Source organism: Marmota marmota, unplaced genomic scaffold (genome assembly GCF_001458135.2).
Source record: "Marmota marmota marmota unplaced genomic scaffold, marMar, whole genome shotgun sequence".
NCBI classification, from domain to species: Eukaryota; Metazoa; Chordata; class Mammalia; order Rodentia; family Sciuridae; genus Marmota; species Marmota marmota.
The window spans coordinates 26345268-26417356 of record NW_025999949.1 but is presented as its reverse complement, the minus strand read 5'-3'; positions in this window follow the sequence as shown (position 1 = coordinate 26417356).

The window sequence follows — 72089 nt, the reverse complement described above, 5'->3', positions numbered from 1 at the left end:
AAGCAAGAATTCACAGGTTCAGAAACCAAAGGGTGAAAATCAGAGGCACCGCTCACTATTACCCCTCGTGACCTACTAGTAAAGTTTTTGGGTTTTGTTCCTATGACCTTATGTTCTGCTGGCTGGAGGTCCTCATTCCAAAAGGAAGAATGTTCCCATCAGGAAAAGCAGCAATGATTCCTCTGAACTGGAAGTTAAACCTTTTGGCCAGTTACTTTGGGATCCTTACACCTCTGGATCAATAAGAATAGAAGAGAGTCACAAGGCTTACTGGATGATTGATCCACAGTGAGGTGAGGAGGAGCATGTCTGGAAGGCTGGAGAGCCCATAGTGTCCCTTAATATTATTGTACCCCATGATAAGGGTCAATGGAAGGTTATAGTAATCTAATCCAGCAGGGCGACTAATGGAAGTTGAGAGTTGGGGAGAGATGGGATCATGCCTGAAGAGTTGCATGAAACTATGAGGCTAAACAGGGTAGAAAGGGTGAGGGGAAATTTGGTCTATAGAAGAGTACCTAGGGGGAGGACGTTGAGTGTCTCCCTCTCCTCCCTTGGTTTTCTCTCCTTGCCTGCTATCTCCTGGTGAAGATACAGATCACAGCCTACAGAGGGGAGGAGAAAATGAAGACATCAAGCGAAATCACAGAGCTGAACTGTAAATAACCCCGGCTTTCAATACCGAACCAAACTATAAAAAGAACCAGGCTCACCTTTTCTTATGAATGCTGTGGAACAGGAGGAAAAGAACAAGACAGCTACAGAGACAGATAGTGGGAAAGTACCTGACTGTAGCCAGGTGTCACTTTCTCTAAAAGCATAGAATGTCCATTTTAAGCACAGTATCCAGCAAAAATGAATGTGTCCTTTAGAAGGACTCAGCTTCCAAAAGGATCCCACAGATGTGCTAACAAGTCTTGCAAGTTACTTTCTTGAATTTCTGGTTGTCTTAGGAGAAAAACCAACTCCAGTTAACCTTTTGTTAGGAGCCAGGTTGTCTATTACTGTGAAACTACAAATCACTATCTTGTTAATTATTCACGTATGTTCTTGTTCAAGGCTTGATGAGTTTGTGTCATGAATATTTACACGAGTCAGTCCCTTCCAGTTATTCCGAATTTCTCCTAGGATCAGCACTATGAGTACATTGTCAGCTAAAAGCTTTAGAATGCATCCATTATATAGGGCTTTGGGGTATTTTTTAATTATTTGCTTCTACGCCCAAGTTAAATGAGGATCTGGCAACTACCTGCCTTGCAATCAATGTGAGCATAGAAGAGAGATAATTCAGGTCCCCACAGGGAAAGCTACATAAAACATTTTGTAATGTGAACTCAAGCATGTCACTCTCTCTTTCTGGCACTCAGCCTTGTCATCTGGCAGAAATGGAGGCTGGAGGAGCTAATCTCTAAAGGCATCTGCCAGCTCCAGTGTTCGATGGCTTTATAATTCTCATCTGGCAATCTGAATATTTTACCACTGGATCTCAGGGAGCTGGATTATCAATATTTATCAAAGGGATGTGATCAGTTCAGTGAAACAGTGAGTGACCACTATTGGGCTGACACTGTTTCAAGGAGCAATAAAATGTTGTTGAATAAATTAAAGAATAAATAAGGTAATGTGTAGATGAAGAGAGAATATATAATAAGACCAGAAAAGAAAATTAATATACTTTAGCTGAACAAAATACATATGCTGAAAATATATACTAGAACTATGTGCCAGCAACTGTCTGAGTAGCTTTCCTAAAATCTCAGATTCTGTTGGTCACAATATTCAGTGTGTCTCAGCGGGTAGGAGCAGTGGTTTGGAAGATCTTATAGCACACCTTGACCCTGTCATCTGCCAACTTTGTGACACTGTGTCCCATAATCCCTCTGAGTCTATTCTTTAACTATGAAGAACTTAGTGAACTTGGTAGCTTAACTACTAGGAACATTACTTCTTGGTGTCAACCCAGGAATTAATAAGATTGTGAAGATAATCTTATTGTTAATAAGATACAGGATGTAAAAGCACAGGGGAATTAGTATGTATTTGGGACTGGCTGGCAACAGAACAAATGTGGCAGAGATGACACATGCACAGTGGCCATATTTTTAGTCTATTCCAATTTTTGTTATGAATTAGGAACTAATTCAGAGTGCAACACAAATCGAGCATTTAGTATATTCCAGACCCTTGCTACATTTTAAAGAGGCATGAATACCCATATGGGGCTTTTGACCTTGAAAAGATCACAATTCTGTGGGATCCCTAAATATTTACTGAAAACTTTGTTCCTGCAATGGTTAGGGCTGACTCGTGGGAGACATGAAAGGCACTTGTCTGAGTCTGTTTTCTGTTGCTGCAACTGAACACTACAGACTGAGGAATTCATGACAAATATGTGCTTATTTAGCTCCCAACTTAAGCCTGGGAGGCCTAAGATCATGACGCTGTCATTTAGTGAGGGCCTTCTTGTTGCGTGATGGAAGGTATCACACAGCAAGAAAGAGTAGGCAAGCTAGCTGGTAGCTCTCTTTCTCTTCTTTAAAGTCACTGATGTCACCATGGGGGCCCCACCCTCATCTGATCCTAATTAACTTCACACGGGTCCCACCTCTAGTTACCAATAATATATGAATTTGAAGGTTACGTTTTCAACACTTGAACTTAAGGAAGTACATCTAAGAGATAACAGCACTGATCTAGCCTTAAAAAGCTTACATGGAGGTATAAAAGGCAGATTTTCAAACAAATGATCTTAGTATGAGGCCAGAAGGGACTGGGAATTGCTGTGGGAACCAAGGTGAGGGGTGCTCAGCTCAGATAAGGGGAGTGTTCAGTTGTGTGCAGAGCAGTGCATCTTAAAAGCTGAAATGCATAAGAATTGATTGCAGATCTTATAAAATGCAAGATATGCACCAATAGGACTGGATGGGGCCTGGGATTCTGCATTTCTAACAAACTCTAAGCTAGTGCCAATGCTTTTGGCCAGTGGCACTTACATTGAATAGTGTGGGTATAGAAAAAGCAGTGAGTTAAAAAAAGTAAACCAATTCCAAAAAACCAGAGGCTGAATGGAATGTTTTCTCTGATATGTGGATGCTGATCCATAGGGCAGTGGGCGTGGAGCATGAGAGGCATGGAGGAAATTTAGATAGGGCAAAGGAGAAGGAGAGGAAGGGCAGGGGCAGGGGAGTGGCAAAGATGGTGGAATGAGATGGACATCATTACCTTAAGTACATGTATAAAGACACAAATGGTGTGGCTCTACTTTATGTACAAAGTGACATGAAAAATTGTGCTCTATATGTGTACTATGAATTGAAATGCATTCTGCTGTCATGTATAACAAATTAGAATAAATAAATTTTAAAAAATGGATCACTTATTCAACTTCTGTGACATGATTTAGCCTGATTGATCTTGCTTTGTAGGAAAAACAAACCAACACAGCAACAGCACCTACAAAATCATCCAATCTCTCATTTTTCTTCCATGACTCTCGAAGACTTTAAAGAGGCACGCTCCCATAGAGGCATATACCAATCATCAAAGTATTTTTTAAAAACTAAGCCCACCTCTACCCACTATCGTTTCCTTTTCCTGAAAATCACTTTTACAACAAGCTCCTTTAAATAAGAGATCATTGAGATTGTGTTTCACCTTGTAGACATGTTGAGGTCTGAAACTACTACTAGCCTTGATAACCCAGCAGAGGTTCATAGTGTCTGACAATTCCTATGGAATCTAATAATGACTTTCCCTCTAATTCCTCTGATGTTAGGAACTAATTGTGAAAATGATTTTAGAAGTCTCTCTTTCCTTTCTTCTCAGAGTGCAAGGGTGGATGGGTGAGTTGAATATCAGGTTTGAGGACACACACTGAGCCCATGGCACTGAACACAGACTACATCATAAGGACGAAGTACTAGGCAGACCTGGAGATGAATGCTGGGCACCCCACTCTTTCTTTGTGTGACTTTAAATAATGGCTTATTTTTTCTGAATCTTCATATCTCACCTTTCAAATGGCATCAGTAGTACATGGCTCACAGAATGAGTAGGAGTCAGGATTGAACAAGATGATGTGGGTAAACAGTTCATGGGTCATAGATGTTGGTTCCTCTGGTGTTCTGTTCTTTCCCCACCCTACTGTATTTGTAGTAAAAGAAAATTGGGTGTAGTGTTCTCTTTGACTGCTCTTTTATGGAGAGTCTTCATCTTCTTTGAATAGCAGTTCTGGAAAACATCTGCTGGTTCTCCTCTGGTTCACCACCAAAAGTGTGTGTTCAAAGGTCAAGGCAATACGGAAGGTCAATTAAATCTTCACAGTTCCGTGCTCATAATTCAAATGTTGTGAAGTGGAGTCTCTGTTTCTGGACTTGGAACTTAAGATTGAGTTCCATCCCTGTGTATATAGATGTCTGTCTATAAAATTGGGAGATCCAAGACAATCAATAGACAAAACAAAAAAAAATTATTTTCTAATCATCACTGTAGATTTCAATAAAATGGACTCTCACAGAATCTAGTGGAATTTTTGGTAATTAAGACTGGACAGGTACTGAGTACTGGTTGTTTCATTAACTAATTAATTAATCACCAGACACCATTTGCGTGCCTCTTAGGTGCCAGTCACTGTGCTCAGTATTAGCAGTAACCAAAAAAAAAAAAAAAAAAAAAAAGAAAGAGAGAGAGAGAAAAAAATATTAGCAGTAACCAGTGGGATTATACACAATCTCACGTATGACCAATACTATGGAGAACTTGAAGACCCTTGGAAAATACTTTTTTAGAAAAGTATATATTTAGTAGAATAGGGAGAAACTTTCTATAGGTAAAATATTTATGTTCAAAATAAGGGACTATAAAGTTCTGACTGTAAAATATTCACACTTATTGAAATTGCTTTGAATTTTACTTTTCTGAGCTAGACTACTTGATTGTGGCCATATTTAAGAGTTTAAATGTTAGATACTTTAATAAAGACACAAATATTAGTCAGTAGAAATAAGTTCAGAGCTATTTGGCTTGGAGATTATAGCTGATTTTGCTGACACCAAGTAGTGCTCAGACTGGTCACTCCATTTATGGTAAGGCCAGAGCTGCATGCTGCAGTTCATATATGCATTTGATAAAAATGTCTGAGAGAGAGAGAGAGAGAGAGAGAGAGAGAGAGAGAGAGAGAGAGAGAGAGATACAAAGACAGGTAGGGAATGTTGTAAACTCCTACTTAGGTATGCCCTGTCCTTCTAAGTCTCTATTTGGTGGCTGTGTAAGTTTAGTGTGAACAAATCTAATCCAATGGTTTTCCCCACTTTTGTTCTACGATTCCTTATAGATTATGGATTGCAAGAGGCTGCCTGATTGGCCCACCCATCATTCAGTTTTGCCTCTTGTTCTCAAGTAGTCTAACAATTCATCAAAATTGACATGAAAACAAATAATCCCAATTTTTATAAGAAATTCTATGGTAATAATTTCTGCTTGGTACTTGGTTTAAAAAAAAAGACCAAAGAGAGGTCTAGTGGTCACCAGGAATTCACAGAAGCTGGGCTAGGTTTGTCAGGAACTGTAACAATAAATAGCAAATATCTCAGGCATTTCCAGAATAAGACAGGATGTTGGTCTATATTGTCATTGCATTCTTTGCAATGTGATCATCTTTTGGCTCTGATTTTATAGAGTGTTGTATTTCTATATGTGTAATGTGAATTGTAATGCATTCTGTTGTCATATATAACAAATTAAAAAATTTTAAAAAGTTAAAAAAAAAAGAGAAAGCTAGTGATGAAATTCTAAAAAGGAAGTCATTTACTACTTTTCTCCAGAGAATCTATTGATTTTTTTTCTAAAGGAGAGCCATATTCTGCCACTTGAGTTGTAATAGCTATTTTCTTCAGGGTGCTGTTAAAGTTCAGAATAGGATTCACTTGGAATCCTTTGTCTAATAATATCTGTAATTAGGTTATGTGAGAATGCTTTCCCTATCTTCACTTACCTTGTTCACTAGGCTTGTGAAGGGTACATAGGACCCAATTACCCCAAATACATAGAAAGAAGGAGAATGAAGTATTAGAAATAGAATGTCTTTGTGCCAGCACCCCAAGCATTTCTTTTCATATCAGTTAGAAAAAAATTTACTTAGCATTTGTAATGAGCCATCTGTATGCCCTATGCAATAGGAGGTGCTCTCACCTCAAGCTCATTCCACCTGCTCTAGGTCTTGCTTAGTAGATGCAAGCTCCTTCCATACAGTTTGCTACACCAGAAATTCAGGAGCCACCTTTCACTTCTCCCTCTTTTTTCCCTTCTGGATTCAGGTAAGTAAAGTATATTAGTCAGTTTTGATGCATCAACACTGATTTCTTGATTAACACTGATCTACCTTGGTGGAGGTATCATGGTTTGGATCTGGAATGTCCCCAAAGGCTCATGTGTGGAAGCTGTTAGTCTCTGACATAGTGATGTCTAGGGGTGCTTTTAGAAAGTGATTGGCTCATGAGGAATTGTAATCTAATCAATGGATTGATCCATTTGATGGAATGATCATTTGAATGAACTACTGAGGAGTTGGGGCATGGTTGGAGGAAGCAGGTCACTGGGGACATGTCCTTGGATATTATATCTTTTCCCTGGCTCCGCCCTTGCTGTCCCTCTGCTTCCTGGCTACAGTGAGCTGAGCAGCTCTCCTACAGCTGAGCTCTCCTCCATGAGGTTCTGCCTAACTTCAGGCCCAGAGCAATGGCTGATCAAGGACTGAACCTGATGCTGTGAGACAAAATAGATATTTCCTCCTCTAAGTTGCTTTTTATCAGATATTTCAGTCACAGCAACAAAAAGCTGGTTAACAATGAAGGTACCTTACTCAATCACTTGAATTACTGAAAATATTTCTTTTAATTATAAAAACTTTAAACATACAGGGAAGTGTAGTATAACAAACTTCTCTAAAATCCCACCCAGGAAAGTATAGTGTAATATAACAAACTTCTCTGAAATCCCACCTCATTATTAATAAACCTTGACACTGTTCTATATGTTTCAGACTTTGTTAAAAAATAAAACATAAATATAGTTGAAATTATATTTATAATCTCCATTTCCTTTATTCTCTCTCCTCCTTCACGAGGCAAGAAGCCATATGGGTATTGAGCATTCTTCCAATACATGCCTTTAAAAAAAATTTGCATATTTATATATTTATAAGTAGCATTTTATAGTGTATGTATTAAAATATATAAATGTGGGTATTAAATTGTGTACATGATTTTACAATTAGAACATTTTCTTTTATCTTTATGTTTGATTCTTTTAAAAAATCTTTATTCTTCAGTCTTTAGCATTATAGCTCATTCTAGCCTCCTTTCCTTGCTTATCTATAAACTTCTAGTCCAACAAGATGAAACTAACTTCAAACTCTGTGATCCATTTACTAAATTGTTCATTTTTAGGATACGCATTTAATAACAGAATTGTGCACCTGCACTCCTGCAGGAAGCAGTACTAGAATACAGCACTTATATATGGTTCATTTTTGCCTGTAGTTTTACAAACTACTCCTATTTACAAAGTTATTTAGGTCAGCATCTTTCTTCAACCACCACTTAAGTGATGCTTTTTCTAATATTTGTAATATAGTTAGAATCTTTTGTCACATCCACATTCTATTAGAGTCTATCTTGACCTCCTAAATGATTTTTTAAAATTTGCATACTTAGAAGCTCGTTCTGTGTTGTAAAGTCATCTAAGCTTCTATGGATTTTGACAAATGCTATATCACACAGGGTATTCTCACTGGCCTGTACCTATTGTGCTTCACCTATTCAGCTAGCCCCTGGCAACAACTGGCCTTTTTAGTGTTAGTTATAATTTTGCCTTTCCCAGAATGTCATATAATCGAGTCATATAGAATGTAACCTTTTAACATGGTAATTTGTATTTAATATTTGTCCTATATTTCCTTCTAAATGTTTTATAGGTTTGCATTTTATATTTAAGTCTGAGATCCATTTTGAGTTAATTATGGTCAGAGGTGTAATGCCTGTTTCTAAATTTTTTTCCAACAGTGTGCACATATTTCAACACCATTGATTGAAAAGACGATCCTTTCCCCATTTAATAGCTTTGCTTTAATGCTATAAATGTCCCTTTTGCATTGCCTTCACTGCATCATACTTATATCGATAGATGTTTTTATTTTTGTTTAATTAATATATTTTAATGCATTTTTATATTTCTTTGACTCATGTGCTTTGTAGCAATGTATTGTTTAATTAACAAATATTTGATGATTTTCCAGCTATTTTTTTCTAATTGATTTCTAGTTCCTTCCTATTGTGCTCCGTGAATATGCTTCATATGATTTTTACATTTTCAAACTTGTTAGGCATTTTTATGTTACATAATGTGGTCTCTCTGGTTGAATGTTCCAGGTGAACCTGAAAAGTGTGTTTTGCTGTTTTTGAGTAGGCTATTTTGCAAATGTCAATTAGATCAAGTTGATTGACAGTACCCTTTGGGTCAACTATATATTCCCTGATATTCTGCTTGCCTGTAATATCAGTAAATGCGAGAGATGTGTTGAAGTTTCCAACTACAAAAGTTGATTGGTCTGTTTTTCCTTGCATTTTCATAATTTTTGCTTTATACATTTTTTTGATGCCCTCAGATGCAAAGATACTCAGAATTATTCTACCCTCTTGAACACTATCCCCCTTTTACTCTAAAATGTTTCTCTTTATTTCCAATAATTTTACTTTCCTCAGTTTTAAAGCTAATAAAGTTTTCTTTTAAATGGTGTTTATTGTACTAAATGGCATTATCTTTCTCCATCTCTTCACTTTTAACTCTTCAGTGTCTCTATATTTGAGGTGAATTTCTTTTAGATACCAAGTAGTTTTTTTTTTTAATTCATGTTGATAATCTTTGTCTTTTTATCCATGTAGTTAACAATTCACATTCAATCATTAATATTATGGATTATTACTTATCATGTTTTTAACTGTTTCTATTTGTTACATTTGCTATATCCTTTTTCTGTAGAATAGTAGGTTTAATTAGGCACCATATATTATTCAATTTCCTCTTTTCTCATAGCACGTAAATTCCACTCCTTTTTAAATATTTTAAAGATGGTTCCCTGAAGTTTACAATATGCATTTACAGTTAAGTGTACTTTAAATAGCAATACCACTTCATGGGTAGAACAGATATCTTATAAACATAAGTTTACCAATCAGTTCTTCTATCAATGCCATTCATTTCACTTAACCATCTGTTGTAACCACTCTATTTGTTGTAATTATTCTTACTTTAGTTATAGTTTATAATCATTAATAAAAAATTAATTGCTTTCATTTATTCCTCTTCTATTGTTCTTCCTATCTTCATATAGATCTGAATTTTTGACATATATCATTTACTTCAATGCCACCTTCCCCAGCCACACCCAACACACCTTCAGTCACCACTCAGTTAATCCACATCAGGGGATTAATTAACTGAGTTAAGGCTCTTATAACCCAATAATTTCTCCTCTAAACCTTGCGTGTCTCATACCTGAGCTTTTGGAGGACACCTCACATCCAAACCATAACCCCTGCTTCAATTGATTCTCCCCTTTATTTTTTTTTTGTCAAAAAAATCCACATTTTCTGTTTTCACTTTAAAAACATAATTTCACTTGATATAGGATTCTAGGTTGGTTGATTTTTTTCTTTCAGTAGTGAATATTCACCCCAATTTTCTTATTGCTTTTGTGATTTCTAACAAGAAGACTAAAGTTATTCTTGTTTTTATTCCTTTATTGGTAATGTATCCTACACTGCCAGCTTCTTTAAAGATTTTCTTTGCCTTTGTTTTCTTCAGTTAAATGTGATATGCTTATGTATAGGTTTTGCTATATTTATCTTACTTGGTGTCCTGTAAGCCTTTCTGATCTATGATTTGGAATTGTTATTAATTTTGAAAAGTTCTTGCTGAGTTCAGTGGTGCATGCCTGTAATTCCAGCTACTTGGGAGGCTGAAGCAGGAGGATTGCAAGTCTGAGACCAGCCTCAGTAATGTAGTGAGGCCCTGTCTCCAAATAAAACAATTAAAAGGACTGGGGACATAGCCCAGTGGTAAAGTGCCCCTGAATTCAAGCCCAGTACTAAAATAGGCAAAAATAAAAATTCCCGGTCATTACTACTCCAGATATTTCTTTTGCTCCATTTGCCTTTCTTCTCCTGGCATTCCACTATGTGTATCTAAATTTTTTTTAAGTTTTCTCATAGTTCCTAGATATTTCTTTCTGTGTTTCTCAATGTGTTTTTTTTTCTTATTAATGTTATCTTGGAAAGATTCTGTTGACGTATATTTGAGCTCACTGAGTGTTTTCTGTATTAATCCCGTGTGCTGATGGATGGATGGACCATCAACGGCATTCCTAATTTCTGTTATACTGGGTTTCTACTGTCAGTTTTGATTTCCTTCTCAATGTTTCTATTTCTGTGCTTACACTGATCAATATTTTTGCCTTTTGTTTTTCAATAGCACACTGAACGTATCAGTCATAATTTAAAAAAAATCTGAGCTTTGAACTTTGAACATTTGTATTAATGTGTATTAACTGGACATATTAATGGGATTTACTGTGATATTTGCACTTGTGCCTCTGGCATCTATTGACCAAATCCTCCTTTTCCCACTCGTTCTCCACCCTATGTTTGTTTTATATTCCTATCCTGTAATTCTAAAATTTATGTCATATCTGAATCTGATCCAGATGCTGCTTTGTCTCTTTCAATTGTATTTTTCACATTGTCATTTAGTATCTCTGGCAGCTTTCTGCTGTTAGCTAGACATGACATACAAGGTGGTGGGAACTCAGGTACGCGGGTGTGTATTGTGAGCTTTCTGCCAGTCTGGGTGGGAGCTGTCCCGTGTTTTCTGCTTGTGGTGAATGCAGGTGCAGAGATCTCAGCCCTGTCGTTGTCTCACTTGTGTTTCTCCTGTTGTCATTGGGCGGCCCTAAGAGTCCTTCTCATGTGACCCACAATTATTACAGTGGAGTTGGTGTCTTCGGGGATGGGAGAATAGAAGTGATTAATAGTTTTATGATTGGATCTCTGTCTTTTTGTGGGCTTGTGTCTCTTGGCTGTGCCATTTAATTTTCAAAGACAATGCTATTTAATCCTAGAATTTCTATTCAGTTTATCTCAAATATGCCGATTTATTCTGTTATATTTAGAACTTTGGAAATATTCTTAATCTGAAGCTGATTTCAAATGGCTTTATTTTTGCTATTTTGTTTTTTGGGTTTTTGGTGGAGGGGAGGAAGTTATCCCATTTACCTCATGCTCTTTCAAGGCAGTTTGTTTTTTGGAATATTTTGTTTAAATTGTGAGCTATTTTTCAGTGTTACCCCAATAGCCCTAATGGCGAATATTTTTTTTTGTAAGAAATAAAATCTGATTCTCTCACTTCTAAGTTCAAAAGTTTTCAATGAATGTCTTTTTCTTAGGATGAGTACAAAATTCTATACATGTCTCTGAGGAGCCAGAGATGTCTGTCAATCCATTTACAATTTTTTTTTTCCTCTCTACCATCATCCTTCCCTTAAGCATTTGCTATAATGGTTTATTGAGAGCTTCATTCCTCAAATGAGTCAAATTTCCCTCTCACTTCTATGTCTTCACATCTGTTTGTACCTCTTTATAGACTGGGTTCTTCCTCCTCTTTATTTAACTAAATTCTCACATGAACCATAGGAGATAGGAGTTGTGTTCAGATTTTGTGTGTGTGTGTGTGTGTGTGTAGGTGTGTTTTGTGATAATTCCTGTCAAAGCATCTACAATCTCCTTTTTATTGCCTATTTACTCTACTAGACTTTCCTGGGTTTGAGGTTGGGAACTCTGCCTACTCCTCCCATCTTTTGGTGTTTATTACGGTACTTGGCACATAATAGGTAGTGATCAGATTCTGGCTGAGTGACCTGTTATGTGAATGGTTCTTGCATGTAAGAGGTTAGAGAGACGTTGAGAAGACAGATGTAGTTCATTTGAATCAATCACAGAATAATTGAACTTGAGCACGTGTGATAGTACATAGTAGGCAGAGGGATTTAGGAGAGGCCAAGGTTCAGGCTGAGGTTAGTAACAGCATGGATATGAAAGTGGGGAACTTGAGTGGAATGCCTTAGTATATTTGTTAAGTGTAAAATAACAAAGAAACTGGTTTATGACAGCAATTTGAAGGAAGAAAGGGGCAAAATAGAGTAGCATTTTACAATGAGAAATAGCTAAACTCAAGGACAGATTCATTTCAGTGAAAACCAAGTCCCCTTGAGTGCAGTGAAAATAATTAATAACAATGCTGATATATCAGTTTCTTGCCTAGATGCCCTCAAACACACACCTTCCACAAGGCTGGTGGAAATGTAAATTGCTATGAACTTTCTAAAAAGTACTTGGATGTTATTTCTCAAAAGCCTTCATATTCTAATATCATTTGACCCATTATTTCTATTTCCAGGGATGCATCCCAAGGAAATAATCAGAAATGTGAATAAATATTTATGAATAAATATGTGCATTATTTATAAGAACAAGAAACTGGAAACCACCTAAAAATCTAGTACTAGGAAAATGATTATGTAAATTATGATATATATTCATGGGAAGGAATAGAATGAAATCATTAACAATTATATTTATGTTTGTTAAGGATAATGAAAATACTTATGATATAGCATTAAGTAAGAAAGGTAGATTATAAAATTATATTATCTCAATTGTGTAGATAAAAGTGCTTAGTACAAGGCTGAAAGAAAACATGTCTAAAATATTAATGATGGTTGCTTCTGGGTATAGAGAAGAGGTGATTTTCTTTCCTGCTTTACTGAAGATGCCTGTAATTTCTGAGTTTTTCTCTCTAAGTAGTCTGCTAACCTAGAGGGGATTTTAAAATTATTTTAATAGGGTATTTTGGAAGTGGAAACAGTTTTAAACTCAAATCCAAATACCGCCTCCCCTATTAAATCTCCCCAAGCCCTCTAAATTAAAACAAAACTCCTTTCTCACATAATTTTATCCATGTGTTAATATGTCCATCCAGCAATCTCTATGTCATGCTCTGTGTTTGAGTACATGACATAACATTTTCTGCCCTAAAGAAAGAGATATTATAGGACAGGTACGCATATAATTATCAGAGTGATCAAATACTCAATGGACTTATTTATACAGTGGCTTGGGACCACAGAGGAAGAGACAATTACTTTGCTTATACAAGTTTTCATTGGTATCCACCCATTAAAGAAACTGGAAATGTAGGAATTTGTGATCATAGGTGACAGGAAGTGCACAGTTACCAGTAAGGTGCTGAATAAGTGGAAGATAGATTATAATTGAAGAGAAATTACTCCATTAGATTTATGGCCATCTCTGAGATACCAGAGTGCTTAGGGTTTAATAGACTATATTGTATTGGGAACCCACGGAAGGTTAGTTCTAATTGATATGACCTCTTTCTTATTGTCTAATGTCAGTTTTATCCTTGGCACAGTCCTGGGTCTGATACATAATTTGGGGAAACTGAATGCTCAATATGCCTTTCATCATGGAGAGCTGTGTCTAAGTGGGCAGAGAAGATCTCTTATAGGTGGTGGGAATTGGAAACTAAAGTCCAGATGAAAGTTCAGAGTAGACTCTCAACATTTTATCATTATTGGTCCCCCAAGAAGACTTCAGAGACTTTTATTCACAATTGCCTCCACATATTTTAATACCACACCTATAATGTAAATTACCTATGAACTTTATCTGTGCTTATATATAGAAGATAAGATTTTTCCTTTTCATCTCTCTTCCTCAGGATCAACTTTTGTCCACTTAGCAGTCATATGATCTCCACTGAGAGTGCGTGGGCTGGTGAAATGTACGCAACATAAATTTTATTTTCTGAGACAGTTTTAAGGGTATGCTTCATTCACATTTTTGTGAAACAATCTACCCAATTCTTCTCATCTTGCAAAACTGAAGCTCTGTCCTCACTGATCTCTAATTCCCTGTTCTTCCTGAGACCCCAGAAACCACGGTTCCAGTTTTGTCTCTGAATCTAACTACTCCAGGTGCCTCAAATAGTAACATCTTACTGTATTTGTCTTTTTCGGACTGGCTTATTTCACACAGTATAATGTCTTCAGGTTTTGTTGATGTTGTAGCAGTTCCTAGATATCCTTTTTTGTAAAGGTTGAGGAATATTCCATTGTGTGTGTGTGTGTGTGTGTGTGTGTGTACATGTTCTGTTTGATCCACACATCCATTATTGGACACTTGGGTGGTTTCCACTTTGGGGATGTTTGTGAATGATGATTCTGAGAACATGAGAGTACAATTATCTCTTTGAGACCTTGCTTTCAATTTCTTGGAATTTATACCCAGAAATATAAACTTGTTACATGGTAAGTCTATCTTCACAGCGACTATAGCATCTTACCCATAGTTCACAAAGGTTCCAATTTTGCCACATTCTCATCAACACTTGTTATTTTTTTCTTTCCTTTTTTCTCTCCTCCCTCCCCTTTCTTCTTCTCTTTTCCTTTCATTTCTTTATTCTAACACATGGGCAGTGTTATCATGATTTTGATTTGAATTTTCCTGATAATCAGTGACGTTGAACATCTTTCCATATTCCTGTTGGCCATTTGCATATCTTCTTTGAGGAAATTCCTACTCCAGTCCTTTGCCAAATTTTTATAAGGCCAGTTAGGTTTTTTTTTTTTTTTGGTGTGTGTGTATGTGTGTGTGTGTTGAGTTTTAATAGCTCTTTCTGGTTTGGGGATGATAATTCCATATCTGGTATGTGATTTACATTCTATAGGTTTCCTTCTTGCTCTGTTGACTGTGTCTTTTGATAGGGTTAGAGCTTTTAAAAATTTGCTTGGTGTTTAGGTTTTTCATGCTTTGGCATTCTTTTATTTCTTCTCCCTCTGAGGACTAGAAAGTTGAAAGGTGGTGGTACTGTGGGCCTGAGCAGACACAGAGACACAACCTAGTATATGAGATTTGGGTCATGGTGCCCCGAGAGCATCCCGGGTATGGAATACTGTGGGTTTCTTGCATCACTCATGGAAAGGTAGAAAATGGAGAGCCCAAGAGGAAGGGCAAGTCACACCACTAACTGGAAACCAGCAAGGAAAATAGGCACACAAAGATTAGATGCAGAAGTACATAGACTAAAAGCAGAGAGGGCCTTCAAATACCCCTTCTTTTTATCCCACATTTTTACTGCTATTGGCTGTTGCATGTAGCTTTTTGCACTTTTCTATATAATCAAGTTGTCAATCTTTCATCTTACTGGTGTTTTCTAAATGAACATCCAGACTATTTAGGTTTGTTCAGACCAGCGTTTGGAGGTGTGGTCTCCAGTACACACAACTCTAGACAAAGTCCACTCTCTGGAAGTGAGGAGATCTTAAATTCATTCTCAATTTATGTACCAACCCATCACCTCATATGAAGATTAAACTTATTATAATAAGAGGAAGAAATCTTTTCTGCCATTCCTCTGGGAGAGAGGTAATGCAGTTAAAAATCTTTTCGATGCCATACCATGAGATTAATGGTTGTGTAATCCAGTTTGTTATCTGTCTGCTCTGTCTCCTGGTGTCTAGGATAAGTCAATAGAGCTTCTCTTCTCTAACTGAAGTCAGTGTGCGGATGGCGCCTTTCCGTGGAAATGAAAGGTGGCTTCCATAACCTGTCGGGAGTTAAATTAATCCTGCAGGAGGGAGGCTGGCCTAATAACTCCACTCAAAAATGCTGCACTTGCTTTTACTCAGTGGAATATGGCTGTGGGAAAGAGGCCAACGTGCCCTTTGGCTGCTCTTTTCCTGAACTGCTTTAAACCCACCTAACATGGTGCTATGAAGCCTTTTGAAAATGCTATTTCTTAGGTTTAAAATAATTTTTTAGTTGTCAATGGACCTTTATTTATTGATTTTTATGTGGTACGGAGAATCAAACCCAGGCCTCCCACATGCTAGGCAAGTGCTGTACCACTGAGCCACAACCCCAGCCCTTCTTAGGTCTTTCATATTTTTTAATTCTAAAGTATTCTTAAACAAAAAGGCAAATTTTGCCAGTCATGCATTAAGCTATTTTTACCCTATGTTTGTCGCTCAAATATTATATAGAAAGAAATTTTATCCTTGATACTCACAAGAAATTCTGTTCAGAGAAATTATTGGATAAACACAGTTCAAATTCTATCAGAAATCATCTGGCTTCAAGCCATGATTGCAGCAGCAAGACCTTGAAGGATAACTACTGCACACCTGTCCTAGCCACTGTCCTAGCTGTGTGGCCAGTATTTTCATACTCACAAGTCTTTGAACTTGATGCAGTCAATATTTCCTCTGTAGGCTTAAAAAAACAAGAACAAAAACGTGAGAGTTTAAGAATTGATCCTTTTCACCCAGCAAATAAGTCTCCTATAGAGTTTCAAACTGAGGGGCTCCAATTCCTGGACTAGGTCCCCACAGGAAATAGAGTCTATATCACTAACATGGAAATTGTAGATGAACTATTAAAATGTATTTTAGCATATATTATGTACAAAATATGGTAAGAGACATGTGAATTCTAAAAAATATTATTGTTTAGCTGAAATTCAAACTTAACTTTTTTGCATGGGTTGTTATGCATGTTTGTTTTGGTTTGGTTTTAGCAGCCCTAGCCACAACTTATGTTCTTTCTTCCTATACTTTTTAAAAACTTTATTAAAGTATACTTAATACACACACACACACATACAAATTTTCCACATCCTTAATGTATAAATTTTGGAGGGTTTAAACATGCTCATACACTCATGGTACTGTCACCAAGATCTAGGTGCTAAACGTAAGAACCCGCACACTTAAGAATTTTGTATACTGCTAATACACCTGAATAAATGAGGACCTTGAGCCCCAAAAGGAAAAACATTGTGCTAAGAGTAATACGTAATATTGACTAATGGCAGAGCTAGATCCCTCATCCCCACCCTGCCCTTGGAGAGAATTAGTATTTCTGTTCTCTTGTCATTTCAGATGCCAGGTTATGAGCCTTCATTTAGTACAGCTTTTAATATATCATCAAACATAGTACAGGGGCTTTGGAATTCTTTCCAGGAGTATATATACATTGGCACTTTTCCCTGCTCCATCTCAGTAGCCATTGTTGGGATGTATTTGGAATACAGAAGGCCTATCATTCAGGACAGAGAACTTCATCATTCAATTAAGATGGCGTTTACATATTCATCTGTATGGGTACAGTTATTTCTTATAGTTCTTTGAAGTTGGAGTGGTTTGGATGTAGTTTAAGTGTGTGTATGTGCTGGAAGCTTGGGTTCCCAGCATGGTAGTGTGAGGTAGTGGGACCTTGAAGAGGGGAGCCCTAGTGGAAGTTGGTTAGGTTGTTGGGGGCACTGCCCTCAGAAGGGATTAGTGTGGTCTTTATGGGACTCCAGTTAGTTACCATGGGTGTAGCTTGTTACAAAAAGAGCAGAGTGGCTCCTGAATCTCTCTTATTTCCTCTCCCAGCATGTGCTCTGTCCCTCTTGTGCTCCCACAATGTGGCCATCTGCTATGATGTGGTGGCACCAGAAGGTTCTCGTTGGAGTCCAGCAGATATGAACATCATGCTCTTGATTTTCAGAACTGTGAGCCAAGTGAACCTCTATTCTTTAAAAATGACCCAGCTTCAAGTATTCTGTTACAGCAATAGAAATTGGATAAATACAGCAATATTAAAAGTTTTATTGTTTTCAGGTATGGTGGCACATGCCTGTAATCCTAGTGGCTCAGGAAGCTGAGGCAGTAGGATTGTGAGTTCAAAGCCAGACTTAGCAAAAGTGAGGGTGCTAAGCAACTCAGTGAGACCCTGTCTCTAAATAAAATACAAATGAGGGCTGGAGATGTGGCTCAGTGGTTGAGAGCCCCTGAGTTCAATCCCCAGTACCAAAAAACAAAAATGAAAAAGTTTTATTGTTTAAATGTATTTAGTATTTAAGTACTAATAACATTAAAATTAGTATAGAACACCAACACAGAATGTTAGCTGATAAAGACTTTGGCTCCACATTTTAAATTCTTTTCTCTATTCATATATTTAACCTTACAGTGATTAAGACATCAGAATTCTGATCTCAACTAGGTCCTTAGGATTTTTGAGGCCTTGGGAATGATTTCCTCTGCATCTTAATTCTATCTTAGATCAAGTGAAAAATGAGATTGGTTGTTTCTCTCCTAATTTTCCTTTGTCCTTGATATGCTGTGGTTCCCAGGACTGAAAGGAGGGTTGACTTGGGTGTTTCATTTCTGACTTTTGTACCTAGTATTGTGATGGCATTCTAGGATCTTGTCTTCAATCCAAACACCAGTGCTAATAACCCACATTTGAGAAGCCTGCCATCATATGTGATTAGTGGGTTGTAGTAAGTTCCATGGCCATAGTTGTTCTAGGTCACTGTGATAATCTTGGGCATCAAAACATTTAGGAAGGAGTAGTGGCTCCAGTTCTTCTTCAGGTTCTTTGATTGTCATGCAGCAGTCTTCTAGTGTGAATAGAGTCCAGTGTGGCATCCTCCTGTCTGAAGAGGGCTCCTCCTGGCAGTACACCTTGGAGCCATGGTGAAAGCCAGGTCAGCTGCTTGGAGAAAGAAGACAGGGCTTTGCAGAAGGCCAGTCTCGAGTTCTGCCAGACCTGCAGCATGATAGCACTGAGACTCAGGGACAGAGGACCCTTGGGGGAATAGGGCAAAGGAAAATGGATAGTGGGGCAGGTGGTTAAGGGTGCAACATAGAATTTGGGGACTGGTCCAAAAGGGAGAAGGCTGAATGAAACAAGTTTGCTTCTTACCAAGTGTATTAGCTTGAGCAAGTTAATCTCACTCAGACTCAATTCCATTTTGTTAAAAGGAGTACACAGGGATATTATGAGTATTTCATGAACTCACTTGTGGGAATCACTAGCAGAGTAACAAACAGATGGACTTGGTGTTACTCTGTTTTAAGAGTTATTTTATTTAAGGTATTTGGGGACTGCAAAACAATTTCCATGATAGTTGCAGATGCTTGGATCTTTGTAGTGGGAGGATGGGTTATCTTTAGCTTCTATAACCAGGATATTGTAGGATTGTTGGGGGAGGGGGGCCAGAAATCTTGAGGTCAAGGGAACCAGTTTATTTAAATGAACAAGTTTATTTAACTCCCTACCTACCCATCTACCTATTTAATTTCACGTCTCTGAGAACTGCTGTGAAATCAAATCATAAACAAATTGATCACAAAATCAAAATGCCAAAAGTCCTTTATTTATGACATTCACACAGGTATATATAGTATGGGATTTCTGCTTTTCTCCTGCATTAATGTATTTACTAATTAGGTGGATTTATCCTTCAGTAAGCCTTTACAAGAAGGTGCATCCTTTCAGGCACTGTGGCAGATGCTATGATGCCTACACTGTCTCTAAAGTGGTGCACAAGAAGATAATACATGCTTAAACAGACATTAAAACAGATCAACTCAGGGCTTTATCCATGAGTTTAATTGTGAGAATAGGCTGATAAAGCAACCACAGAACTCTGATGGAAAAGCTACTGCTTTTGACATGTTTGTGGGAAACAATTGGGTTTGAGAGTTTAAACCCTTTGTGAAAAAGACAACTTTTTGTTTTATTGTGTTGTATTTTTTTGAGGTATAATGTGCAGCTGATGTATCCATTTATGGAGGTGTAATGTACACATGATAAAATCTGTCCATTCTGAGTGTCTAATTCAATGACAGTGTGTAAATGTATAGAACAGGGTGATCATGGTAACCCAATCTAATAACATTTCATTATTCCCCAAAGTTTGCTGGTTCCCTTGCGGGTGCTTCCCAGTTCAACCCTACGCCATACACTCATCTGCTTCCTCTCCCTCCATATTTGCCTTTTGGAGAACTTCATAAAATGGAATCATAGATATATAGTTTTTGTTTAGCTTTTTAAAATTAGCATAATGTTTTTGAGGAGCATTCATGTTACAGAATATGTCAGTATTTTCTTTTTAATTGTGTCATAATATTCCATTATATGGTTATACTACATTTTATTTATTCATTCACCAGTTGTTGAATAATTGTGCTTTTTCCAGATTGGGGCTATTATAGATAATACTTCTACAAATCGTCATGCACAAGCATTTGGGAGGATGTCAATTTTTGCTTCCATTGAGCTGATGCCTCATCTGGTAATGTTTTAACAGTTTTATGCAGACATGATTCACATACCTAAAATTCACCTTTTAAAATATACACTTAAGTGCATCTTAAATTTAGATTTTTAAGAAACTGCCAAAATGTTTTCCAAAGACATGTGTCATTTTAGTTTTTCAGCAATCATGCTTGAAAGAATATTAATTTCTCTGCTTAATTGCCAACACTTGTTATTATTGAACTTCTGGTTATAGCCATTCTGATGGACAGGCCACAATATTTTATTGTGGTTTTAATTTGCATTTTCTACTAATGATCTTTAGCATCTTTCCATGTACTTACTATCCATTTGTGCATTATCTTTGGTAAATTGCCTATTCTTATATTCTGCCATTTACAAAAACTGCAACATTTATCTGTCTTTGAGTCAAAGAGTTTCCTATACATTGTGGGCATATGTACATGTATATATGTATGAGATTTTTAAAAACCATGCCATTATCTGGTAGTGTTGGGTTCTTCTCTCTCTCTTTATAAAAACATTGTCTCCTTCCTGTGTTACTGCTTGAACCTAGATTTTCTCTGGAATTGGATCCCAACCTCTGCTTACTCCACTCTGCTTTGTCTCCCCAGCTCAAATCATCCTCCCCAGGCTCCCACATTTACCGTTGCTTGTGGTTCCTTCTCAGACATTTCCAAATACCTGATGGCATCTCCTCTGGAAACCCCTAAATCAGTTAACAAAACTCACACTTTCCTTCAAAACCAGCTTTGCCTTTTTGTATTCTCTTCTTTCTACCTTCCCTTGCCATTCCCACACTGTCATCAGACATATCTGGGATCAAATTTTGGTTTTGTGAGGCTATCTGTGAAACATTTGGAAGCTAAATTAATACTGCTACAGTTCTGTTTCTTCTTATATAATATAAAGAAGGTAATACCTACCTAGGTTGGGTTGAGAGCAAAGTACAGCTTGCAAAGTATTGGATTATGGCCTGCAACATGGTAGGTATTTAACAAGCATTGGCCTTTGTTATTTTTATTATTATACTATTGATTTAGTCATCTCTGTTTCTATAAATTGAGTCACAATTACTTTTTGGGTTGTCCCTCTTCTTTGTTTATTTCTCCTACCACTGGAGGCTCTAGTTTAAATATAATCTGATGAGTTACTACAAACTCCTCCTTACTTTTATAAATTTGGGCCTCGATTTCAGCATTTGTTATCTCACATTGGTGTATCAAAAACAAAACCATGCCACCAACTGACTTAACACCCCTTGGTTTCCCTCTTGTCTCTTGGACTCTGTCCAAGTAACCAAAGGTGAAGTGCATTCCATTGCAAATGGTGAAACCACCTTCCCAAGAGGGTGTGCCATGCTGCCTGCAACCAGGGTTTGGACCACGTGACTTCAGGTGCTCTCCTTTGCACTTGGGAATCTTGGTAGAGAGTAATATTTCCTTCCTTTGCAAAGGAGGTCAGGGAAAGGACAGTACTTAAGTGTTTTCCATTAATGAAATAACACTGGGAGATCAAGTCCCTCCAGGAGTTTGACTCTTATTTTTAGCTCAGCTCAAAGGGCTATAGCTTATTTCAGCCAGTCTTGGGACTTCCCACAGCAATCTGAGAGATGGATGGCCTGGCTGCAAACATGCTCACATATTCCAACTGTAAGAAAGTCATGAATTTTAGAGTATAGAGGATTTACACATCATCAGACCAAGGGCAGTGTATTTTGACTAAAAATGACTTGGCTTTATTGCCTTCCTGATATCTAGATGTTGTATGTTACTATAAATATAGGTCTGTATTTGATAGAAGGACCTGGGTTTCAGTGCTGCCCTAAAAGTTATTAGCTGTTGAACATTGAGCATAACAGTTAGTCTCTCTGAGCCTCAGTTTCTGCATCTGTGAAAACTAATCAAGGTAGAACACCATATTGCCTGTTGCTTAGCAGGTGCTCAGAGCATGTGAAGTCCTAACTTTCCCTTGGTTAATAGCTCCTTGCAGGGCTTCATGTATCTGCACAGGTGACATTACTGTTTCATTAACTTGGGCTCACTGGTTAGCAAGAAAAGATAAAAAAAAAAAGTTCATTCATCCTCTAGACAACAAAATTTAAAGGTGTCTTAGGCAAATAGCTCAGTTCTGTTGATCTATTTCTTCTAACAAATATTCCTGCTCCAATAAGGCCTTAATAATTTATTCCCATCCTTTGTATAAAAGGACAGAATTCTGAATATTCAGAGTCCTGTTCATCATTAAATCCAAACTTACACTTTGAGGCAGATTCATTGCCTCTGGAATTCATTTGGGGAGAATCATTTTTATTGACCTGAATTTGTTGACTTGTATGTCAGGCAATAAATTATTTGTCCTGAGCTACCCTATAAAAATCTGTAATAGTTGTTAAAGTACCATAATTTTCCAAATGTAAAATAGATAGAAAATTTTTTCTTTAAAAAAGAAACAAGGTTGACTATGGATAATTTTAAATATTTAAATTTTAAAAATGCTATTTGGCAAAATGAAATCAAATAATATAGACTGGAAAAACCATTTGCAATATATCTCACAGATCAAAAACTAATAGCATCAACATATGTTGATCTTTCATTACTAATTACAAGAAGACAGTCATTCAATATTAAGATAGATAAGACATGAGTTCATAATTAGAAAAAAACAAAGAAAATAGAAATAGCAAATGCACCTATGGAAAATTAAGACAACTTATTAATAGTCCAAAAAATTTAAAACATCTGTAGCACATATCATTGATTTTTATTCAGGGTGCCACATAAGCACAGGGCTATGTCTTGGTGACTTGGTGGTCTCTGTGTGGGTTGAGGTTAGTTCACAACAAGGGGCAGTTTGATCACATGATTTCTAATACAATGAAATATCCCTTTCTTATTATGATGTACTGTCTGGGCTTTGGTCACATACAAATCTAGGAGCAATTTCATGCCAGAAATACATGTAGGTCAAATAAAGACATTGAGAATTTAATTGTGCCTTCTTTTCTACCATGTTACATAGCGTGTGGTAAATGACTGAATACAAAGCCAATTAATAAATTTCAGGGTGGTGAGATTTTAACTGCTCTCCCCTCATGAGATGGATTTATATAAAGCAGAACAGGATCTGTGCCAGAAAGATACATGGTTGGATAAATAGAGAACAGAATAAACATTTATTGGGTAAGCGCTACATTTCAGGGATTCTGCTAAAGAGCCTTTTATTAAAATCCTAAAGGGACACATACTTTTCCTTAGTTAAAATGGGAGCAGTGAGGCTCAGAGAGATTAAACCACTTCCTGGAGATCTCAAAGCAAGGAAGAAAGAAACTGGGTTTACTGATACCTAGATCTGTGAAGCCTACCAATTCACCAACCAGAGAGATAAGCAGAACAGAAATCCAAGTTGTATGTCCAGCTCCAGGATATTCTTCAAGCCCTCTTTTTTTCATGGTTTATGAAATAATCCTTATATTGTTTAAAGAAAAAATATCGCCTAAGTATCCACTTTTCAAATGTAACTAATGCTTTTTAAAATTGCCTGGCAAAGAGTTGCCAGCTTTGAGCAGCAGGAACAATGGTCTCCTGTGCTCAGCAATAATTCTATAAGCAGAGAAAGTGTGCTGAGCAAAAAGTGTTCCAATGTGAAGTTATAATCTTCAGATTATTGTTCTTTCGCAAAGTGACAGATTCCATGTGATAAGTAAATGTACACTTGAAAAAATATGAAATTTTAAAATAGGAGAGCATGTTCAACTCTTTCATCTTGACACCTTGAAAAACGTGGCTCAGAGTTTTGAGAAAGTTCTCCATCCCTGACAGTGTAAGCTAGGTTACACTGACTTTAGTGAGCTGTAATCACATTGAGTTGTGCTCTTGTAAAGAATTTCATGTTGGAGAAGGTTCTTCATTGCCATGATAAAAAGCTCTTTGCAAGAATCACAGGATGTGACATGGTCTTTGGGAACTTAGAAAAAGATGAAGTTGAAGAGGGGCAAAGTCCTTAAGAAGATATAAGTCAGGTAGAACCTTTTATATAGAAGTGTTTTCTGGACTCTGCCATGCCCTGTTTTCTGATAATCATCATCTTCCCAGAAGAGTGGGCCTTGAGTATCCTAATTTTACTCTGTGCCCCTATCCTCCAGTATTGCTTTTCCACCAAGAGTGGGTGCATGACTCCCCCAAAAGGTCAACCATATTCTCCCAATTCAGATTTAAAATTGAGATCCAAAGATAGTAGATTCTGCTGGCTACAAATGAGTGCCTTCTGATCTTTGGATGGAGAGGATGGCCATGTTCTGCCACATAGCAGAAAAGGAAATAAAACTAGTTTGTAGAAAGAAAAGAATTAAAAGAGACATTAAACAAAACAGGGTTGTGGAGCATGATGTCATAGAAATGGACTGAGAAATTTAGAGACTCAAAATTTTTTTTAAACTGTTTTCTGTTTCTATTTTAATCTCTTCTGAGTGTCTTTTCTATGGGTTCTGGGGAATATCTTTGTCTCCTTTTGATCAATTTTACCTTTTCAACTTTTTCTGCTTAAGTTAAATTGTGTAGTTTTTTTTCTCTTTCTTTTCTTTTTTAAAATTTGCAACCAAAAGAAGCTTGGTTGCAATCCGAGATTGTGACCCACATGGATGCCAACAGAGGTTATTGGTGCTGGGATGGTCATGCATTATTCAGTCCCAGGAAGTGAATCAGAAAGGTTAGTCTGCAGCTTCAAGGCAGAAAAATTGAATGCCATGAACCATGGGCATAGCTGAGGCTGAGATTCAGGAGGGCAACTCAAGCTGGAGGCCAGGAAAGAAAGCCAGAGCATTTCTGGCGTGGCTCATTTCTCAGGGTTTTTGTGAAGTTGGTGAGACGATCTGCATAAAAATGCATTTTTTCAAGGTAGGGATGCAATATTTTAATAGTTTGGGAATAGACTCTGAAATCAAAGCCCCTGGGTTTCAATCTTGTCTTTGTTGCTTCCTGGCTGGGTGACCTTGAGAAAGTTCAACTCTTTGACTCAGTTCCATTGATTTACAAAATAAAAATGGTAAAGGTAGTTCATATTTCATAGGGTTACTTTGTTAATTAAATGAATTAATATGTGCAAAGGGCATAGAATAGCTCCCGGGACTTGGAAAGTACTGTTAAGTCCACTCATGTTTATATAACTGTATTGTTAGCCTTCAACTTACACAGACACTGAAATAATTGCTTTATAAATTACCATGGTATTCTACATTAAAATTACAGAGCACACCATATGTGGCATACATTTGCCTAGAGCTAAGGTGTTATGGTATTAAAAATAATGAAACAAAAAGCATTAATTAGGTTTCTACCTTATGCCCAGCTCTCTGGCACACAGCACTTAGCATTAGGAAGCACTAACAAGCCTGTGTGGCATTTGTTCTTCATCTGCATTGTCCCAATGGGGGTGCTAAGAATGAGAAAGTTGGGCAGCTCTATCCAGATCCCCGTAGTGAGATGGTAGAACCTACTCAACTCTAAACTCAAGACTGAGTGACTTTATATTGGAAGGCCTGTGGCTTTAATCTCCATGCATAGCCACATATAAGTTATTTTATTTCTCAAAGACAAAAGCAACCCCCCTTCAAGGATTCCTGTAAGTAAGCCTTTCTTTGCAGCTAGCTGGCCTTTTCTCTCCTTTAAGGGAGAATAAGAAGATGCAGGGTGGAGTGATGGTGAAGTTCTGGGGCAGTGTGATGAGTGTGTATGTGCGCTGTGGGCAGATGTGGGAGCGTCTAAAGGTTTCACAGAACTCTTGCTGCAAGAAGGGAACAGCAGTGCATAATGGCTATCAAGGCTTATCCAATTAAGACAGGAGCTGTGAGAATGGGAAGTCACGTAACAATCATCTTTCAGATTCTCTAGAATTGTACATTGTCAGGCCCACAATTTGTAATGGAAGATATAATCCATTTATAATAGAAAACAAATTTTGGTTGATATGGCAGGATTTTTTTTTAACAAGACATGGGTTTTACAGACATGGATCAATTTATTTTAGAACACTTTTTCTCAATAATATCGCACCCTGTGTATTACAACTCAATCCTACATACTTAGGAGAGATTTGAGAACTCTACCATGGGTCCTTGGCATCCCCTTCTGTGAGAAGAACAGTGGTACTGAGTCATCAGTTGAGTTCTAGTGGTTCAACTAGTCAACCAGTGAAGTCATGAAACGGAGAGATCTTTTTGTTCGTCGTCACTTCTCTTCATGTTCAAGATACTCAAAACCCAAACAGCATATTCCCTTAACTGTGCAGCTTCTAGTCAATTTTGTGTTCAGTGGAGTAAAATGACTCTCAGAAAACAAAAACAAACGCAACCCTGCTTTGTCCCATTTGCTGCCTTTTGTCATGCAGCTATTTCCATCAAGACAGTGGTTAACAACATCCTTGCAAAAATTTCTGGCTAGCAAAGTGCCCAATGCCAGCATTGGTTCCCAGGGTCTTGCTAGAAATTCTGAAGCTCTTGTTGCCCAGAGATGAGGTTCTCTCCACTAAGGTATTTAGTCCAGGGTGGAATGGAGTCCAAAATCAGCTTGCCCCAGGTCAGTGAGGTTTGCTTCTACTTCTTTAACTTTCTCCAGAAGGAAAAAGAAAAATGAAAAACCTGTAATAAGTAAATTAAACAATTTAGGGTTTTTCCCTTCAGTTTTGTTCCTACCTTAAGACTGAGTAGAGCAGGAATGCTCATCATATTTTGAGAGAAAAACATTTATTTTTGCATTAAACAGTAATAATTGAGTTCTTACTATATGTCAGCCATGAAGCAAGGCACCAAATATGTTGCATGCAAACTGTGGGGAACTGGATGCCCTGCCAGTCTTCCTGAAAACTTCTCTATGGTCCCATGACACCCATGGCCACCAAACTGTTTCCAGAAGTCTGTTCTCTTTTTAATCTCTAGTTCTAGCCCTGCTTCTTCATTATGTGCTTGCTTCTTGCTAACAACATCTCTTTATGTCATTTAACAAAAATTTATTGAGCACCTGCTACTCAGGTGCCCTTCTATGTGCTTAAAATGCATCAGTGGAAAAAAAATAATCAAAGATTCCACCCGCAAGAGATTCTACCAGCTCACCATAGCATCATTAGATACTTAGTTCCCTCCAATGCCATGCTAATTCTAACCACTTGCCTTTCTTCTATAAGCATTTTCAGTCCCTCATCTGTCTCATTAGCACTGAATAATCCTGTAAGGGTCTTTTCTTCTAAGTCACCCCTGACTTCTTTCCTCTGAGACAATCTGACACTTCTTCCATTTGTGTTTCCGAGGTCCTTTTACATGTTCACCTGTTTTCCAATTTAGACTGAGCTCTGGTGGAAAGAGACGGTAACTGTGTTGTCATGTACATGAACCTGCTGTAGACACTATTTAGATGAAACTGACACAAAGGAGAGAGACAATGTCTGATGCTCCAGGTTTCGGGCTAAGTCAACATGTAGCATTAGAGGATTTAAGAATATGCTGCTTTGAAACGTTCTTGGTTATGTTAACTTCCTTTTAGGAGCATTTCAAAAGAATGCTAATCACACTTGGATTCAGAGTATCTGAGAATTCTGGGAATTCAATGTACATCTATAAGAAACTTGAAACAAAAGAATAAGCAGCCATAAAATAAAGAGGTAGGTGGTAATCTTCAAATCTCTGCGGAATGCATTCTTTACGAACCATTTGTCCCCATCCTTCCTGGGCCAAATCACACAGTATTCTTTTTGTATTCAGGATGTTCAGGATAGTGTGCTTTTCATCTCTGCAGTCCCAGTACCTAGGATGGTGTTGGCATTCAATGAGTGTTAATGATGTTTAATTAGTCAAAACAGGTTTAATATGCATTTTTTAAACTGACCAGCTATTGAACAAAGTGACTGAGTTCCCACAATACCTTACTATCTAGGCAGTACCAATGCATTACAAACTGCTGTTGCCAATGGTAGTCAATTATTTGAGCAAATATCAGATGTCAAGAAAATGAGCTGCCATACAGGAAATATGCTTACTGCATGAAATATGAAATGAAAAGATCATGTTTTACTTTATGTCTGAGAAAACCTTGACTATGATGAGGAGACATAATTTTTGTTGGACTAAATCTTTCAATGTAAAAACAAAAAGTTTATTGTCCAATAAAATATTTTTAAAAACAGCTTGATTTTGTATCAAATGGAAAATCCTACCACTGTAAATATAGTTTCCACTAACCAATTCAGTGCATTTTCAACAAATATTTACTGAGCATTCATGAATTAGTTCATGTGACAGTAAGATTAATGAAACAATCCCTTCTGCCCATAGAGAGTTTTAGAATAATGATAATGCAGTTGCCCCTGGAGTGAGGTATGGATTAATTAAGAGACAGCAGGATAAGTGATTGATAGAAGTGGCTTTGATTTTCAAAGCATGTGCAACCTGGCTGTATCATTTAGGCCCTGTTTTTCCTGACTGCTTAACTTGTACTGGATTCTCTGGGCTAGCTTTTATCTTCAGAATGAAGGCAATTCCTGGATATTCAGTAAATACTTGTTCAATGTGTGAATAAATGAATAAATGAGTGAATGCAGGTGGAGCATCACATAGTTCCCAGTTCCTGCCTTGTTGGTAGATGGATTTGATGGAAGATGCATGAAACAGTGAAGAAAGGACTGATCTTCTTGAACCAAAGGTCAAGCCAGTCTCAAGTCTTGGCCTTTGTGTTTTAAAAATACTAACTCTTCCTGGAAGGTTGACCATTTTAGTCAGAGATAATTATGTCATAAAAGGGAAAAAGACCTTTTTCTGAAATTCTGAAATTTGAAATTTCAGACCTGAAATTTCAAATTTCTGAAATTCCTGTAGTTTGGATTGATAATATGGTGGTATAGGTATGGAGGAGGAAAGAACTAAGGACAAGAGCTAAGTGGGAGCCAGATCAGAAAGACAAATGTCTATTTCACGTATGTGTTCATTCGAAGATGCCCGTGAATGGGCTAGCTCCTGAGAAAACAGTCTAATGCTTTAGAACACAGTTAAACATACACTTACAGCATGGCCACTCCTAAGAATTTGCTCTAGAGACATGAATACTTATGTTCACCTCGAATTCTTCATATGAACATTTATAGTAGCTGTATTTTTAATCACCCCAAACTATAAGAAACCCAAGTATTCTTCCAGGGTAAACAGATGATCCACAATGCATCTATACAGTGTAATACTATTTACAAACAAAAAGTAAGGAAATATTGATAGATGGAATATCTCAAATGAATTTCATGGGGAAATAAAAGAAGCCAGTCTAAAAGAGCCATACCCAACTGATACCATGTATGTATTATTCTCAAAAAAGAAAAACAAAAAAAAAACCCTGAAGTCACAGAAGATATATGTTGGTACGTGGTCAGAGTGGAGTAGGGGTGATTATGAAGGTATAGCCTGAAGTTGCTTTTAAGGTTGATGAAACAGTTCTATATATGGATCATAGCGGTGATTATGGAAACCTATAATGTTTTAAAATGCAAAGAACTACATTTGCATAAAATTAATTTTTCTCTGATAATTCAAAAACTAAAGTTAAAAATGGAGATTGTTCAAAAGGCTCTTTTGAGATTTCAAGTTCCATACATGGTCATTTTTATTCCTTTAACACACAGCGTCCTTGACATTAGTTCCACCACATACTAGGAAAATTCTTGTTGCCAAATAATATATTCTACCTCTATTTCATGATGTTTCATTTAGTCCACTCACATTTTCTCTCTTTAAAAATGGTACAATTCATACTTTGTACTTCTAATTTATACATTTCTTGGATTTTAAGCAACTCTTGAAAAGTTTATGGTGGTACAAATGTGTTCTATTTTGGTGGAAAGTGTTAGGTTTGGGATTTGCAACGTTCTGTGCTTAAGTTGGATGAAGATTCATAGGAAAACAGCCTGGGAATGAGATTGGAATTTCCCCTCCATGTTCCTCTGGCAGTTGGCTAGAACAGGAAGACCCTTGTGACTCATTTGCTCTGTAATCTCATGTGAGCCCTGACTTTCCAGCCCAGAGATAACACTTGCTGTTGTATCTTAGTAAAACTTTGTCCACTTTATATATATTCTTAATTTAAATATTGTGACAATATTCATTTGAAACAGTAGAGCTCATCTTTATTTATAGATGGGTAAGCAAAGCTTAGAAGGATGGAATTACTTGCCCAAGATCTCAAGCAGACCAGGATTAAAACCCAGCTACCCAGGTACCTGGTTATGTTCTTTGTTTGTACTCTCTGGCTGACACTTATTTTTTTTTTTAAATAGGACTCTGAGGTTGATCCTCTTGCCTTAAAAGTGGATGGAAAGTAGGCGATTCATTAACCCTAAGTTTTATAGGAATAAAATAAATCAAAGTAGCATTGGTTTTCTGGGCATTTGTAGGCAAGTATTTCTTAATGTGAAAGTTCACATGGAAGGGAGAAAAGGATCTTAAGAGGCAGGCTGACATCAATTTGATAATCATGATTTCTCTCATACAGAAAAGAAGTTTTCCCTTTGATCAGGTGAGACGAAGCTCTAAGTTGCTTTTCAGAATGTGGAGCCTGGACATTGAGTTGCCCACACTCAACCTCACCTAGTTGTGTCCACCACACTGCGAAGGCGTTTTCCAGCAGCTTTCTAAATTGTTGATCTCAGTTTTGACTTTGGAAGGATCAATGGGTCCGTGTGTTAGCTTCATCCCTGCTGTAACATAGCTTAATACAATGAAAATACAGTAGCTCAGGATTTTGTCTGCTGGATGTATGTTGTGACAGCTGCCAGCTCATCCAGGAAGCTTGGGAAGATTATTCACTCTTGCATGACCTCCCTTTTCCTGGAAAATAAATGATCGGTAAGGAGCTGGCATGTGGGCTACTATTTCCTAATTTGGGGACTGGCAGGGAATGTCTAGATGACCACAGATGAGATCTTTTCTGAGTCCCTAAAACTTGTCCATAGTAATGCCACAGTGCTGTAGCTGTGATTGTCTCTCAGTGGTTATTCTTACTGATGCACAATCACTAACAAATGCTCGATTTCTAAGCATGTTTTGCTAAATGAAAGGTTGAACAAATAACTTGGTATCTGAGCGGGAACTAAGATCTCTCTCTGATATCTAGCAGCTTGAGGCAACTGAATCCTCTTTCCTATGCCCTCAGCCCTCACCTGGAATCATGACACTGTCTCCCATGCCTGCCTCTTATTTAGCTTCCTTTAGAGTTGCACCTTCTAGGACCAATTCATAGTTTTTCATGCCTCCTTAGACAAAGCTGTGTGGGTACTGATGTGAATAAAGCAGACTGTTATCAGCATCAGATGACATAGTGTGCAGAGTATCATTCAAACAGGAGCTGGCACATGCTTAATAGCTGTCTATCATTATCACTATGATTATTAACATTGTTACTATTACAATGTTAATAATTTAGGAAAAGGGTTCCTACTTATCTCTTAGGAGCTACAATTACATATGTATTCTTCTTCTTCTCTGTCTACTTGACAACAACCAAATCTACAATGTTTTCAAATCTGGACATTTCTTCTCTACTCTGAGGATGGCTGAGCAAAGCCCAGTTTCAGGAAGGCTGCTATTTTATTATTTCTGTAGTTTGCTGATGGTAACTAGTAATATTATTTGAAGACTTGTCTTGGATTCCTGTTAAATTAGCAGTTTATTTTAACTAAATGGAGAGGAGAGAAAGAGAGAGATAGGAATCCATGTGCCCCACTAGAAAGTCAATTCTTTGTCTCTGAGGGTGAAGTCATTCTGAGAGGCGCTTCCTGTACTCCCATCCTAATTTCAAATGAATTCTTTTTTTTTTTCATAGATCAACATGAGTTTTTTTTTTAATAGTGATGATATATTAATCACATTAATCAGTGTGAATGTGTTTTTCTATCTTAAAACATAATCTATGTGGGAAGAAGCACAACTTCTATCCCATCCTCTCATCTGCTTCGACTACCATTGTTTGACATGGAGGGGTTGTGTATGAAGCACTCGTTAAGTCATGACACCTAAATGCAGGGAGGGGAGGAAAGCAGCTCATGTCCAGTTTCACATCCCCCTGACTTAGAGAAGCCTTTGACATCATCCCAAGAGGTAGATGCAGAGGTACCCATAAAGCCCATCACTCATCACAAATTTCTGGTCTAAACCTTTAAAAATGACTATTATTCTTTTAATCCCATTTTCTTTATGGGTGCTATATCTTCTTTTTCCACTTAGGACATCATTAAACTTTCAGATAGACCAATTTGACAAGCATGTGGAAGGTGAATGACTGCAAGCCACATAGCCATATCTCTGTCTCCACACGAAGCCCTCAGCAGGTTTCACATTTTCCAACATTACTCTTGGAATCTCTATCTATCTATTTTTAATGAAGCAATATGATGGTATTAGTTTCAAGACAGAAAGCAGGGATATTCTGCAAAGTTTGATCATAGTATGGCTACTTCTGCCTCATTACATGTTGCTGTTTCTATATATTCCCTTAAACCTCAATTTTTAATTCCGAATGATAGGCGTCGCTCCCATTTTGCACAGAACTAAGCTGAGAATTAAAAGGACAAGCAACACACCATAGTTCTAGGCTTGTCTGGGACTACACACTGTGGTATACTGTTTAATACTTCCTTATCATTCTTTGAAGGCTTGCTGCCTCTTAGATATTAGGTAAAACTCAATGTATTTATTTTATAAGTTAAAGTATCTGCAAGACTCAAGGCATGACATGGGAAGGACATGGTGCATGCCGGGAACCTGGATTGCAGGGGTAATGTGGGGGAGCATGTCAGGCAAAGCAATTGGCCAGCACCTTGGGATCCAGTAATATTTTGTAAGTCTGTACCACACAATAGTGACAATTAACTGGCAGCTATTAATACCATGCTACTCTCTGGGAACAAAGGGATAAAATCTGTTGATTCCTAAAGATATATAGCCTGTCTTTTCAACCTTCAGCTGTGTAATTGATGATAGAAGTAATTATCAAAGGTTTTGAACCAGCTAAGATTCATAGAAGTCTCTCTTAAAAAAAAAAAAGGAATTCCATGATAATCCATGTTATATCCAATCCCTGAGTAGATGTGATGCCAATTACTGCCACCTGCCCCATCTTGTCTCAGTTACAACACCCCAGGGAGAGCTGCACTTAAGGCCCTGTCAAAAATATCAGCTCTGCTTCTGAGGCCAGATGCAATAACTTCCCTTGAAGAGTGTTGGAGCTGGTCCCATGTGAAAAGCAACATTAAATCTTCCCCTAGGCCAAACAGAGACTGCCAATCTAGCACTCTGTTTTCAGCATACATAGGGAGACTGAGGATTTCCCTCCAGAAGGAGCATACCAGGTGTGCTGTACCAGATGCTCCAGATGAGTTATTTCATTTAATCCTCAACACCTGAAAGCCTATTTATCATCATTCCCAGTTTATGCATGAGAATATTGAGGCTCTAAGGCCACTCACTTTACCTGAGCACACAGAATTTTAGCACAGTTATTCTCTTCCCAACATGCATTCTCCTCCTGTCCCATTAAAAATACCTGACTTCCTGTGAGCTGACTGGAAATGGGCACCATCACCTTGTTTTTCACAATGGTACCCATAGAAATGAGATTGACAATAAGGATGCATCCTTTGAGACAACCCAACATGACAAAGTTATTGGTCATATCTTCAGGGTTTAATTATAAAATACTGTCAAAAAGGCAAGTGACTATTACCAGTTCCTAAAAGTGTTGGAACTCTTCATCTTTATGAGCCAGTATTCTTGATGAGGATTTATAGTTACTTTTAAAAGCAATGTGAAATTATATGCTCACAAAAACTCCATTATACAAAAAGATTAGGAAATATAGGTGTCCGTCTGCAAAATTGTTTGCTTAATATATAATAGCCATAGGTAGCAGATCTATAATTCAGTCCTAAGCATCTACACTTTTACTGTTCTTCTTTTCTCTCCTTAAATATTTTTTAAAATTTTAACACATAAAAGGTATGATTATTTATGGATAGCGTATGCTCTTTCAGTACATGTACACAACATGTACTGATCAAATCAGGATAATCAATGTTTTCATCTCCTTATCATTACTTTGTATTTGGAAACTGAGCACTCCTCCTTTGGCTATTCATAAAATACATAATAGGTTAGATTGAACTATATTTATCCCACCATGCTATAGAACACAAGGATTTATTTTAATTTTATTTTTTTAATATTTATTTTTTAGTTGTAACTATAGACACAGCATCTTTATTTTATTTATTTATTTTTATGTGGTGCTGAGGATCAAAAACCCAGGGCCTCGCATGTGCTAGGTGAGCGCTCTACCACTGAGCCACAATACCAGCCCCCACAAGGATTTATTACTTCAATTTTTGTTTGGTAACTATTATCAAACCTCCCTTCCTCCGCTGGCCACTGTCATCCTGTAGTAGTAATCACTATTATACATTCCAATCAACATTTTTATAGTATTTACATATGAGAGAGAACATGTGGTATTGATCTTTTTGTTTGAATTATTTTTATATTAAAATAATAGCTTTATTAAAGTATAATTGATATGCAATTAGCTACATAGTTTTATAATATACAATATGAAAGTTTTGACATGTATATACAACCTTTATACCATTAACACAATTACAGTAGTGAACATAGCCACAACTGGAAACATTCCTCATTCCCATTTCAATTCTTGCCTTTATCCTTTGTCTTTGTTTTGTTTGCAAGAAAACCATTGGTTTGATTCACATTCAGTTAGAGTGCATTTTCTAGATTTTTATGTAAATCTTCTAAATCATGACATCAGCAAATAGAGATAATGTGACTTCTTTTTTCTACTTACAACCCTTTAATTCCCTTCTCTTGCCTGTTCACTCTGCCTAGAGTTTCAAGAACTATATTGAATAGGGATGGTGAGAATGGACATCTTGTCTTATTCCTGATTTTAGAGGAAATGCTTTTAGTTTTTTTTCAGAATAATGTTGGCTCTTGATTTGTCTATACAGTTTTTTAATGTTGAGATACATTTCTTCTATCCCTAGTTTCTCCAGCCTTTTTAATATAAATGGATGCTGGATTTTTATCAAACTTCTTTTCTGCTTCTGTTGAGGTGATCATAGAATTCTGGTGCTTAATTCTATTTATGTGGTAGATTACACTTATTTATTTGCATATGTTGAACCAAACTTGAATTCCTGGGTTAAAACCCACTTGATCATGATATAGTATCTTCTTGATATATTTTTAATGTGGTTTGCCAGTATTTTATAAAGGATTTTTGCATCTACATTCGTCAGGGATATTGGTTAGTGGTTTTCTTTCCTTGATGTTTTTTGGGTGGTTTTGGTATCAGCATTATACTGGCTTCATAGAAAGTATTTTGGACAGTTTCCTCCCTTTCAATTTCATAAAAATGATATTAGTTTTTCTTTAATGTTCTGTTAGAACTCAGCTGAGAATCCATCTGGTTTTGAGCATTGCTTTGTTGGAGAACTTTAAATTATGGTTTCAATCTTATTACTTAATATTCATTGGCTTAGTTTTTCTATGTCTTCCTGGTGCATTTTGGGCAGGTCATTTGTGTCTAGAAATTCATTAATGTTTTCAAGATTTTACACTTTATTTGAGTATAGATTTTCAAAATAATTTCTATTGATTCTCTTGATTTCAGAAGTGTCTGTGGGGATATTTCCATTTTCATCTCCAATTTTGTTTAGTTGAGTCATTTCTCTCTTTATTTTGATTAGTTTGGATAAGGGTTTATCAAAGTTATCTTTTTGAAAAACCAACTCTGTTGTAATTATCCTGTGTATTTTTTATTCTCAATTTTATTAATTTCAGCTCTGATATTTACTATTCCCAGTATTCAGCTGATCTTGGGAATTAGTTTGTTCCTCCTTTTCTGAAGACTTTAAGTAGAGTATAATATTACTTATTTTTGATATCTCCATTGATGCTATCAAATTTCCCTTCCTAGAACGGCTTTCAACCTGTCCCAGAAATTTTGATATGTTGTATCTCTGCTCTCATTTGTTTCTTGAATTTCTGCTCTATTTTTTTTTTTTGATGACCCATTCTTCATTTAGCAGGGTATTATTAAATCTTCATGTGTTTATGTAGTTTCTCTTATTTTTCTTGCTGTTGATTTCTAGTTTTATTCCATTATGATCTGGTAGCATACATGGGATTATATCAGGGTTTTTTTGTATTTATTAATACTTACATTGTGATCCAGAATATTGTCTGTTTTGAAGAAGGTTCCATAAGATCCTTGAAAGAAAGTAAATTCAGGTGTTTTGGTGTAAAATATTCAGTAGATGTCCCTTAGGTACATTTGATTGATAGTATAAGTAAGGTCAGAAATATCTATTGATTGTATGTTTAGATGACTCATCTATTGGGGATCAGGGTGTGTTGAAATCAACCAAATTTATTATATTAGGGTCTGTCTGGTAATTAACATCAAGAAGTTTTTTTTTAAATTTAATTAGGTGTAGTGATAGTTGGAGAATATGTATTTACTGTCATTACATCTTCTTGTTGAATTGTTTACTTTATTAGTATGAGTGGCCTTGTTTGTCTCTTTTGATTGATTTTCCTGAAATCTGCTTTGTCAAAATTAAGAATAGCACTCCTGCTCGTTTTTGGACTCCATTTGCTTGGAATATTTTTTCTCATCCTTTTATCTTAGCCAGTGGGTGACTTTTCCTATGAGATGAGTCTCTTGCAAATAGCAAGTAGTCAGATTTTGTCTTGTGATCCATTCTTCAAATCGATGTCTTTTAAATTGGGGAATTGAGACCAATTACATTCAGTGGCATAATGGATAAAATTTTGTTGTTTCCTGACATTTTGGTTTATTTGCTACATTTAATTTTGTCTGGATTTTCATTTTGCTTCTTAATCTTCTAGTGGTGTTCATCTCTTTGGAAGTTTGAGGGTTAGTTTGGGGGATCCTCCGTGGTATATTTTTAAGAATTCTTTGTAATGCTGGTTTAGTGTTCATGGATTCTTTTAGTTTTATCTTGCCACGGGAACATTTTATTTCCCATCAATTTTGAAACAAAGCTTTTCTGGATGTAGCAATCTTAGATGGCAAAGATTTTCTGTTAGAGCTTGGAATATCTCATTCCAGGTCCTCCTTGATTTTAAGGTCTGATCTAAGAAGTCAGAAGTGAGCCTTACTGATTTGTTTCTGAATGTGATGTGATATATTTCTCTTGAAGCTTTTAGCATTCTTTCCATATTTTCTATGTTACAAATTTTGATTATGATGTGTCTTGAAGAGGCTCTGTTTTGATCTTGTCTATTTGGGGTCCTCCATGCATACTGTATGTGAATGTCTATCACTGTCATATGGAAAAAGTATTCTGCTACTCTCTCACTAAAGATGTTCTTAGTACCTTGAACCTGTATCTACATATTCTCTTCTATCCAAGTGACTCTCAGGTTTGTTCTCTTGATACTTTCCCAGAGTTCTCATATATTCTGATCATGGTCATTTTTTTCTTTAATGCATACTGAACATTCGAGTTCATATACTCTCTTTTCAAGACCTGAAATTCTATTTTATGTACAATCTATTTATTTGGAATGCTTTCCAGTGAATTTTCAATTTAATTCATTGTGTCTTTCATTTCTAGGAGTTGTAATTGGTTTCTTTTCAATATCTTTATTCAAATGGTCTTTTGTCTCTTCAATTTGCTCCTTTAATTTATTCTTAGATCTTCTTTTGTCTCATTGAACATTTTAATAATCAATTTTATAGGCTTTTTGTACAATTTCATCTACTCTCATATCTGGGTTTTTTTTCTTAAGGAATTGCAAAATTTAGGTGGAGAGTTGTTTGCCTGTTTTCTCATTGTTAAGAGATTGTGGAGTTGTACATCCTTTGCAATGTATTTCTCTATCTCATTTATATGTGTGTTCTTTGATGTGTAGTTATATTTTTTTGTAGGAAGTCCTGTGTTGGTATCTTTTACCTTCCCCACTAGATTTAGCATAATTGTACATTTTAATCTCCAATTCTTTTCAGTTTGCTGCTATAGAATTGCTGATTTAATTCATTCTTGGAGAGTTCCTGCAATATTTTGGCTTCTCTCTCTTTTTTTTTCTGTATGAATAGATGTCCCAGAGTGAGACCTAAGGTCCCCCTCTAGTTGTTCTTATTTGGGGCCTGGTCATTTGTTTGAAAGTTTTGGCTCCTCAATTCTATATGTTGAAGTATTGTTGGAGCTTGAGTGGAGCTAGTTCATACATAAAGTGAGGTTTACTGTCATTTTACCAAGTTGTGATTGTAACTCAGCAGCAGGATCTGCTCTTTGAACTTGTAATGTGCCAATAATTTCCTAATCCATGTTAGAAAAAGAAGAAACAATTAATAGAAATAATGGTAGTGACTAATATATCACCTTAAAATGTCTAATGACTATTCTGACATCAATAACTGAATTTCCATAGAAAGAGAAATGGTGGGCTAGCATTTAACACTAGCCTCAACATCGAACAACGATGAATTACATCCAACATTGAGAAGCAAGTGTCTCTACATTTTACACTCTATTACTAACCACAATAACATGATTGATGGGAAACAGGAATTATATAAATGAAATAGTTCTAATAGATAGTAAAATCATACTTCCTTAAGTGAAGAGAAAATGAGGTAGGAACACATGATAATGTTTGAAATATTTATATAAAATATTTCAATTTTTGAAAAGATGTAACCTGATGATGACTATGAAGGAGAAGTAAAACATAATTGAAAGTAATAATATAGATGAAGAATGAGAATTTGGCTGTTAGAAGAGGAAGGAAGTGAGGAATGGATAATAAGAGAACATAAACTAAAGTGAGAACAAACAAACAAAAAATCAAATTGAAACAACCTACAAAGTCAAAGCAAAGCTAAATAGCAAACAAGTCATGGAAAAATGATAAAAATGAAAGAAAATTACATATATTGTTGAACCAATCACTGCAGTGAGAATACACACACATACACACACAGATACAGAATGGAAAAAAGTAAAAAATAAAATGGCAAAATAGGAAAAAATTCCTAATGAAAAATGAAGGGCTGTTTCCACTGAGGTGGCCAAAACTCTTGACAAGGTGGATGTTCACTGCCTGTGCTATTGCACCCTTCTTTGCATTTGTTGTTGAGCTATGCATTCCTTGGATCCTGGACTGGGCATTGTTAAGTCCAACCTCTTTTTCTCTCTCACCAGGTTGCCAGCTGGTGTGGCTTGGGACCAAAGCTGATCGTGGTAGCTTCCCAGCTTCCCATGTCACAGTACAAGGTAAGACACACTCGGGAGTACTGACCATGGGCATCTTGTGTAGACACCCTAGGTTAATGCACTTTCAGAGCATGGCTGATGGAGAGTTCTAATGGGAAGTTCCAGCAACTAGGGTTTAGTTTGCACTGCTCTGGGAAACTCTGTTGGAGGTTATTTCCTCCAGAGAGATTAGATTCACACTCACATTGCTGGTGAGATGCCACTCTCTGCTGGGATTCTGGGTCTCAGGGACCATCTAAACATTCCACCTACGGAGTGGAAAATCTAATTCTCCACTGGTCTCACATATTCCACTGGCATGGAAGTGAATTCACCAGGATCAGACCTGGAGTGCAGAAGTGCCTCTCTGACCAGTTTCTGTCCTCTCTCCAGTTGGTTGCATGGGCTGCCCAAACCAAGGGGAACAAAAGCCTCTCTCCCGTTGATAGTCTGGTCCCCTTGTACACAATCCTCTCTATGCCTGCTTCAGTTCTGCCTGACAAGGCACACTCTGGACCACACAGTAGGTGTTTGCTGGGACAGATTGATGAAGCTTTTTAAGAATTCCTGAGTTCCTACCACTGAAAGTTTCCATGAAGCTACTTAAAAATGGTTCCCATATCAACTCTCTGCTCATCTGAGAAGAGATGCTGAGTACTTTTCAATCATTAGCTTGTTCTGCCATCTTTGGATCAGTTAAAATTAGCCTCCCCCCACCCCCATTCCACAGATTCTCTCAAGCCAAATTTAATCACAGGACCTTTCTCTCTTTCTGTCTGTTAGCCCTCTACTGTGCTATAAACTAGTAGTACTGACGTCACCACTGCCAGCTTAGCCGGCGTGTCTCTGATGTCATTTTTGTTCTATGTTCAAAGCTTCTGAATTTCTATGTCTCTATTATTGTTTTCTTGTTGCATTTTAGCAAATTTCCTCAGTCATCCAAGACAATTGTCATGTCTTCTTGTTGAATCAATCCTTTGGTCATCATCTTGTGACCATATCTTTTTGTAGTTTTTATCTTCCAGTTTTTAAGTCTGACATAAATATAGCCTTTTCTGCTTGCTTTTGGTTTCCATTTGTATAGAGTATCTTTTCCCTTGCCTTTGCTTTCAGTCTGTAGGTATCTTTACCGACTATTTGGGTTTCTTGTAAGTAGAATATCATTAGATTTGTTTGTGTATCCTTAGTCCAGTTTGAATCTTTTAATTGGGGGATTTGGTCTGTTTACATTAAAGGTTATTATGAATAAGCTAGGACTTCATTTTGTACAATCACTTCTCTTTGGTTTGAATATGCTTTGTTCTAATCTACCTCTCTTGTTCATTTTTTTGTACTTTGGTGGTTTATTATATGATAAAGATTGAGGATTGATTCTTTCCTATTTCTTTCTTGTGTGTCTGCCCTTTTAGTGGATTTTATATTTTTACACTTTCATGATTACAATTATATTATACACTCGGGAGTACTGACCATGGGCATCTTGTGTAGACACCCTAGGTTAATGCACTTTCAGAGCATGGGATAATTTCTGAATACAGAGTTATCTTAAGCATTAATTATAAAACTGGTCTGGTGTGATGAATTTCCTTGATTTTTGCTTGTCATGAAAAGTCTTTACTGATGTTGGTTTCTGAATGACAAATTTCTTGAGTGTAATATTCTTGGTTGACAGTTGTTTTCTTTCATAGTTTGAAAATGACTTTCTATACCCTCTTGGCTTGGAAGGTTTCTACTGAGAAATCTGCTGTTGGTATAATGGGGTTTCCCCTAACATATGACTTAATTCCTTTCTCGTGAAGTTTTAGAATTTTTTTTGTCTTATACTTTTGACAATTTGACTATAATATACCATGGTGAAGGTCACTTTTGGTTATGTCTGTCTGGCTCCTGTGGTCCTCCTGTACCTGGATATTCATATAGTTTTCAAGATGGGACAGTTTTCAGTTATTATTCATTAATAGGTTTTCTCCCTCACTTTTTCCCATTCACATATCCCTCCAAATATGAGTATTTGTTTGCTTAATTATTTCCTAATGTTCCTAGACACTGTCTTCTTTCTAATTTTTTTTTCTGTATTTATCTGACTGGGTTATATCAAAGGGCCTGTCTTCAAGTTCTAATATTCTCTCTTCTGTTTGATCTAGTCTGTTAATGAGGCTTTCAACTGTATTTTTTTTATTTGACTATTGAGCTCTCATTTTCGTGTTTTTTGTTTGGTTCTTTTTCATGATCTCTCTTTGATGAATTTCTCATTTATGTCATTCATTGTTTTCCTATTTTCCTTCAGTCATCTGTTTTCTCTTTAATCTCATTGAGCTCCCTTATAATCATTTATTTAATTCTTTTTCCGGCATTTCATCAATATCCTTTTCTTTTTTGGAATGTCTTGGTAGACAGTATTCTTTTGGAACTATCAGGTTACCTTGTTCCTTCATGTTTCGTTTGAATCTACTTTGAGATTTATGCCTCTGGTGAATCTTTATTTTTATCATTTTTATAAGGTAGCTTTTGTAGTAAACAGCCTTACCCTCAAGATGTGTTTTAGGGTGTTGCTTTGATATGCCTCATTGGGTTTTGTTCCAGCTCTGCACCATAGTGTTGCTCACCTGTAACCTCTTTGGATATCATCATTGCATTTGGGCAGTGTCCACTGTAGTGGGTTCAGTGTGACTCAGGGTCTGCAGGGCCACATGGGAGTATGGACACTCCAAGAGCCCAGGAAGGTGTGGTGCCCACAGCAATGGAGGTGAGGTTCCCCTGTGTGGTCACTCTGACTGTGGGAGTGGTGGTTTGTAGAGCATGATGAAGGTTTCTTTAGGCATTGTTGGGATGAGCTCTGCTGCCTGCATGGGCCTCTGATACTGGCAGCTGCAGGGGTAGTGGGCAGGGGGCATGCAGTACCCCCTCAGTCGTGGTGGTGACACTGGCTCATGGTTGGGCACAGGGGAAAGAGGTAGTAGGGAAACATAGTGCTCACTCTCAGTCCTAGTGGTGGTGTGAGCCTACCAGATACTGGCTGGTAGTGTAAACCATAAGTGGCCAGCTGCTGGGGGAGGTAGTAGCAAGGAATTCTGGTGTTCCAGTGGTCATTCAGTTCTTCAACCAGATGCCTGGAGGGACAGCAGGGGTGCCACACCTATTCTCAGTCCTTCAGGCTGCCTACATGCTAGGTCTCAGAGGACAAGCCTCTTCAATTCTCAATTCTTGAAAACAGTATCCCATCCCCATCATGCTAAAATACTCCTCTAATGCAAGGCTGTGCAGGGGCTTGGGTGCTGGGCACTTAGTTGACACTTAGTTGTCTGCTAAGTCAAGTTATGTTGTGAGGCTGCAGCCCGCTCTGTTAGTGTGGTGGAAAGCCTTGGGTCCTAGGAGTTGGGGTATGCAGGTATTTCTAACCCTTAGGGGAGTTCAAATTAAGATAACAGCTCCCTTCTCAAGATGGCATTAAGCTACAGCAGCATGGGCTCTGTCTGGCAGGGAATCAGTGTGAGTTCATAACCAAAGTTAGTGTGCATATTCCAGATTTTGTTCTCCTAATGGGGCTATGAGCGTGTCACAGCTTTGAAACTTTCTAGGAGCCAGAATTCTTGATTTTGCACTTCTGCAGTTTACTGGGACTCTGCCCTTCACTCTTTTCCCTGCAAAGGGAGTGGAAGGTCCCTCCTCCCCTAAGTGAAGAGCTGAGAGTCAGTTGTTAGTGGAACTGATTCTTTATTATGCTGCCCGCGCAGGTGTCTGAGTCTCTCCCTTGCTAGTTCCAGCATTTTCACATGTCCACTTACCTCAAAATACAATAGCCTTCCTGTTGCTTGGTCCTTCTTTGTGGAGGAGAGGCAGGCACTGGACTCTTCTATTCAGCCATCTTGGCATCTTCCCCATTTCTATTGTTATACAGTTGATTATTCAACATCATCCACTCGTTTATTCATCCAGATGTTCTTTCAACAGTATTTAGAAGCAATTAAACCACTTTTTTGAGGTGGGGGTGGGGGGTACCTACATTACATTGGCTATGTGAGAAAAAAAATTCTGAATGTTTTCAAATAACTTATGATCTTAACTGAAAGACTGACATGTAACTAATAGCCATTGTTTAGTGATATGAATATAACAATCAAAGACTGAGATCGTTATAGCAAGCTACAAAGGTAAGATGGATTTTTTTTTGAGGCTTTGCTAAAGATGCTTGATGTGGATTTTGACAGATGTTCATAAGACTTTGCCAGGTGGCTAAACATGTAAAAAGTTTGTCATGTTAATTTTCCCTGAAAAGTGTATTATATCTAATTAAAAGAACATTGGTTTAAAAATATACAATACCACCCAAACCCTAATTATGAATTTAATTTAACAAGTCACATTTTGGCTTTTCTATTTCTCAAGATACCATTTGGTTACCTTGAGTCTTCTTTGAATCTAGAATATCTTACAGTTACTGAGTACAAATTTTGCTCTTTTAAATTTACACATGCAATACTTTATTTTAATAGTTGCCTTCTTTGTTATTAGTTAATGGTTCATTTTCTGATTGGTAAGATTAGAAAACATGAATGTTCTTCATACATTGAAATATTTGAATTTCACCCCAAGGAAACAGGTAGTTCATGTACAATTTCTTTCATTAATCAAGTTGATCAATAGAGAAATCCTTCTGAAGGGCATTGATTTATGTTTGGAAATAAAAGACTAAACAGAATCATGAATAGAAACAAATGCAATTGCTGGTGCCAACACTTTCTGCACAAATTAGCCGTAGTTCAGACATTTCTTCTGATGTAGTTATAATTTAGTTTATAGCCATAAAATAGTACTTCTGACTATGTCAAGATCAGCTGTCATTTTTTCTTATTCTCTAAGTAAGTATCTAAAAAACAGATTCCAAGTAGGCCAGACAGGTAATATGAGTGAAATAGATCATATTCATGGGAAGGAAAATCCCATCTAAATTTTGTAGCTTCAAATTGTTGCTATGTAGGAAGATGGGCTGTTGTTGCTAGGATCTGATTTTTTTTTTTTTACACGAATTTGAAAAAAATGTATGGGTTTCATGGAAATCTCTGAATATTTACATTTTAGTATATTGTTCATTCATTCAATTAAAAATATTTAGAGCTAAACAAAACACATTATGGGATTGGTTATGGCCCACTAGCCATTGGTTTATGAATTTAGATCTAAATGGTGATGCCTGATCATGTAGAGTTTAAGTAACTGGCCTTACATGGACAGAGCTTATGACATTTTGAAACAGGCCTGTCAAAGACCATTCTATTTCTGACTGCTTACCCTGATAGTAAATTCCCTAAGCATAGGTTTATATAGTGAGATCCCAGATAGCCGCTGCATTTAATTGAGTTGTTAGGGCCAGTAGAACAATTATGAGGATCACTGGAGGACTGGTCTCTCTGACTGCCACCCCTATAGAGCATCCTCTGCTGCTCCAGCTAGCTAATGAAGAGATCCCTTAAATAGCTTTTGAGTTTTCATATAAAATATGCAATATTACTTGAAATATAATTGCAGAACTCTTGCTGAATACCAGATAATCTTATTCTGAATTTTAGATTAGTGTGAATAAATCAAAAATACTAGTCTTAATCATTTTGGAATAAGTGCAGTAGAAAAAGTAACCCAATAAACAGGGTGACAAATTGTTTAACTGACGATGAACACATAGTCTATTTGGCCAATAAAACAAATGATATGGTTACTCCTTAGTTGGCACTTCTGCATTGGGTTACTATAAAAACCATAAAAATCAAACAGTTGGTGGTTCTTAGATTATTTTCACTTTCTGCATTCTCTACCAAGTTAATCTGTAAATTCTAGAAGAATAACTGTTAGTGGTAAATTTCTTTAGCCCAGAGCCGTGATTCCTTTTTCTAATTCCAACAGCCTGAAGGCAATGCAATGATATTGAACATTCAATAGCATGAGCTGGAGTCTGGCTACCTAACTTTGAATCCGTACTTAGTAGCCTCACTATTTAGTATCCAGGGATTTGGGGACATTCACGTGAAGTTTAGGTTTCAGATTCTTCATCTGCAAAATAAGATGTCGTGAGAATTATCATGTGGATTTAGTAAGTAAAATTGGTTAGAGCAGTGTCCAGTACATGCTAAGAACTCAATAAATGTCATCTTCTTATAGCATAGATGCCCAGGTGACATCCAGCATGGTGGATTCCTCATGTCTGATCAGTGACTCCAAGCATAAGTGGATAAAGGAGGGAAGGAATTGCACTGAAAGTCTGCAATGCAGGACCACCCTCAGGGGACATGGGGTGTTCAAGCTGGTGCCTCCCTCTGATCTCCAACAGGTGCGTTCTGTCTTTAGTGCTCTGGATGTTCTTGTCTATGTTCTCAAATTGATAAACTGCCACTTGAGCTTCAAGATCAATTCAGCCGGCCTTGGTGGCAAACACCTGTAATCCCTGCAGTTTGGGAGGCTGAGGCAGGAAGATTGTGAGTTCAAAGTTAGCCTCAGCAACTCAGCAATGCCCTAAGCAACTCAGTGAGCCCCTGTTTAAATATGAAAAAGGACTGGGGATGTGGCTTAGTGGTTGAGCACTCCTGGGTTCAATCCCCAGTATGCACACTGGACCCCCCCTCAAAAAAAAATTCAGCTTTGTGGAGAGCTCCAGGTGGCATGGGTGCTCCTGCCTCATGCTTTTGTAAGCCTGGCTCACACTCCTCCGTGACAGCTTCACAGCTGTTTCATTGTGTATTTTTTTTTTCCTTCTCCCTACTCTGAGTATCCACAGGATAGGGATTGAGTTTATTCATCTTTAGATCCTAGGCACTGTGTAAAATGCCTCCATAGCATAAAGACTCAAAAAGCATTTGTCTGATGAAAGAATAAACTGTGCTTATTGGCTGAAAACCTGATGGGATCAATGAAGGAGCAAACAGAAACAGGAATGAAGTATTCAAGTTATTGCACCAAGTTCAACCTTCACTCTCTTCTTAACTTCCCCTGGCTTAGAATGACATTTGGACTAATCTAATCTACTCTCTTAAAACACAAATTCTGTTGCAAACTGATCACAACAATAATAAGACACTACACTGGCTGCCCATGTCCAGGCTAGCTTATTCTTGGTTAATTTCATTTTCTCCTCCTGGTGAAGGCAATGCCCTATCTCAGTATGTCTTTGCAGCTGCTAATTTATTCCAGCATCACCCCTGTAATTCTGTCTGAAGTATCCTTTCTACTCTGTTCCACCTTGCCAAATTCTACTTATTATCTGAAAATTATTATTATTCCACAAAAGTTGCCGTATTGTTTTGGCCTTCATTAATATTTCAATTACCATAATTGCCATAACACACTCTTTTACATTTTTATTATCTTCTTGATCATTTGTAAATTTCATGAGAGGAAGATCCACATTTTCTATTTCCTCTTATTCATGTCATATTCACAGTGACAATAAATTTCTAAAACTGCAACTAGGACAAATTTTGAAGAAAAGGAGTTTTTTATTTATGAGGAAAATCATAACAAGTATAAATATTAAAGATTATTTATTTATGCTTGTTGTCTTACAAAAGATCTAAAACAGAAGTGTTTCTTTGTTCATCATATATCAAAACAAATTTTAGATATATAAAATATATAAACAAAAAGAATAAAATGATAAAAATATAAAAATACTAAAGGTGAGCATACTTAAGACACTGGCATTGGGTAGAGAATGTAAAGGAAAAGATCGGTGATGGAAACAATATTTTTGCATATTATGCTGCTTTGTGATAAATGGTAAATAGAAACATATCAGAAAATTAAGAGACTGCATATATGAAGTATACCTACAAATCAATAAGAAAATGACTATGTTGAAAGAAAATTGAGTCAATACATAAAAAATAAAAATAAACACAATAATAAGATAAAACATCCATATATCTTATGATCAAAAAGCAAATTCAGTGAAAACTGAGATAACAGACAGGATGAGAGTCATATTGCTGCAGTGTTTTCAGACCATAGTTTGGTGAGATGTATCAAAAAGACCCAGAATATCCATGTACACTCATCTGGAGACTCTACTTATAGAAGTAAAGATAAACATGATAGGAAGAGAATGATTTGCTTGCCAACATTGTAATAGTTGTTTCCTTTTCTTTATATTCACTTCTCTTTTGTTCTTCTTAATAATATGTTTCTTATTTTTTCTATGTAGATGTGTTATGTATTTGTAATATGAAAAATTTTAACTTAGAAATGCAAAGAAATCCATTTATCTATCAATTCATCTACCTGATATTACAGTTAATGTGGTTAAGTATATGTCCCTTTTATGTTTTTGGGTAAACAAAGAACCTTCTTTTCCTTTTCCAACTTATATTACATAGAATTCTGAATTTTGTTTTTCTATATGGTGACACCAAGAGTCAATTTTCTGAGAAACAGCAAGGGTGTTTGAATTATAGTCTTAAGTTGAATTATATTGCTCTTCTCACTGTCTGGCTTGGTGCAATTCCCATAGTGCCTCAGAGCTTTGATTTGCTTATCAGTAGCAAAGGTTTCTAACACTTATATGTCAGATTTGTTGTGAGGGTTAAATTATATAAACTGCATAGAGTATCTGGCACAGTTCCTGGAGCTCAATAAGTGGTTGTCATCCCATAAAATGAAGCCCTTAGAGACAATAGCAAGTTAGTTTAAAATTGGGAAATCATTCAGTCAATATAAAGGCAGATGCATGTGTTGATATAACCAATAAGCAACTGTGTCATGAAGTGTGAATTTATGTACTTTGCGCACTTTGAATCCTTGCAGTTAGTTTCTTTGGCTGCATATGGAGGGCCTGCCATTTCCAAAGCCTGGGCGGGCTCTCAGATCTTGCCATCCTGTCCCCATTGCATGAGTACCTTTAACTAATACTCTGATGGTGTGCTTTTTAATACATCGAGCTCTTCAGCTTGGGGCCAGACATTGCACAGAACAATGTAGAACTAAAATGCTCACTCATAGTTTTGCACTAACAGCTCTTCTGACCGAAAGTAGAGGAAAGAGAGCAGATGAGGGTAGAAGAAATATTAATGCCTATTCACAAAATATTTCTTTTTTTTATTGGTTGTTCAAAACATTACAAAGCTCATGATATATCATCTTTCATACATTTGACTCAATTGGGTTATGAACTCCCATTTTTACCCCAAATACAAATTGCAGAATCACATCGGTTACACACTCACATTTTTACATAATGGCATATTAGTGACTGTTGTATTCTGCTACCTTTCCTATCCCCTACTATCCCCCCTCCCCTCCCCTCCCATCTTCCCTCTCTACCTCATCTGCTGTTGTTCAATTCTCTCCCTTGTTTCCGCCCCCCTTTCCCCTCACAACCTCTTATATGTAATTTTGTGTAACATTGAGGGTCTCCTACCCAGCTATAGCCCTTCTCGGACTATTCCCTGAGGATCTTAAAAGAGCGTACTATAGGGATACTGCCACATCAATGATCATAGCGGCACAATTCACAATAGCTAGACTGTGGAACCAACCTAGATGCCCTTCAATAGATGAATGCACAAAATATTTCTTTATAAATGTTCTCAGCGAAGAAATACCCTCTAAAGGCACACTGAACATTTTCTCGCACCCTCTTTTTAAAGTGGGTCTGACCCTTTTTCTTTTTTCTTTTTTAAAAGTATTTACTTTTTAGTTGTAGTTGGACACAATACCTTTATTTTATTTATTTTGTGGTGCTGAGGATCAAACCCAGGGCCTCGCACATGCTAGGCGAGTGCTCTACCACTGAGCCACAACCCCAGCCCCCTGACCCTTTTCCTTATCACATTACCCTGTTTGAATTATCTTCAGATACCAAGAGCCTTGGTGGCTTTGCCATATCTCCAACATACAGGCCTTCATCCCATCCTTTGCTGGCTAAGTTTTTCTTGGATGTGCATAAAGAGTCTGAGAGATTTGATAAGGTCATCTGGGGGCTCTGGGAGGGCTTGGCATTGAAAATATGGCAGTGAATCCAAGATTCCGTTTCCTGATGGTTGGTGTATTGAGGACAGGGAACAGGGCAAATGGAACCTGTTCAACCCAGTGTGTCCACCATGTGGCATACGGTGTACAGAAAATGTTGGTCCATATACAGGTGACCTCATCTGTAAAACTTGGCCAGATGATGGAAGCACAGTCACAATGTACTAAGAGGCTATGTTCTCAAAACCAGTGTGTAAATTCTATCCCTCCTAAACAGGCAAGCAATGTTCTTGCTCTGGTTTCTATATCCTGCTGCAAATACCTCTAGGGCAGCACCCTGGAGAATAATGTTTATGTGATGTGGACAGAAGACTAAGTTTGGGCGTGGATGGAGTTGGTTTCAAGATGTCCAGGTTGAATTAGTTTATTCATATAAAATAGTTGACACATGCCAAGTACAGTGGCACATCCCTGTAATCCCAGTGGCTTGGGGGGCTGAGGCAGGATGATCAAGATTTCAAAGCCAGCCTCAGCAATGGCGAGACACTGAGCAACTCAGTGAGACCCTGTCTCTAAGTAAAATACAAGTAGGGCTGGGGATGTGACTCAGTGGTTGAGTGCCCCTGAGTTTAATCCCCAGTACCAAAAAAATAATAATAATAATAAATAAAGTTAACACATAGGAGGCCACAAGAGAATATAGGTTAAGCATCCCTAATCCCCAAACCTGAAATCCTAAATGCTCCAAAATATATATTTTGAGCATCAGCATGATGCTATAGGTGAGAAATTCCATACTAGAAGAATTTGTTTCATGTGCAAAATTATTAAGCGTATTGCATAGAATTATCTTCAGGATAAGGTATAAAGCACAAATGAAACAAAAAGGAATTTTATGTTTGAACTTGGGTCCCATCCATCAAATAAGTCATGTATCTGCAAATATCCAAAATTTTCAAAACTTGATAATGGAAACAGTTCTAGTGCCCAAAACTGAGGCTAATAGATACCCAATCTGAACTAACTCTCAGGGTCTTGTAGCAGTGCCTGGCTGCTTCTTCTGTGATGGCCTGATTTTCCCTGGCAGCCTTCTCTCAGCTCTCAGCTCTAGGTTCCCTTCTATGGACACCTATCTATTTGCTCCATCACTAGTTGGGGTCCTTCTGTGATTTTATTCATTTTCAGGAGCTCAGTGAACAAAACCTTTTCAATAGCATTATAAAAAATTAGCTCAGAGTAGAGGTAAGAGGAGTACCCCATCTTCCTTTGCAGCCCTACTGAGAGAGAGCAGAGGCTGCCTGGTGCCCCAGTCTGGGCATGGCTTTTGTGGCCTGGTCACTGACTCCTGAAGGGAAAGGGTGATGAGAAGCAAGGTGTCTTGTTGTTCAGAGGAGGGACAAAAAGCATCAGTGGCTGGTAATGTGATCATTCCTGGGACACATTTAGTACTCATTCGCTTTTATTGTTCATGTTTCTTTTCTTCCCTGAACTTCCCAGAGTACCAGGTGTATATTATACACTCAATAAATATTTAATAACTGAGCTCTTAAATTTTATGCAACTAGATTACAGCATCCTATGGCATTCTGGGTTCCAGTGGGGTCTCTAGAACTGTGACCTCTTGTCCTCTGGCCTCAAAGCAGTTAGTAGAGAATGGCAACTCTGTATCTTCAGATACAGGACCTCCTCAAATAGGATGCCACACCAGTTCTATGCCAGCGCTACCCATATGTTGTTTCTTAAGAACAGCAATAGAATTGTTTCCAATATCAAGAAAAGAAGGAGGAAAAAATAAACAAGATTGGATGTAAGTATTCAAGGAGAGGAAGGAAAGGAATATAAAATAAACGTTAATAATAAAATAAACGTTTTATGGTTTTGATGTGGCCCACTAGGCACAGTCATTCTGTGGTTATCTTGAGTCTGTGGGTATGGTACTATTAGCATGACATGGGATAGAGTAAAGGATGATGAACAGAATGGCCCCCAACATTTTCTGTGTGCCAGGGACAAGTTGCTCTGAACGTTCTACTCTTTCCTTTACCTATGTGCTGGACAGAGATGTCTTCAGATACTCAGCTTTGAACTCCCAGGGGTTTCATCCCTCAAGTCTTTTTGTTCAGATTGTGGGCTTCTAAAACCTGACTCCATCTAAGCAGAGTAGTGCATTGGAAACAAACCTGGACTTGAATCCCACGTTTTCTATTCACTAGCCCCATCATCTCGGACAAGTCACTTCAAAGCTGAATTTCAAATGTTTCAGTTACAGCTGACTTTTCAGTTGGATGTGTGTGAATCACAGAGTTTAAGGAAGCCATGAAGACTTGAAAGAGGATGGAACCAGGTGCCCCCTGCAACCTATTAGGAGCCACCAAACTATTTTTCTTTTTTTGAGACTCCAAAAAAAAAAAAGTATCAATGAACTCCTACACATTCTCCATTTTCACTTGCTTCAAAATTCAAACTTCCCAGGGAAAATCTGACTGACCAACATAGATCGTGTGCCCACACCATGTCACACTGACAGTCTTACTAAGACTTACAGGAGGGTTTGGTGGATGGAGAGAGCGGCTTGTCAGAATCTTGACCACTGGGAAAAGGACCCAGTGGATTCCTGGGGAACTGGGAGGTAGGGAAGACCTTCCTCTCGTCCAGCCCTTCACATTTCTTACTAGTGTCTACAACTGGAAAAAGGCCAAATGGTACCTGGATGGAGCTCACTGATGTTATTAATATAAAGTCAGCCACTCAGAGAGCCCAGCAGGGTGGAAAGGGGGTGCAAAGGGTTAGTGGAAATAGCTAACATATACAATGTCCCTAAAACTTCTGTGATGTGAATTCTTTCTTTTCCCTTATTTAAGAAAAAGGCTCTATGACTTTTCTTATCCCACAAAGAAAAATCTATGTCTGCAATTCCTGATCCAAGAAATTCTTAATAATTTGGAAATGCCCAAGACATGAGTCAGCGGGGCCCTCTTCTCCCCTGGCCTGTGGCAGCCTGTCTCCCACCAGGCCCTGCTCCAGCTGTGAGGTGCTCCCTCCTTGGGGGGGCTCCTGGAGGCTGTGGGTGGTAGTTCCTCCTACACTGGTGGCTCTGTGAGCTGCTGCCAAGCTAAAAGAAGCCACTTCAAAAGACACCACGGCCACCACTGATAAATGGAATCAGAAGGCCCTGCTTCAGCCCAGACTGATTCTAAGCACTTTCCACCAGGCTCCCTTCTTGAGGGCACATTCCTGTGCTGAGTGGCTTGGGTAATGACTGAGGACCTCTCACGCAGGCAGCCCTTTGTGAAGGAGAAACCTATCCTTCTGTAAAGTCAGTGAGGTGAGGGGTTCAGTCTGAAGGGAAGGTAAACAGGTTTCTTCCATGGCCCAGCCAGGGGTTCCTCTATTTCCCATTTTCCAAATAAGTATGAAACACTTTTCAGTTTATTCCCCGAAAATAAGATAATTCATAATCTCTGAATGCATTATGAATAGGCTGACTCAAGTGAAATGTACAGTTTTCTTCCAGAGTTTCCAAATGAACTCAATTGCTATGGCACTTCCTTTATTTAGGAAAACAAATAAAAATAGATATTTGTAGTAAACGAGTATTTTGTTTTGCTGAGGGCTGCATGACATAGTATTGTGGGAACACTGAAATGGGGCTCCCAAACAGGGTCTGCAATCACTGATGATTTGTTTTTCAAATTTCCCAAGTTGAGTTGTGCACTCAGGATTTCCATTTTATTTTATTGGGTACTAGGGATTGAACTCAGGGGTACTCAACCACTGAGCCACACCCCCCAGCCCCATTTTGTATTTTATTTAGAGACAGGGTCTCACTGAGTTGCTTAGCACCTTGCCATTGCTGCAGCTGGCTTTGAACTTGCGATCCTCCTTCCTCCGCCTCCCGAGGTGCTGGGATTACAGGTGTGTGTCACTGCACCCGGCTTTCAATCCATTTTATGAACACCTTTTTATGTTTTAGTATTTTCATAATAAAGAGGTGACCTAGGATTATCAGTGCAGCATAGTTGTGCTTCTGATCTCAAGGTGACACACAGGTAGTATGCGATAATGGAAGGCAATGCTGAGATTTCAGACCTGGGCTGGAAGCCCCAAATGTCTCAACACTGGCATTGAGTCTTCTCAGTGATGAGAATGAAGGAATAATACCTCATTAGATTTCTGTGAGGACTGGAGAAAAAGGAGTGAAAGTACTTTGAGCAACAGTACCTTGCATGTGGCGGGCATTCCAGATATGGAGCCCTGCTTGTCTCTGTGTGCACCTTTCTTCATGTTTGCCTAATGACACCCAAAGCCAAAGGGCACCCGGGCGAAGAAGGCTGGGCACTTTCTGTTGATCTTGGCCAGTGGTTCTGCCTGCTCTTGCATTGATCTTTCTTCTCTACAACTGTTAACCTTAAATGTGCCCCTGAATGATAGAAGCATGTGCAAACCTGTCGGTTTTCTCAAGGTGGCCTAAGAAATGGTGGCAGCCATACTTTGAATTTTTTTAAAAAAATTCCTAGTTAAAATAAACAGAAACAGATTTCCATGGGAAAATGACAGAGAAAGCCATGAAGGAATGCAATTAAGATGGCATGCGTCTTCTAAGCCAACTCTGTGACAAAGTTCCCTTCTCTTGACAATCAAGAAGCAGCCTAGAATAATTGGCAAGTGCACAGATTTTAGAGTCAGACTGTCCAAGTTTTAATTTTAGCTTATTTCATAACTGTGTGACTTTGGACAAGTTACTTAACTTGTCTTCACCTCAGTATCTTCATGGGAAAAAATGGTGCCAAGGATCATGCCCAACTTAAAGGGTTATTATGCCAATTTTATGTGTCAATATTTTTAATGTGCTTAAAACAGTACCTGGGACATGGTTAGCAGTACATAAAACAGGTGGCCAGATGGTAAAATCTTTATTTCAAATATAGACTCTTGAAAAAGAAATTTTACATTAGTATTCATGGGCCTGAAAGTCAACTTTCCTAGTATTAATCATTAATAATGAACCCAGATGTTACTTGGGACTTCTTTTCCCATATAGTTTGGAAACTTTGCCTGAGCACCCTGGGATTCTACAATTAAGAAAAGTCTTCTTGATGGCATTTGATGATGTCTGTTATTGTCATAAAGAGTGGAAACTGTGGCTTAAGTTTGTTCTATCTTATGAAAAAGATGGCTGAGGGTAAACCTCTCAGGATAGGCTGGTGGTTTCTCTCAGGCAAAACCCCAGACTCCTCTGTCCTTCAACTCCACCTTATGACTCCATTCTCAGTCCCTGAATCTTCCCATGTGGCCACTAGAACTCTAACCACCATGTTGCAGTTGAAGACTAGAAGAGAGATGTTTTTGTTTTTAAGTAAGAGGGGAAAGCACATATTAACTTTTTTAAAGGAACTTTGGCAGACATTCTAGAAAACAATTCTGACTCCTATCTCTCTGGTCAGAATTTGATCTCAGAATCTGACCTACCTCCAAAAGTGAATTTTTCAGTCATTGAGAGGAGCACATCATCAGGAGGGATGTAGGGAGGAAACTCGCTACCTTGGTCCTGGGGCTCAGGGATCCATTTGTCACTGAGTTCAGACGAAGTTGTACATCTGTTTCTCACCAGCTTTCAGAATAATGCTTTCTAACAGTCTTTGTGAATATTACATGGGGTTAGAGGTGTGAGGCTCAGAGATAAGTCATTTGGCAACTTAAGCCAATGTCATTGTGCCCAGCAACACTATTTTTTCCCTATGAACCTCCCCTTTATTTACAAAAATGGTTTGTATAAATCCAGAGCTCCCAATCTGTGCCTTTTTCTGCTGTACATACATTCCTGGAACACACCATCCAGCCCCTGCCCTTTCCCCAGCTATTTGAGGGGCTCCATGTGGCTCAGCCAGTCAGAAAGCTGGAGGCTAGTGATAAGGCCAGCAGCCTCACAGGGGCCTGCTGTGTCCAGGGCATCTGTTACACAGCTTCACTCTCTAACAAGGAGACTGTTGTGGTCCCATTATTCCCAGCGAGGAAATTCAGGCCTGAGAGGCCACAGAAAAACAGCATGATCTTATTTAAATAGTGCTTTACATTTTGTCTGTTATGCATCCACTCACTTAGGGGCTCTTTCATTCAATAGTTCATTATATTTTCACAATAGCTCAATAAGGGCATAAGTGAAAAGTTGGGGCTTCAACCAGAATCAAATGGTCAAATAAGCTCTATGCTTTATGTGATTTTCCAAATAATAGTCTCTCCTCTCTAGGACCATAAGACAACTTCCTACAACCCTGGTCTCGAGTTGCAGTCTTTGCCAGAGTTCTTCTCCTGTAGACACACTCTGGTTTACCAATGATGTTCTCCAATAGAGCACTCAGACTGGAATCTAATTCATAGTGTGACCAAACTAAGGCACAAATCCTAATTGATAAGACCCTAAAGTACACAGGGTTATAGAAAAGAAGAAAAATACTTGAATTAAAAATAATAGGTATTCCTGACACCAAGTGGTAAGTCTAGCATAAAATGAGGTTTGAGATTTTAGAAGAGCTGAGGCTATTCAGATGATTAGATTTGGTAGAATGACAAAACTATATGAGGGGCTGCCATGTGGAATTGAGATTAGAGTCACCTCTACTGGTAGTAATGACCTTTGACTGCTAATAATAACTAATATAACTTCAATAATAATAATAATAATAATAATAATAACAACAACAACAACTTATATAACTTCCTAAATATCAGTTGCTGGGCTAAGTATATGGCTGGTAATATCTATTATTTATTTCTCCTTCAATTTTACTATTTAGAAATTATTATTTCTATAAAGTACAAAAAGCATTTCAGACTTGGAGAAGTTGATAACTTGCTTAGGGACAGCCAGAGTAAGTAACAACAATGGGCATCAAGTCCATGGTCCTGCTAAAAAAAAACATCTCAGTGAAATTGACTGAATTTTGGAACATTTTCAGTTCTTCCTAGAGTCTCAGTTTCTCATCTGTAGAATAACAGAGCCTGAGGACTAATATAAGGAGTAGTATGCTGGAGAAGATTTTGAGAGTGTATTTAAGAAAGCTTGGTAAGCTTGTTTTAAGCACAGACATCACTGACAATGAAATTACATAAACTTCAAATTAAGCCCATTCCATTAAAATCAAGCATAATAAAAATTTAGAACTCATCATTTGCTAATTATTTTACTTATTTACTGCTATCTGTGCTCGTGGGGCTATTTATACCTATTGCATCTGCATGGTGGAAACATAAAATGCTGTGCTGCTGCATGCCTTCCTCCAGCATCCAGCTCATCCATGACATGTTAGTAGCTTGAAATCTTCCAGGCAGGGGTATTTATGCTGTAAAAATCAGCAAATGCTAAAGATCAGGTTTGGGTTTATTGTTGTGCTGATTGTATTGACTTATAAAAGTGATAAAATTAATAATGCAGATTAAATTTAAAAGCATGTCATATTGATACCATCACTTGTGCATAGCACCCAGAAGGAGGAAATATTCTTCCAGTGTTTGAAAACTACTAATTAAGAAGTCAGTTACTCAATGTCATTGATGAATGAGAGAAGTTCTAACATAGGTCTTCATTGTTTCACATTTGTCTCCATTATTAACATAAATGAAAATACCAACCAACATTCATGTCAATTGAAACCAATAGGTTAGCCATAATTAAAAGAGTTCAGTAGAAGTCATTGGAAACATTCAGTGAGAATCAATCAGCTATGTGGAATTTATATTAAAAATATTGTATCTTGCATTATTTGTTAACTTGCACATCCTTTATTGCAATAAAATTGAAATTTACATAAAATTAACTATATATATATTTAAATATAAATGTAAATATGAACATACATGTATTCACACATAAACATGCAAAACATTGTTTGGAAAGTTGGTTAGTGTCTGCCAGTGCACCATTGTCTCTAAGGCCTTGCTCAGCTTTGACTTTTAGGGTTTCACTGGGACTGTTAAGTGGAGACCACACTAGCCAGATTATGAACTTGTCCAAAAACTGGAAATGTTGGAAGTTGGAGTGGGCTACATAGAGAAGAAGTGAGGTCTCTGTCACTATGTAGATGATAGAGCCCCTTCATAGGAGAAAGGCGGATGCAGATGATTCTGAATATCCTTCCTTTCCAACTGGAAAGTTTCAAAACCCTTAAGGATCAAGACCTCAGGTGAGAGGTGCATTGATGAAGCAGTAGCCAACAGCTCACGAGACTTATATGAGTTTGGGATAAATCAAGAGGCTGATCTACTTGTTAATATACTTCATAAATTGAAATTTCCTGATCAGAATACGCCATTGTTTTGATCTTGAATAAACCCGAAAGGCCCATTTGGGGAAGGCGGGTCCTCAGCCTATGACATCATTGGAGGTGGTAGAATCTTCAGGAGACAGGGCCTGGTAAAAGAAAAGCCATTGGGGATGTAACGTTGAAGGAGATATGGGGACCCTGGCTCCTCCTCTCTCTCTCTTTTTGCTTCCCAGGTGCCACGAGGTGAGCAGATTCCTTCACCACACAGTCCCACTGTGATGTGCCATCTTGACAAAGCCAAAAAGCAGCAGGTCAACCAACCATCGACAGAAACCTCCAAACCATTCTCTGTTATAAGTTGATCATACTAAATTTGGGGTAATACAGTAATGAAAGTTGGCTAATATAGAATAAGACATCCCTCAAGCCATTTCCTCCACTATGTAAATGCTTCCTCATTTACATAGTGCCTTTAGGGGTTTTAGTCTCTGATGTGAAAGTCCATGTCGCTTGGAGAAAGTGTCTATGACTAGTCATTAAAACAGAATTCCTTAATAAATCATTTTCTTCTCTTTTGATCTAAGTGTATTTTGAGGAGAATCGATATAAATCCAAATAGTTCTTTCTGTTTGGTTCCTCCATCTCTGGAATCGCGCAGAGATTCAAACTCTCCACTGTCCATCCATAAAAACAGGGTCACTTCCTTCATCAGTTGACAGCATCCTGACATATAATCTGTGGGTTAATTGTGATGATTTTCTTGGAATTTCAGGACTGAATGCAACTAGCAAATCAAGTCAACTAGCAAGTCAACTGAATTCGAAAGTGAGGTGGTGAATATGTCCTTTTATTAACATGGTATTGATGCTCATTTAGGCATTTGTTTAGCATCAGTGAGAAGCCAGTTGTGAGAGTTTGGATATAAGAAAGCTAATTTGACTGTATTACTAGCTTTATTCCAGAAGTGACTTAACACAATATGTACCCTTTGTTCTGATCTTTCCCATTTGGTGAGAAAATAAATTAAGGCTAAGAGGTTAGGAGGAGCTGCCTAATGCCAAATCCCTTATAGGTGGCAGGACCTGGATTTGAATCCCTGTTCCAGACACATTTTTTTAAAAAACTATGGATCCTACTACCTCTCTGTTGGAATTATATTTGAAAAATGAGCAACTTCTTAGGAATAAAACTTTTAGTGACAAATGGCAAGGAAAATAGCGAGTTGAAAAATAATGTGGATAATGCTTTGTCTGCTCTTGATTGAGTCAAAGACAATATAAAAGGGAACCAAAAATGGACAAAAAGTTTACTCATCCTGGGTGGAGGTGACCAAGTACATACTGTAGATTCAACAGTCTGTAGGAACTTTGATACCACGAGCTGGCTTTCTCCAACCATTGGCACCTATTCTATCTCCCTGGACATGATGACAGAGACCAGCTTCCTTCCTTCACCTGATGTCCTCTAAGGAGAAAATTCCTCCTTATCTCATGGTTCTTCTTTCTCTGATGTCTGCAGAGAATTCTTGCCACCATTTCCAGCCCTCCATACCCTCATGCTAGCCTAAGTGGCTACAGGAAGGGACATGAGGACCCTAGCTGCTGGCTGCATGGCTTTCTTTATTTGTTTCAACTCATTGTTTCCGAATTTTGTCCTCACTACTGATGGTATGGCACGGACCCTTGGCCAAGAAGAACCTAAAGAAGTTCTAGACTGAAAACCACTCATCAGCATGTGGCAGATGTCCATAGCCCTCACAACTTTCTTATTTACAGCTTCTTGCTGCATTTTGCCAAGGTAACATTTGATCCTAACGTCTTGCAAAGTGATTCATGCAAACAAATTATTCACTGAAGTATCTAGAACGACTTAAAAAAGTGTCATCTAAGGTGGAGAAACAAGATCCCCAGACTGTGAAGTGACTTCACACATATACAAATACTTTACATGCAAACATCATCTCCCCCCACAACCACACATGCACTTGGGGATTCTGCAATGGAATAAACATGCTTTGATCTAATTTAACAGTCTCAAAAATAATGCCATGTAGGTTATTCTAGTATAAACTATAAACCAGTATTTATAAATCAGTATGTTGGCACTGCTGCACATGTATAGCTACTTCTGGTCAGTTTCAGAACATTTTCCTAAAAGAATTGTGAAACCAACTAATATCTTTAAGAAGGAGAGTGACCACATTTGATGTATGCTTTAAGGGATTGCAATAATGGAGAGAGCATAATTTTAAGTCATATTTAGAAACTATATATAACTACAAAAATTTTAAAAATTGTGCCTGAAAGTCAACTGGACAGTTTTACTAAAACCATTTTGAAAAGTATTTTTGAGAGACACAAGAGAAAGAGGCAGTAAAGGAAAGGAGTTGAAAAGGTCAGTCTTTGTTCATTCCTTGCACATTTTAAAGAACCCACTCAAAGCTGGTACAATATCACATAAAAACTGGGACTTTCACCCAGCCCCACTATCAACTTAAATTCTCTTTTGAAGCAGCTTGCATTTCTTCCTGGAGAAGAAACTGGGTGAGTGGGACTTAGAGTAGACCTCTTGCAGCACTTTTGTTAGGAAATGATGAGGGTCTGAACTGTGGGGGTGAGACTGATGAGAGCAAAGAAAGGACAGCCAAGAGAGGGTTTATTTTATTTCATTTTATTGAGGTAGAATAGGCAAGATTTAGGGGCAAGGATGAAAGGGAGAAGATGACCCTAGAGTTTCAAGGTCATAACTTTTTGCTCCAGTTTTCACTTCCTCTTCAGTCATTGATGTTCATCACTTCCAAACTTACTGCATCCCCTCCTGCCTTCTTGACACAGTGGGGCCACAACTTGTCCTTGTGAAGCTTAGAAAACAGCAGCCTTCATAGGTGAAAGAAGCCCAGAATCAGAACCAGCAAACCCAGTCCCAATTTGCCCACCCCTTTAAGAATTTTCCAGCATGTTCTGTATAGAGATCCTGTCACCACCTCTGGCTCAAGACCTCTTCATTCTCCAGGTCTGCTCTTGTTAGATTTTGAGAAGTCTCTATTCTCCAATCCAACCACAGAGTATGAGACTGCCTAACCTCCATGCATGAATCTTGTATGAAATGGAAATGGAGAGATGCTTTCTCAGATAATGCTGAAATCAAACTGCCATTCTCCTTTTGGTAGATAAAGTCAAAGTGGGGCAACATTAATCCATTCATAATTTGTGTGTGTGTGTGTGTGTGTGTGTGTGGTGCTGGGGATTGAACCCATGGCCTTATGCATGTGACACAAGCACTCTACCAACTGAGCTATATCCCCAGCCACCATTCGTAAATTTATTCATTGAGCTGGCCAGCATGCCAGATTAGGAATATACATGATAAATGGTGTTTGAAGGCAAGGTCCCTGATGCCACAGAATATCCATTTTGTGTTGGGTAGGTAGACCAACAGATAAATGAAATAATGAAATAATAATAGATGGCCATGATGGGTGAGAACAGAGTATTCCAGATGCAGTGTTTGGGAATAAGGGGATGAGTGCACACCTGCTCTAAGGGGTCACAAGGAATCTCTCTGAAGAAATTATATTTAAGATCAGAATGAATATGGAGAGAGTAACTGCAATATGAAATAAAAAGATGACTATAATGCTATATAAATAATAATGTGCAAATGAATATTGGCCAGGAAGAAAGGTAAAGCTTTTAGACATTCTCTTCCTATTCCCATGGAAGGCCATCAGGGAAGTCATGAAATCCTGGGTTCTTACTAGGCCATGTGTGGAAGGAAGCCTCTATTTTTAAGAAATCCTGGTTCTTCCTGTAGATGGAGACACAAATACATCTACTAGAGACAGGGAACCAGGGTTGGCAAACACTTTCCATAAAGGGAGAGAAAGTTGTGTGCCATTTTGATCTCTGTTGCTGCTATTAACTCCGCCATTGTAGCAGAAAAGCACATGAGTACAAAATATAAGCCAATGAGTGGCCCTGTGTTCCAGCTATACTTTATTTATGGACATAAAATGTGAATTCTGGTGTGTGACAAAATATTATTCTTCTCTGATTTTTTTTTAGCTATTTAAAAAAAGAATATACTCTTCTTTGCTCATGGGCCTTACAAAAATAGGCAGTGGCCTGTATTTGTCTGCAGGTCATAATCTGGAGACCATTTTTTCTGTAGCGAGTTTTCTAAAAGTATCAGCTCTTAAGTGGACTGCCTGGGACTGTTTCCAAACTCCTCCCCTTTTGTATGGTGCATTTACATGTTCAGGTCATAGAGAATTTATTTGACCCCACTTTAGTCTCTTTTTTTACCTTATGATTAAACTTCTTTTAAAAAGTAATCTATATTCCCTTTCTGTAGAAAATTGTGTTCCCCCAAAATGGCATGCACAGCATTTCCCTTCCTTGATACTCTTACAGAATTACATCCCTCTGCTCCTGTCCCCTTATCTGCATCAGGAAGTGGGATTGATGCCCCCTCCCCTTCAAACTGGGCAGGACCTTATGAATACTAAAACCACCAGAGTGCTGCACAAGTGCTGCTAGGGAGACTTAGAAGCAAGGCTAGCAAGGGCAGTACCACTTCCCCCTGCCTCTCTTTTGGGACATGTGCCCATGGACCCTGGGGCTGCCATATAAGAATTATATGATGGCTAATATCTGCTTTCAATGTTTAGAATTAGGCTTTTCAAAATAGATCTTGTCTTTGCAGAGGCAGAGAGATGTCCATGTGCATTATGTGACTGGACCATGAGGTCGAGGGGGCAGGTAGATCAGACCAGAGAGGTGTACAGGAGCCATTTCATGGAGGGCTTTAATAATAACTGGGGATCTTGGACCAGATCTGGAGGGGAGCCTGTGGCCATTGGAGAGAATTATTAATGGGAACGGAATGGACAGAGTCTGCATTGGGGGGATCAGTCTGCTGGGTTAGAAGGGAGCAACAGTGGGTTTGAGAGACCTGGTTAGAGGCCCCTGATGTAGTCTAGATGATGAGAACTTACAGGAAGGCCATGGGGATGGGCATGGGTAAGAGAATAGAAGCAAGAGAGATCTAGACAGCTCCTGGGAAGGAGAGCACTGGCTGTCTAGCTGATGGACAGATCAAAGCAGCTGATTCTCTCTCATCTTCTGCTGCCGTCTTTCTGGTAGAATAGATCCTTCTTTCATATAGTGGAGCTGTCTTTCTATTTCATGACTCTTCCTTTTTTTTCTTGTCAATATATAGAACAGTTCCCACGCGGTTCATCTCCTTCCTTTTAGGCAGACCGTGGGGAACCGTTCCTTGAAAGCCAGATGCCACAGACAAGCTCACAGCTGGCCTGGGGCTGGTGAATGGGGCCCCTCTGTTCAGCCTGCTGTGTGACACCTGCTCTGTAGGCCACAGGCTCTGCCCCCTGAAAATGCCCTGGGAACCCAGGCTCTGAGCATCCCTGAGCTGTTATCTTGACACAATCGCTATGTTTGGGGTTTTTAATCTGGGAGATTAAATCTTTACATGCCTGAATGGAAAGATCCTGTCCTTGTAATTTTTCACCTGTGTAATTTCTCAGCGGCTTTAGTTTAACCTGTTGTATTTATGGCTCAACTGTAATTTAGGAGAATACTTAGAAAATGCCAATTTCAAAGGACAGCTCTGTCAAATTGCTTCTAAGAACTGCTTTCTGAGTGAGTGTAGTGAACTGTGGTAAAACTGATCATTTCAGTCAATTAGATTTTTAGGACAGTCACTTTTTACTATTCTGAAAGAAAGAAAGAAAGCATTTGAGAGCTAGAATCAATCACTTATAGTCTAAATATAGATCAAGGAGGAAGAAACACAAAAAAATATTTATACTGTCTTTCTGTAGATATGAATCCAATTGTCTACTGAGTTCTATTATAGAATGTTCACTTTGCATAAAACAGAAGTCACCATTTTAAAAATATACTTTAAAAGCCTCTCGGGAAAGAAATCAAGGCCAAAGAATTAAAAGCTTGAGAAGGGAGATGTTGAATAGAAATGCCCCAGGTAGGAAAGGGAGGGCTTGTGAAGCAAACACCTGCGCAGGTACATTTTCTTTATAAATATTTTATTGACCTTTGATTCAGAAAGCACTAAATAATTGAAATATGGCAGGAGACCACCAGAAAGAGGTTTTGATTATTTGCTGATTTTTTAAATTTCCTTATCTAACACAAGACTGGATTATAAAGTTTAGAGTTTCTAAATGGTCAAGTAATTTATGCTCACCCCACAGGCAAGTGAAAATGATAATAGTAAAGTTAGATTAAAGAACACCAAAAGAATTCTGATTTTCTCACACTGTGTACTTGGCAATTTTCAAATAAAAAAAAATCTTTTAAAATAGTTTCTCCCATTTAAGAAAAGGTTCCTAGAGGCAGTAGACAGAGGGTGTGGGCCAGAACAGGGTTTGGGCCATGCAGAAGCGCTCATTATTATGGTCTCTTTACCTTCCAGGAATGCTCTGCTTCCAGGTGCAGCCTTGAAATGTGAGACACTGATTGAGCACCTTTCCATACAGCCCTCTCTAACTACTGCACAACATTTCTGGTTCCTTACCTTCTGACATTCATTCACACTGCTCAAATAACACTTTTTTTTAAATTTTTTATTGTTGGTTGTTCAAAACATTACAAATTTCTTGATATATCATATTTCACACTTTGATTCAAGTGGGTTATGAACTCTCATTTTTACCCCATATACAGATTGCAGAATTACATCAGTTACACATCCATTGATTTACATATTGCCATACTAGTGTCTGTTTTTTAAAAAACACTTTAAAAAAAAAACCTGATACTTCTGGTATGGTCTAGAGGAAGGAGCACAGGATTTCAGTTAGTAATTCTGGAATCTGCTCCTCTTATGGCTACTTGTGGTCAAGCATATTTAGGTAAGTATACCAGCAAGGGGAACATCAGGGAAAAAGAGTCTGCACCAGGGACATAGAGCTGACCTAAGACAAAGGTAGGGTGAGTGCAGACAGACAGAAGATGGCAGCAACAGCAAGCAGGGGTTAGAGGAAAACAGGGGGAGGTGGCCTATTGGGACCAAGAAGCCAAAGCAGCCAGTCGGAATCAAATATGGTGGGGCTACCCCATGAGAACTTGGGCCAAAGAGGGAGGAACTGTCTGGGAAGGATTTGGAATCAACTTCACCAGACATGACAGGCACTGCCAGAGATAATTCCTGAAACAGGGCAAGGATGGAGAAATGTCCTGGCTTCTTTCCTCTTCCAACTTTCTATTTCTTTAAACAGTGGAACCCAGTGGCCAATCCCACTTGGGAGCCCATTGATAAAGTTGACTCAAAATTGTAATTCCTAGTGCTACAGAGTAGTGGGGAGAGAGGGCAGATTTGAGAGCAATGGGAAAGTACTCACCCAGTAAGTCATTCACCTGCTGAGCAACTGTGCCTTCCTCTGTCAAAGTTAATGCCTTTCTGGCCCACTTTTTAAGAGTGTCATATGAGAGTGTTTAAATTTGTTAGTGGGAGTAAAATCTAAACTTTTTGAGGACACTTTGGAATAATGTTTCAAGGATTTAAAATGTTAGGTAATGGTAATCCCACTTCTAGGAAAATAGGATCATAAATATGCATACAGATTTAGGCATAAAATGTATATTTTGATGTTTATAATATTGAAAGCTGGAAGCAACCTAAAATGATAAACTCGGAGATTTTTTTAAAAGACAATTTCCACCTTCTTACTCATTCTAGGCAACCAGCACTAAGGATCATGAAAATAAGTGATTTAGAGATTGAGGGTGAGCCAGGACAGTGAGTGAAGGCCTTTCAGGCTTTCTAGGTATGTGACTTACAGTGTGTGCATTATAAGGAATATAGATTTTGCTAGGAGATGTTTTTGATGTTTATATCCAGATAGGAAAATTCTTCCTGATGGAAGAAGAGGATGAATTAATCTGCTTTCAGATTTTGCAAGTTTGAGGGGAAAAAAAAAAAAGAAAAGAAACACAGGGGTCCATTGCTGAGAACTTTGCAAACGAATGAAGAGACTCTCCCAGGATCTGGGACCTTTGGGTCACATACTCCCTCGCCTGGCTGGTCTGTGTCCTGGGTCTCTCACCCCACTGCCATCTGTAAGCACACTTAGCCTCAGTCTCATTGGATTCATGCTTCCAACCTTTCTCTAAAGATTAAAATCTGATGCCCAAAGTGCTTCATGTGGTTAGTCTATAATAATATAGATGCATCATCCTGAGAGCGGGTCAGGACAAATTTTGAAATCTAGCTTTGCTGCTTTGAAGTTGATTGATTTTTGTAATTATTTTAATCTCCTTAATTAATTAAAATAACACAAATAAGGAGATGAGTACAGGTTTTAGGCCAGAGTAGGTGTTTAATAAACTTAAGTTTTTTAACCTTGCTCCCTATTTTCCAATACACTTCAGGCAAAGGTACTAAAGCTTTCCCTAAAGAGCATCTCCTTCATTCACTTGTTTATGACTTGGCTCATGCTCTGCTGTCCTCCTGAAATGTCCATTTCCATCCTACATGTGCCCTTCAGTTGTGGCTCCCTCTGTGAAGACTTACCTGTGAAACCAAAATAGAAAAGACATTAAAAAAAATATACCCACCATGGTACTTGTTGTGAACATGATAAAGATGTAAAATCCCTTCAACTTTGAACTGGGTAAGTTTGTATTTATTAATTCTCAATATCTTACATATCTTTCATCCCAGCTCCAAACCAAGAACAATGCTAATACAGAAAAAGAGTAGACCTACAATTAGACAAGCATACCTGGGTTGGATTCCACCGCACAGCAAATGCTTGAGACGTTTTTGCTACATGCCATGGAAGACAATGTTTTCTTTTGGCAGGTTGGGACCACAAGCAGGAATGAAAGCAATGCAGTAGACAAAAGAAGAACTGTCCCAGCCTCCGCCTTAAGCTGGAATGCTCTCAAGCCTATTCCCTCTTCTTGCTTAGCAAGCACAGAACTTCCTGCTTCTGGTTTGGACCTGAAGTGGAAGTTCCCAAAGACCAACAGGAAGGTCATACTTGTGGTCTCCCCTCCCTTGCTGAAACCTAAATCACTGGAATTTTGTGTGGGTGTCCTTTTCTCAAGAGATTTCCAGCTGTAATTCCCAGACCAGAGGTAAGCCGCTGGACGCTTCTCGATCCACAACCATTCTCCCTCCTTTTTACTTTTCTAAGATTCCAACATTATCTTGCCAAGTATGGGTTCAATAATTAAGAGGAGTTCCTGTGGGAAGTGGTGGAATTTTTAAATATAGGGTAGCATCCCATTGACTTGAGTTGCATTTGTAGATTTCTATATACAGACAAAAGAAGAAACAAGATGTATCCATTATCCATTTATTCATTCATTTGTTCACAAATATTGAGTGCTTTCAACATGCCAATCCCAGTGTAAGGTGGGATCTCTTATACTGGTGAAATACTCACCATTCACTAGAAACTTTTGCATATATGGTCTTTGGTACTTTTCACAAGTCTCATGTGGACAAGACTGCCTTACTTTAGAGTTAACAGAGTTAAAATTTTGAGAGGTTTTGCAGCTTTCACTGAAAACAATACACATCAGAGTCACAATTCAATTCATTTTGACATTTTACTACTGACAGGCATTTGGATGATTTCCAATTTGGAGCTATTACAAAAAGTGCTGTTATGATCATTTTCATCCTTTTGTGTATAAACTATTTATTTATTTAATTTTTGGTATAAGCCTGGTAGAATTGCTGAGTCACAGTGTATAAACTAGTTAAGTGGTAGTATACATTACCAGTTGATATATTCAATGTAATTTTTAAAGTAATCAAACTGTTTCCCAAAGATGGCCACGAAATCTCACATCCTATATACTTTTTAAAATAATGTAAACTTGACACTTCCAAGAACAAGTGACGGAAGTCTAGGTCCCTTCTTTTTAATCTCTGTGACTTTGGAGACAAGGGCTGTTTAAAAGAACACTCTTCAGTGATGAAAACGTTCCATCTGCCTCGCTAATACAGCAGCCATTAGCCATTCTGGGAATGGAGGCAGGGCTAGGATGACTGTACAGCTAAACTTCAATTTTATTTAATTTTACTTAATTTAAATTTGAATAGCCACAGTATGTAATGGCTATTGCACTGGGCAACGCAGGCCTCACTCCACCAACAGAATTGGTGGAACGGATGCTGTGTGATCTCAGAAGCTGGATCTGGTTTAAGTTCCATCCGCTCTGCCTTGGGCTCTTGGTACACAGCCACCATGTCCTGAGATAGATAACAGCCTAAGAGCTTGGCTCCTAGGCAGAGGCCCCAGGTAGTGATTGAGCACAACTCACCAGCCATAGGAGCGAGCCATCTTGAAAGTAGAGTCCTTAGCTCCTGGCCAGGCTGTACTGGCTGAGGCTGGAGGAAAGAGCATGAGCTGACCCTGCAGAGTCCTGACCAAATCACAGATTCATAAGTGAAATAAAAGCTTGTGATTCTTTAATACGGGCTCTTCAGCTGTATGTCTAATCAGAGTGTGAATTCCCAGAAATGCTTTCTCTGTTCTTCTCCCTCAGAATGGTTGCTGTTTCTGATTTACACATAAACAACCACAGAGAGGCGGGGAGAAGCCCCTGGAGTCAGTGGGTCTGATTTAAATCATTGAGGGAATCGATCACAGCATCAGTGCTCCCTTCTCCTGTTTGACCTGTGGTTCAGTGATGGTTCCCAAACTTGAGATCTTCTACACTCCCAGAAAAGGAAAATGTTTTTATCTTAGGTGATCACATAATCGATGAAATTGAAGATGACATAAAAATGTGGAGATTGATTTTGAGTACTGATAATTGGCTACAATGTTGTCAGGTAGATAATCCAGACTATGTTTCTATTAAATGTAGATTGCTACAAAAATGGATGGATAATATTTTAAACTTTTATCAAGAACTCATGGACCCTCAAGAATATAACTGTTAGTGTTAGTGTGAGAAACTACCCAGGAAAATCTTGCTTTGCTCATAGTTTGCTGTACAATAGATCAGTTTTAATAGGATATTATGAGAAGACTTTCCAAAAGGGTAGTCAGGATGTACTGTCCAGAGATTCTGTGCCAAACAGAGGGTGAAAAAGTGTTCTTAGATTTATCTAATTGGTTCCAGAGCAGTTCAAAATGTCATCCTCTGAGAGCTTCATGGAAAGAAATGCATACCAGGAGAAGGTGTTTTGTCCTGCCCAAATTTGGTATTTTAAATTCATCCTTTCCCTTTTGTGCAGTCAAATACACCACTTTCCTAAGGAAAGATTTTTGTGCAGCCTTCTGTGTTAAACACACCCCCACAACCCTGATGCTATAACCCTTGTATAAATCGTTTAGCTCTGTAGTTCATATTTAGGAAAGATGCTCGCTAACTCCTGGTTATATTGGGTGGGGTGGGGATTGTATAAGACTGTTTAAAACTGTAGTTACAACACATACCCATTTAGTTTGCTTGGAAATAGTTTGCACACTTACCCAAGGTGACTGAGGCTGGTATTACAAAAGTAAGGCAAATGCAGCGTTTACATAACTTATCTTCTCCCTCATGTCCTCCCCCTGTGTAATCTATGCTCAATTACAGAATCAATAGTTTTGGCAAGATATGAAGCACATCTTGTCACTCCAGAGTGTGAAGTCTTTAGATAGTTCCACATTGATTGTGTAATAACATGTAAACTTGTTAAGACCTACAAAGCCCTGAATGATCTGTCCCCTACCTCATTCTAGACTTCTGTACTCCCAGGTTTCTGTATATAACCAGAATAATTGCTGTTTTGTTTCTTGATGAGGAAATGGCTTCTCCCAATCCCGAGTCTTCGTATGTGCTACTCAATCTGGAATGTTCTTCCCCCTGATTTCTGAACAGTTGATTCTTTCTTATTCTTCAAGTCTGAAGTCTGTGCTCATCTCCTCAATATGGCAGACGCCCTGACACTCTCTTTAAAGTAGTCACTCTTTGTCTTTCTCATTTTATTTTTCTTTAAAATTATTACTTATGAGCAATTGCATTCTTATTTTTGGTTTATTGTCATCTTTTCCACTACAATGCAAACGAGCAGACACTTACTCATAGTGCATTTGTAGAGCATAACATGCACCTAACCTCCAAGAAATTCACTAAATACCTATTGAATGAATGATCAAAGGAATGAATGAGAGAATGATGCCTAAATTTTAATAGTGGATTAAAGAACAAGAAGCAGTGGATACACAGAGGGGTCATATTTCCTCAAATTTAGCAGTAGTAATGTACACACTCTTGTGAAAAATCAAGTGGGAAGTTGCATATGAATTGCTGGGGTTATAGTAAGATCTTAATAAATGTCAGTTGTCATTTCCTGCTGCTGTTGTTTTTATTGATGAAGAAGTCCAACTTTATTGCTCTTTCAACTTATAAGCCATTATATTTTCCTTTAAGTTTATTGGATGTTTGATTCCCAGAAACCTCTGATTACTGCTCAGTGGGTCTCATAAGTATTAGTGAGAACAAGAAGCAATGGCCAATTATTCAGCCATTAATGCAATGATCCAACAAATCAATTACTCAGGAAAAGTACCATTGTTCTTTGAGCTGTGTATGAACAAGGATTTTTTTGTACAATTTTGGAACATTTATTGCTTTTTCTATATGACTTTTGAGGACAGAAAGGGAAAAGAGGTTTCAGTTTATTTTTGGTTGTTAAGGATGTCTGATTCACCTTCCCCAGCTTTCCCAGTGAACTCTGGGAATTAAGATTATTCAAGATTAAGAACTATGAAAATAGACATGTTGCCTAATGATTTATTAATTTTGGAGGAAATTACACATTTATTGATTGTTTTGGATTGGCTTCCTTATCTGTGAATGAAATAGTCGTAATATTGGAAAATGATTTGCAATTTTGTTGCAAAGTTTTCTGTTTTTTTTTTAAATAAGGAATCCCAATCCATTTTTTTCAAGTGAAGTTTGCTTTAATTTGCTTAAGTTAGCAAAGAATTCACTTACCTAGCACAAAATAAAGGAAACAATGTGATTTTAAAGCTGAGAAAATCTAAATAGAAAAGCTTATTTCAGAAAATAGAAAATAGGTTTTTAATAAAATGAGGGAATCGTGACTCTATGAAATAAAAGAGTAAATGCAATGAGAGGGAAAGATACTGGTTCACAACATTATTGCAGTGCTCAGGTATCTCCACTCAGACAAATTGCAAGTCTTTGGGGAATTTGCCTTTTGCATCTGGTTATTTGAGCATATTTTCCTTGCCTTTTTGTACTTTGCAGTTTCACTTGATTGTTTATGGGTCTGTGTGGCTTGTTAATCTTGCTTGATGTGTTTTATGCTTTTTGACTATGTGCATTTTTATGTTTAGCCTGGAAAACTTTTCTGCCATCGTAGCTTTTTTTTTTTTTAAAGAGAGAGTGAGAGAGGAGAGAGAGAGAGAGAGAGAGAGAGAGAGAGAGAGAGAGAGAGAATTTTAATATTTATTTTTTAGTTATCAGCGGATACAACATCTTTGTTTTGTATGTGGTGCTGAAGATCGAACCCTGGCCACACGCATGCCAGGTGAGCGCGCTACCACTTGAGCCACATCCCCAGCCATCTTAGCTTTAATATCATTTCTCCTCCATGGTCTCTGTTTTCCTCTCCTGTGTTGCTGTTTTGCATACTATATCAGTGATATCAATGGAATACATCTCCTATAGCACTGCATTGTATTGCATCTCTTATGATTAGCTTTTTTTCTGTTTTTTAAAAACTATATCCTGCACTCTTAAATGGTGATGTCAGACCCCTTCTCAATTAGGTAAGTACAATCTTTAGCTTTTCCTTATAGTGCACAACTTCTTCAAATATCTCAAGACTTTTGATCATCAAGGTTGCCTTCAGTGAATTCAACAATAAACTAGAAATTATTGTTTATCCATGACCTACCTTTTTAAGGTGGGAGAGCAATTTCAATGTCTTCTATACAAAGCAGAACAAACAACAAAAAGAACTACCACAATAGCCGCCTGAAAGCAATTGTTTTCAAAGACATAAAATATAATTTTCTGAGCTTAAAAAAAAAAAAACAGAATGGACAGACTGAGAGAGCTCCCCATGGTCTAAGTTAAAAAAAAAAAAAGGAAAGAACAATCAAGACTATGTCCATATTTTGTAAAATTTCAGAACTTCAAAGATAAAGAAAAGAAAAACAAGTCAGTGTTAAATATGGTAGGTGGGATAGGAAATAACAGAGTATTTCCAGAGGAACATAAATCAGGCTGACCCGAGACTTCTTTAGAAAGTCATGGGATCATGAAGGATAAATATTGTGATTTAAGAACTC